General features: G+C 40.9%; 1 protein-coding gene across 1 annotated transcript; it reads left to right on the top strand.

The window, feature by feature from the left end:
- The first annotated feature begins 997 nt into the window (after positions 1 to 997).
- CD101 (CD101 molecule) lies at positions 998 to 33,363 on the top strand. Its single transcript, XM_060770572.2, has 8 exons — positions 998 to 1,077; positions 2,522 to 2,899; positions 3,961 to 4,377; positions 10,521 to 10,928; positions 13,402 to 13,821; positions 23,610 to 24,023; positions 30,242 to 30,598; positions 32,564 to 33,363. Exons 1-8 carry the CDS (start codon positions 1,032 to 1,034, stop codon positions 32,824 to 32,826), a joined length of 2,703 nt encoding a protein of 900 aa, XP_060626555.2. The 5' UTR covers positions 998 to 1,031; the 3' UTR covers positions 32,827 to 33,363.
- The last annotated feature ends 38,726 nt before the right edge of the window (positions 33,364 to 72,089 follow it).

Here is a 72,089-nt window from a genome sequence, read left to right on the forward strand (position 1 = left end):
CAACCAGGGATGGACAGGTTCATTCGGAAGAGCCTAAAAGTCAGAATTTTTTTATGAATTTTGACTTCTGAAGTAGTTTTGAACCATGCAGGAAAGGGGAGAGGGGAATCCGAATTTGAACCACTTATCTTTTATTTTTTGGAAATATTATATAATGTTTGGATGTCTCCCAAGGTTATTTTAATTTTCACAACCATTAAGCAACTTTAGTAAAGCCTAAACTTTTAAAATCTCATGCTTCCTGCTGCACTGATGCAAGGAGGGATGAGGTGTGTGTGGCTAATCACAGCCATCTTTAAGTGTGGTTTGTGAAGGCCAGGCCCCCAATGTAGAGATTGCAAAAAGCCCTGCTGTTAAACTACATTTCCCACACTGCCTTGCTGCTCATTAGCCAAAATGGCTGAAGGACCCAAAATAGCTGTCTGTAGCAGTCTTCGTCTAAATATAAAATAAACTGATTGAATCTACAAAGGTTTCTAAAGGTGTCTGTACCAAGTTTAATCAGGATTGGTCTAAAAATGAGGGAAGGAGAATCCCCCGAAGTTTCCCCAGTGCCAATGCTGACTTTTTCCTACTGCGCATGTGTGTCCGCATTAAAAAAGTGATTCAGAAGTTTAGGGAGTTGTGATTTTTTTTAAAAAAAAATTCAGAAGTGACTTTAGAATCAAATCACCAGCGCCCCCTACATCCAAAACAAGTTTTAAACCATTTTTTTTTGATCAACCAAGCCTAGAAACAACTTCAGGGACTTCTTGCTTATTATCAAGCTTGAATATATAGGATGTGATTTGGTGGTAAGGCCGACTGAAATCACTGGATTAAGAACTCAGCAGCTCTATCTGTCTATGTAAGATTTCACAGAATCTTACACCTGTGGCTTCTTGTGTGTTTCTGAGAAACAGTATTTCTCCAGTCTGTCATATGAAATTAAGAAACCACAAAACTTCCTCACTGCTATTTGAAGGCCAGTTGCAGGAGCTCAGTCGAGACACTTGCTTCTTGCAGCAAAAGGAAGTCTGTTCATCTTCATAATGAGACCCATTCAGTGGCTGGCTGTTGGATTCTTCCTGCTTCTTGGTAAATTTCATAGAATTCATTTAGCCTAGAGGAATGTGACATGCTGAATGAGACAAAATGTGGCCTGCATGAATATGAGGGTTTTCCCCGGGAACTAATGTACTTCTCTCCATGGAGGTTCCATGATACAGAAATGGAAAAACGGACGACGAACTGGATCACGACTCTAGTTATGAGATGTATTGTGTTGTTTATTGTTATATTAATATTGTATACCATGCTATTAGGGTTTTAAATTGTATATCTTTGTCTGATTTTTATCCTTGTTGTAAACCACGTTGAGTCGCCTGTTGGGCTGAGAAACTGCGGTATACAAGTAAAGTAAATAAATAAATAAATAAATAAATTTAGAAATTATGATTGACAAATAGTTTTGGAAAGTTTTGTTTTTTAATTATATATCCTTGAATCCTGCAGACAAAATGGCCAGTGACAAGAGTCACTGGGGGATTCTGGAATTTGTAATCCAAAAGAGTAACCTATAAACACTCTAATATTATCTGATTGATATTCTTCCTATTTATTTTCAGTCATGCATCTGAAAAATCAGGTCTTGTTATGTTTGTTGGCTGACCACACTGTTGGCTGACCATTTGTTGGCTGGCCATTTGGTCCTACAGTGAACATCAAGATGTAGTAATTCTTTTCATATTCTGTTCTTTGCATCTTCTCTTCTTTTCCTCCAAAATTGCTTCAAATTTTGTCTGTATTCAAATGAATGGATGACTTTTTTTTGTCCTAATAATGGCTTTCTAATATTCAGATTTCCCCCTGCCCACATTGACTTTAAAGGTAAAGATTTTCCCCTGACATTAAGTCTAGTAGTGTCCGACTCTGGGGGTTGGTGCTCATCTCAGTTTCTAAGCCGAAGAGCCAGCATTGTCCATAGACACCTCCAAGGTCATGTGGCAGGCATGACTGCATGGAGAGCTGTTACCTTCCCACTGGGGCAGTACCTATTGATCTACTCACATTTGCATGTTTTTGAAGTGCTAGGTTGGCAGGGACTAACAGCAGGAGCTCATGCCGCTCCATAGATTCGAACTTATGATGTTTCAGTCAACAAGTTCAGCAGCTCAGCAGTTTAACCCACTGTGCCACTGGGGGCTCCCCACATTAATTTTAAAATGATATAAATGCAAAATGGCACAAAAGAAATTTCATTGGGATTTACAGGTTTCAAGTTCTGCAAAATTTTGTTTTCTGTATTGCTTTGGTTATAAACTACATACGAAGTCAAGGAATAATAATATAATTTAAAGTGTACATTTTAAAACATAATCTTTAAACTGAATTGATGTGTAAATTCTGTTCTGTGATTTTTGAATGTTAAAGATTCACCTATTACCATTGTATTATTGTAATTTGTTAAAACACAGGACAAGATTTCTGCTTTATTATAGTTAGGTTGACTAACTGCTGATATTTTATGGCTTGCTCATAGATTTCTGTACAGGACAAAGGATGGTGTCCATTCAGAAGGGCCGTCTCTATCGAGCAAAGGGCTACCATGTCACCATCTGGTGTAATGTTAGAGGGTATCAAGGACAACTTCAGCAGGATTTCCAATGGTCCATTTATAAGCCATCTGCTCCAGATATGGAAATACAGATGATCGGCACTCATGACAATTTCTCTCCTTACGCTGCCTATGCCCAACGTGTCAGAAGTAGGGAAATTTACATCGAAAGGCTCCGAGGAGACTCCGTTCTGCTACATCTCACAGACCTCAAAGATCAGGATGCTGGCGAGTACCAATGCCACACACCCAGCACAGACAGTAAATACTTGGGGACTTACAGTGCTAAAATGAACCTCTCAGGTATGATAGAACATGTTGCCTTTCCCATCAATTTTCTAGTGAGTCTTTCCCAATCCAGTGCTCTCTAGATGTGTTTCTCTAAATTTGTTAGCGATCCCATTCAAGTGAAGACCAAAGGTAATTTTCCCAACCTCCGTTCAGGAAACTTGGACACTGGAGGCACCACATGCAATATTTTCATGCTCTAGTATTATTTCCCTTCATCCATTCCCATACACTGCAGTTGAGTCCAGATAACCATTTCCCCTCCAAATTGGTCAGTAGCCTACATAATGTATAGTTATGTGCATGCGGTTCCATGTCCTCCCAATAACTGTGTCAGGAGGGTTCTCTTCTGCTATTGCTTGCTAGTTTGAAGAGGAAGGGGAGGGAAGATGATTCAGACTGTGGTCTCAACTTAGTTGGGAAGGAATGTGCTCTATAATAATAATAATAATAATAATAATTATTATTATTATTATTATTATTATTTGCACACAACCACCATCTCCCCAATGGGACTCGAGGAACAAAGCACTCAAGGTGCCACACATAAAATAGAATTACATATCACCAAAACAATACACAATTTGACTAAATACAAACAATGGATAACATCAATCAATAAAATTAAAAATTGAAAAAATTCTAAAAGACAGTCAGACCCATGTGGGTCATTGGGTTTCTTCAAACACGATCTAAAGTGCTGAATAACAATAGTTGACGTCATCACATGACCATAGTACATTACTCCAGGCCAAAGGCTAATGTAAATAGCCATGTTTTTAGGCTTGGAAGGAAGGTTTGGAGATTTGGGACATGGAATTGGAATGCACTTGCCTTTTTCTTCCTCTGGGGGTTCAGTGCAAACCAGATCTTCATGGTCTGAGTTACCTCCTCCCTCTGTCCTCTCACACTGGTCATCAACAATTGCAGCTACCTGACAGCTTCCTAGTAGTGAGAGGTTTTTCGACTGAGTTCAAGGGAAAGTGACTAGACCTCTGTCCCTAATTCTAAAAAAGGATTCAGGTATGCATAAGTCACTAACAGGATGCTAGCCTTTGCCTGTTCTTTTCTTTCAGTCATTCCAGACACACTTTCTGCCACCATGAAGATGCAGTCTCTCAGCAGAGATCAAGGAGATTCATTAGAACTCATTTGTGAAGTATCAACAGCAACAACTATACATACCCACCTCTCTGTTGCCTGGTACATCCTTAAAAAAGAAGGAGATGGACAAGCCCAGAAGATCATTTCTTTGTCCAGGGATTTTGTCTTACTTCCAGGACCATCCTATCAGCAGAGGTTTTCTTCTGGAGATGTCAGGCTAGACAAAACAGGGAGCAAGGAATATAAACTATTGATTGTAAAGATACAACCCTCAGACCAGGGGGAGGTGTACTGTGAAGGGGTGGAGTGGATTCAAGATCCTGATGAAACATGGAAAGATATTGCCCGGAAACAGACAAATCGAATATCCCTGATGGTCAGAAGCCTAGGTAAGATCTGTATGTTCCAATAGTCAAAGGTGCCATCAGTTTCTTTTTAAAGCTTGTGTTGTTTGAGTATCTGGGAAAGCCACTGTACATACTTCTCACAAATACAAATTAACCAGATTCTCCAAGTCTTCTAAACAGCTCTGTAAAGCTCAAGAGGATTTAAAATGCAAGTTAAGTTAATTTAATTCACAGCTAAAGACCATTTTGTCCCTAGCTGTAGTGTTAAGAAGTAGCCTTTACATCAAGGCTGAGCAACCTAGGAAGCTAGGGAGCTTCAATGGGGCCCCCAGGAGTCCTTGATTGGGTACACCACTCTCATTTTTTTTAAAAAAAAACCCCATAATTCCCTAAATGCCACCTAGGGAATGTATGGGGATTTTGTCATGTTTGGGGGCCAGGAGAGACCTTTTAACAGCAGTCATTTTCTATCCACTTTCTTTCTTTCTTTTTTTAAGGGTATCTCCTGGGCCTACTATGGCCCTAAGGAGACTACAATTATGCAAACGTATGATCCGTGACCCACAGGAGGCATTTGAAAGTCATTTGAGGCAAAATATTTGACCTACAGTGAGCCCTGGGATTGAGTGGTGTGTGTGTGTGTGTGTGCAAACAAGCAGGCTCAAACTATTTTGGTGCCTAAAGCAGAGCAGGAAATCCCTCTCCACCCCAATTCAAGATTCATGGTACTAAGGCCAACCAAATTATTTAAGGCAATGATGCCAAAAATTACCTCATCTCCAGGAACCTAAATATACAATAGCAACAAAGATAATAAATCACACATTTGCTTTATTTTCTTGTTACTCCAGATGTGCTACCTGAAGTAGCTACCTTATTCTGCTTATGCAGCATATTCTGACTTAACCCTGAGAGTTTGCTCTTTTTAAAAGCCAAATATCCTGCACCGCTGTCTACATCAGTTCTCAACCTGTGGGTCCCCAGAGGTTTTTTCCTTAAGTCACCTTCGGGCTGAGAAAGGTGGGATAGAAATACCGAAAATAAATAAATAAATTCCTACAACTCCCAGAAATCCTAACAGTTGGTAAACTGGCTGGGATTGCTGGGAGCTATAGGCCAAAATATCTTGGGATCCACAGGTTGAGAACCACTGGTCTACATAAATTCAAGATTTTGAATGGATTTCATACATTTTTTTAAATGGCTGGTATCCTATACAATATTTATGAGATCATTGGCTGGACTTACACCCATATAACTTTGTGGATCATATTTATGGTCATTCACAGCTGAATGTGAGCCCAAAACTTATACCTTTGGAAAGGTGTCACCCTATTCAAAGGATTTCTGAAATACTGGATGAAGGAGCTGGAAAATGAATAGTGCGGGTCTATCATTGTAGGGGGGAATATTGAGAGAAGCCCTTGTATAAGGGATCTCTCCAACTGCCTTTCTCAATCTCGATGTGGCCCTTGATTGGGAGAGCGTTACAACCATGATTCTTCAGCTCACTGTTCTGTTGTACCTTGGAAAGCTGTTGGTTATCTGTCTTAAGAGGTAGGTTTTTGGTTAATAAGTGTAGTTACAACAACAGTGCTCTGTTCTTAAAAGTCAACATGCCCATGCCTTCCCAACCCCCTGCAGCAGACCTAGTTCTTGAACTTATCATCTGTTGGGCTTCGATGTGGTGACTGGCAGCTCAATAATGTGGTAGCTTTCCACAAGAGAGTTCCATCCTAAATTAAACAGTGTATTTTGTAAATGCTACGCGCACGATCTGTACAAGAGCAATGCTTTTTAACCTCACTTTTGGCTCCGAATGGCACAGTTCCATATTGTTCAGATATAAGAGATTCAGCAAATATTTGTGAATGGTAAACGTTTGTTCGGGATTTCTGCTCTGAATTATTGATGAACCAACATCCAGGGCCTTGGATAATTTATGTGCAGTAAGCAATTAGGCTGGCTCTAGTGATGATTAGCTGCATCATCTCGGGCTTGTGATGCACAAAGAGAAACCTCGGTATTTCCTGGATATTGGGGAAAGGCATCTACTCTTCCTTTCAAGATGTTGAAGAGTCACATTTTCAAGGGGAAACTGTTTCAGCAATCTACATGTTGACCGTGATTCCTCCTTCTCCCCACCCTTTTGACTGTGGAAACAGATATTATTTGATACTGTTGATACAGAAAACTGTTTAAACAAAGACAGTATCAGCTCTCAACCTCATAAGAGTCAGTGTAGAAACTGTATATAGGGTCAATTCATTCATCATTCCTGTACCTGTTTGTTTTTAGCCAACTGGACTGTGCTCTGATTTAAAAGAAGCATTGCTTGGGTGCTAGAAATAATATAATACAAAAGTTGACTGGCACAACCTGGGGATCACAACCAGACACAGTGAAGAGATCTGCCCTAGCACTTTGCTACTCTGCTGCTGAATATATATGCCCAGTGTGGAATACATCTCACCACATTAAAACAGCGTAGCTCTTAATGAGTCATGCCACATTATCACAGGATGTCTACGCCCTACACTGCTGGGGAAATTATATGGTTTAGCTGGTATTGCACCACTTGATATCCATTGGGAAGTAGCAGCCTGTAATGAAAGGACCAAGGCATTGACATCTCCAGCCCATCCTCTCTTCAGATATCAACCTGCAAGCCAACACCTCAAATCAAGAACTAGCTTCCTAAGATCTACAAAGATATTCACAGGAACACCTCAACAAGTGAAAGTCCAAAAAGTGGCAGGTTATGTGTTCAATCAATGTGCTTAACCAGTAAAACTTTCAAACTATATAATCACAGTTCTATAATTCCACTTTTACCTCTATGATGGTATCCTATAACATCCTAAGACTGGCAGTTGAGGAGGGACATCTGGAATCATCAGCCAAAAAGTTATAGTGCAGTGGTTCCCAGACTTTGGTCCTCCAGATCTTTGGAACATCAATTCCCATGAGCCTCAGGATGTCTGACTAACAGGAATTTTGGGAGCTGAATTTTGAAACACCTGGAGAATCAAAGATTGGGAACCAGTGCACCCAGTTACATTCCCCACTATTCCAAACCAGTGGGTGATAAGACTTGCTAAATAAGTGTTAAAGTAAAGCATTTCAGAGAGCATTCCAACATACATTCTGTGGCCCATATTCTTATACTGGCAAAGTTAGCTGGTGGGGTTTCTGAAACAAAGAAGACTCCCACCAAGCCATTCACAATTTCAGAACACTAACATCAATATAAATGTGAAGCCAAGAGGTCAGCCATGTTAAATGCTTCTTTAAAAAGCATAATAAGGGAAACAGGGGATTCTTAATTTGGAGATCTGTGACCTTCGCCATCTATCAGGGATACTTTTTGCTTTTCCTGCATGGAAAGGGGTTGGATGAGATGGCCCATGTGGTCTCTTCTAAATCTATTATGTTATGGTTCTATTATTCTAAATCAGTGGTTCTCAACCTGTGGGCCGCAGCCCAGCAGTGGACCACGAGAATGAAAATCTTGTTTGCGAATCTCCTTCCTCTTTTTTATTTTATTTTATTTTATTTTATTTTATTTTATTTTATTTTATTTCTGCTCATTTCTGCAGAGCTGATCACTGATCAGCCCTGCCCCTTTTGATACTAATGCTGGAGAGTGGTCCCTGGTCAAAGTGGTCCCTGATAAAAACTGTTTCCGGTCAAGTGCTCCCTGGTTAAAGTGGGCCCTGGTCAAAAAAGGTTGGGAGCCACTGTTCTGAATGGAAAACCCAAACTCAATTTGCATAGTAGCTCAAACGGGTGGACTGAAGCTTTTTTTAAAGTGTGTGTTAAACAAAAAGCAAAAGTGTTAAATCAAAACTGACAGAAATTCCAAGTTTTTCAACCTGAACATCATTATAACTACCATATCCACTCACCCCACCCCCCTCCAATGACTATGTGAGAAAGACTTTCTGCAAATTAAACACATTTTACATTAATACAATGGAAAAGAATAAAAAAGATAGTTTTAAAACATGGGGGAGAATGTGTGCTGAATCTATGCAAGAATGATTGTGGGCTTGGCAGTAGGGTGCAGAGCCTATAAAAGTTACTTTTAGAACTATGCTTTTCAGAATCTCCAGCCAGCATAGCCAGGGGCTCTGATAAGAAAGGAAGTAAGATACTTCCCTGTCCTCACTATCTATCTTGCACGAGATATGTAGTGCAATGTTGGGAAAGAACTTCAGTTAAGAAGACTTGTATTTTATGGCATATTAAAGACACCAAAGTTTCTGGAACAAAAAGAAAAAAATGTGGTCTCAAATTAGAAATATTAATTCAGGCAATACTTTTCCAGACTCCTGAAATAACGAAGCCCAAAAAAAAATCTGAGATCTGTAGAAGGTCTCTTTTGGTGTTATACGAAATGGACCATCATGTGAGTGTATGGTAGCACCCTTGTCCTAAGATTCTTCTCTTTCATTTTGAGAACTAGAAAAGATGGTCCAAATCCTGAGATGCCAGGCCCTGAGATCTGTGAGCCCATTTCCAAATGTCAAGTTCTTTGCCTCTTTTCTGATTACTTCCTGGTTACTTTTGTGCTTTCTTCTTCTGTGTTGTCTCTGGAAAAATAAGAGGAAATTGTTTGAGGGAAGCATCACTTCCGATAGTGTGTACATATTTCCTGTTGTTGGTGTCACAGTTTTTTGAAATAATCAAAGTTCCTGTTTATCAGTGGTTTCTAGAAAAATATATATACTTCCTGTTTCAGATCTGAAAAATTACCATCTGTCCCCTTCTCCACCATTAGCTGCACAGTGGGAATAGGCTGAGGTCACCACTACTCCATATACCAGGGGTCCACAAACCTTTTAAACAGAGGGCCAGGTCACAGTCCCTCAAACCTTTGGAAGGCCGGATTATAATTTGAAAAAAAATATTGAATCAATTCCTATGCACACTGCACATATCTTATTTGTAGTGCAAAAAAAAAAAAACACTTTAAAACAATACAATAATTAAAATGAGGAAAAATTTTAATACAGATAAGTTTATTAGTATTTCAATGAGAAGTGTGGGCCTGCTTTTGGCTGATGAGATAGGATTGTTGTTGTTGTGTGCTTTAGGTTGACCCGGGTAAATGACCTTGGAGGGCCGTATCCAGCCCCCAGGCCTTAGTTTGAGGACCCCTGCCATATACTCACTGGGAGAGGGTCATTGGTCATCTTCATTCTTAGTTAAGGATTCAATCCCAATGACTTCTTAAATTATTTTCACTCTATATAACTTTGTTCCATCATTTCTAGCCCAATATTTGTGTGTCTTTCTAAACTGCTTATTATCTATAAAGTTTTGTGTGTGCATGGAGGAGAGTATTCTGGAAATCGTGGTATAGTTGCTAGGGTCTTTGAGTAGGACTCTAGAAGACCAAAATCGGTTAAGACATTCCACAAGGTGACTTTTGGCACCTGATATAAACTTGTAAATGTTCATGCCATCATGATGCAACTTCAGTAGGACAGATTTTTATCCTGTGATGTTTTGAGTTTGGCAAGTAACATTTCTGTGTATCAGATGGAAGAATTTTGGATGAACTACCTATTTCAATTCAGCTTACTGTTCTTTCTGTACTTATTTTATTTGTCATCTCATTTTTCTCCAATTCTCCTTATCAAAGAAATTCTGGAAAGAACTGAAAGAGAGCAATTGACCCTAGGTAGCCAGTGAGCTTTAGCTCTGAATGAGGATTTGAACTCTGGGTTGTTGTAGGTTTTTCAGGCTATATGGCCATGTTCTAAAAGCATTCTTTCCTGATGTTTCATCTGCATCTATGGCAGGCATCCTCAGAGGTTGTGAGGTCACAACCTCTGAGGATGCCTGCCATACATGCAGGTGAAACGTCAGGAGAGAATGTTTCTAGAACATGGCCATATAGCCCGAAAAACCTACAACAACCTAGCAATTCCAGCCATAAAAGCCTTCGACAATAGATTTGAACTTTGTTATTTCTTATAGTAATTTAATACTTAAATGAATACTCCACAATGCTTGCTATCCAGCATATCAAACCATTATGGTATCGCATGTACACCATATCTTGTTAATTTTCCATTAGGAACTGCACAATCACTGCATGTCTGTGAAAACTCCAAGATCTAGATAATAGATTGTGTTTAAATGCTAATGTTCCCTCCTCTTTTCTTTGAATGTAGATCGACCTACCTACATCCCACCCTTGCTTACAGAAAGCCATATGCAACTATTTCTGTCAACCAATCATGAGCAAACCGTGGAAGGTTCAGCTTTAGTCTTCCACTGTAATGGGACCATAACTGAGAAATCACTATCTGTGACCTGGTGGCATATTAAGAAGAACGGAGATTCTCCATTGTTCATAGCCAGTTTGGATCAGGATGGCACGTTAAAGATAGGCCATTCCTACTTGGAACGCAGTGTTAATGGTGAACTCAGATTAGAGAAGCTGGGGCCTTCCATATTTACCTTGACCGTCTATAAGTCTTCGGCTACCCAGGACACAGGGCTTTATCGCTGTGAAGTGGCAGAGTTGTCTAAGGGAAAGAGCTGGACTCAAGAGATCTCAACAAAAGTTGAGCCACTAGGTAAATGAACCTACTTCTTTTCCATATTATCATGCCTAGTTATTCTGGCTAATTTATTTTACCCAACATTGCACCTTTTAATTTTTCTCCTAAGGTATAGCATTTTGGGAAAAGAATATGGCTCATTAGTAGAGCATTTGCTTTGCAGCTCAGTTTGTGTCATTTAAATGGTTAAGGTTAGTTTCCTCTTGACATTAAGGCTAGTTGAGTCTGACTTTGGGGGGTGGTGCTTATCTCCCTTTCTAGACTGAAGAGTAGACACCTCCTAGTTCATGTGGTCAGCATGGAGTGCTGTCCCGCAGATTCGAACCGCCAACCTTCTGGTCAGCAAGTTCTGCAGCTTAGCAGTTTACACGCTGTGCTACTGCAGCCCTTAAAAAAAGGTTAAATGATATGGAAAAACTTCTGCTTCACAACTTCAAAAGGACTGTTACCATTTAAGGTAGACAGTTTTAGGCTAGATGAACTAATGGTCTGTCACAGCATTGGTTAACAAATTTGGAAATTTTACTTTTTTATCCAGTAACTCTCAGAATCACAAATTTACAAAAAGAACCCTTTCCAAGTTTTGGCTGTAAGGTTGGTTACCCTCAAGGTTCTTGCATGCTCATTCCAGGCGCTATGCAGGAGCAGACAACAACAGTCCCAACACAGACAGAGTGTTGCAAATTTATATAAACTACTCTTTGTACATCATGCTTGCCTTCTTGAATGAGCTCTGCCTAAGATGAGATATTTTTGGATGGGCCAAAGGCAATGCTTTTGTGATGTCTGACTTAGCTGACTCAGAAACAATTCAGGTCAGCAAGCATCTATTCAAAAGAACGAGAATAATGTGGTGGGATAATATGAGGTCTTTATGATATGTGTCCCTGTCTCTGCTATGGGGATTGAGTTTTCAGGCAAAGAAAAATCAACAATAGCTCCAAAGGATACAAAGCATTCTTTTAATCCATATAGATTCTGATAGAAACTACACTCTGGTAAACTACTTCAGGGTTACAGCAAATTGCTGTGTGCCTTCAAGTCATTTCAGAATTATGGCAAACTTGGATAAAAGGTAAAGGTTTTCCCCTGACATTAAGTCCAGTCGTATCCGACTCTGGGTGTTGGTGGTCATTTCCATTTCTAAGCCAAAGAGCCAGTGTTGTCCATAGGTAAAGGTAGTCCCCTGACAATAAGTCCAGTCATGTCTGACTCTGGGGTGTGGTGCTAATCTCCATTTCTAAGCCGAAGAGCCAGCGTTGTCCGTAGACACCTCCAAAGTCATGTGGCTGGCATGACTGCCTAAAGCAGGGGCAGTACCTATTGATCTACTCACATTTGCATGTTTCAAATTGCTAGGTTGGCAAAGCTGTGGCTAACAGCGGGCGCTCACGGCACTCCCCGGATTTGATCTGCGACCTTTGGTAAGCAATTTCAGCAGCTCAGCAGTTTAACCCACTGTGCCATAGTGGTTTCTGGGGCTGAGAGTGTGTTACTCACCGAGTGGGTTTTCATGGCCTCATGAAAAGCTGAACCCTGTCTCCAGAGTTATAGTCCAATGCTACAATGGGTTAAATCCTTGTGTTAGCATTACTGCTGGCAGCAGTTCAAATCCGGGGAGAGCGGGTTGAACTCCGTCTGTAAGCTCCAGCTTCCCATGCAGGGACATGAGAGAAGCCTCCCACAAGGATGATAAAACATCAAAACATCCAGGCGTCCCCTTGGCAACGTCTGTGCAGACTGCCAATTCTCTCACTCCACAAGTGACTTGCAGTTTCTCAAGTCGCTCCTGACATGGAAAAAAAAACCCCGACAAATACACGGATGTAAAGCAAATTACTATACTGTTAATAGTAAGTTTTTGTTTGAGGAATAATAACTTAAATCAGCGGTTTGGAATTGAATCGATTAGTGGATAGAACATCTACCAGAATCAATCCAGACCCATGTCCAGACTTCATTTATAATTTGTCCTTTCTCTGTTCTGATACTCATGGAATGATTTCTTTATATATAGGGACACACAGTGAGTAATGGGCGAAGCATTTCTTCTACACCCCAGTTGAATTTTATGCTGAATTTGCACAACATCTGCCATCTCAATTGGGATGACAATAGGCAAGTGAAGGGCTCAAATAGTGAAAGGAGCAAAGCTGACAGGACTCCTTGAGGCTATAGCTCATGGCCATAGCATAATGGGTCTCCTAACCTCTCCTGGTCTTTGAAGGTTGTGGGCCTTCAGGGAAGAGGAATGGTCTTGCTTGAAGTGTTTGTGGTGAAATTTCTATGTCCCTGTTTTAGGTAAGTAATATTTATTTGAAATACACATTACAGTTAGTTCATTGCCTTTATCCATTTAAAATAAATATGGTTTTTGAATGTTTGAGTAAGGTAATTGAGATTTTTCATGGGTGGAAAAATGTGGTGATACCTTCAGAGATTTTCTCATGTTAATGCACAGTGCTCATCATTTTATTCACCTTAACAGGGTTGAATTTAAATGCTGAGCTGAGCAGCAGAAAACCAAATGTAAACCTGTATGAAGATATTGAACTTTTCTGCAAAGTGTCTGGAAATGGCATCACTAGCCAAGCACCGGTATCCATCACGTGGCAATTCAAAGACAGCACTGGTATGACTGGCTATCAGCAAGTGGTCAAAGTCACTGCAGGAGGCAATGTTGAGTGGGGCTCATCTGCACCTCATTTGAGCCCCCAGAAGAAAGCAAAGATTACCAAATCCCCCTCTGTATCCCAGCTCTTAATCCATAGTGCTACATGGCAGGATATGGGGATGTATAGATGTGAAGTAGAAATCTGGAAAAACTCAGGACCAGCCGGAAGTTCAGCTATGGCACCCCATGCTGTGATACCCTCTAATCCTATTGAGATCAAAGTTATTACTCCAGGTAGGTGTCCACAAACCATTTCCTTAGTCTATAGGTTCACAACCTGGGGTGGGGAGCAGGTATGGCCCAGTAAGGTCCTGCTCCCAAATCTGCTGATCACACTGTTCATAAAGGCAGCATAAAATGGGAGGTGCTGAGGCAAATGCAACCTTTAAGTCTTTCCTCTCCCAGTGATCTCAAGCAGCTTTCCCTCCACTCTAGCAAATTTGTGCAGGATTGCTTGGCGGGCATAGAATTGTTCAGATAATTATGAAATCAAAGCCTTTCCCTCCCTACTCCTATGTGCAGGCATTCATTGAGAGACATAAATTAAAGCCCAAAACACTCCCACTTACACAAACAGGTAGTCCTCAGTGCTAAAAAAGCCTTTGAATCCTTCCTCTGCTACAAGACATTTCTTTTTAAATTGTCTAATTTAATAGAATCATAGAGTTGGAAGGGACCTCATGGGCCGTCCAGCCCAATCCCCTGCCAAGAAGCAGGAAAATTGCATTCAAAGCACCCCCGATAGATGGCCATCCAGCCTCTGTTTAAAAGCCTCCAAAGAAGGAGCCTCAACCACACTCTGCTGAATAGTTCTCACAGTCAGGGTGTTCTTCCTAATGTCCAGGTGGAATCTCCTTTCCTGTAGTTTGAAGTCATTGTTCCACGTCCTAATCTCCAGGGCATCAGAAAACAAGCTTGCTCCCTCCTCCGTGTGAGTTCCCCTCACATATTTATGCATGGCTATCATGTCTCCTCTCAGCCTTCTCTTCTGCAGACAAAACAGGCCCAGCTCTTTAAGCCGCTCCTCTTAAATAAATAGGGTTCTCCAGACCCTATTTATTTCAATGTCTAAACAATCCCATACCAAACTGCACTGGATGAAATAATATGTTGGATCATGGGATATTAATGTTCCTTTCTCTCTTCCATTTTGGAGAAAATTACCATTTCTTCCTTATTTTGTGTCCTAAGCCAATCTGTTAAGAAAAAAAAACTCCCCTGAGATCAAAACCACCGACCTTGATGGAAGTATATGTACTAGGATCTCAGATGTAAAGTTGCTGAGAAGATACATTAATTCATTGGTAGAAAGCCAATTTAAACGAAAAAATATATGACCAGCCCTTACACCAAACAACAACATCTGCAGAACCTTACAAATGACCAGGCAAGTCTTCAGGAAGAGGAGTTCCACTTCTATGGTATGCATACTGCATATGATTCACTATGTGCCACAGGGAAATGGAGTATAGTGTCTAGATCCAGGGAAATCATTCTACCCCTCTATTCTGCCTTGGTCAGACCACACCTGGAATCATACTGTGTCCAATTCTGGGTACCGCAATTGAAGGAAGATTGTGGTGCCCAGAAGAGGGCAACTAAAACGATCAAGGGTCTGAAGAACAAGCCCTATGAGGAGTGGCATAAAGAACTGGGCATGTTTAGCCTGCAGAAGAGAAGGATGAAAGGAGACATGATGACCATGTATAAACATTGTGAGGGGAAGTCATAGGAAGTGTGGTGGAGGCTCCTCCTTTGGAGGCTTTTAAACAGATTTTCCTGCTTCTTGGCAGAGGGTTGGACTGGATGGCCCATGGGGTCTCTTCCAACTCTATGATTCTATGATTGCCTGAGTATGGGAAAAAAAAGTAAGCTGCTCTGAGACAACTTGAGAAGGTTACAAAAGAAAGGCGTCATCTATTTTCCCTTTCAAAAATTTCCTTTAAAAATGAATAAAGCAGAGAATTTCCACAATTAACTAACCTGGAAGCATCCAGAGAATGTAATTTATGCAGCTTTATAGTGCCTATGAGACTGCATAATTGTGATCTATATATGCATTTGTTGAGATGTAATCAGTGAAGATCTACCACAGAAGTTTAAGCAATGGATCTGTAAATCAAAATTATCACAAAAGAGGACTTTCACATATAACATCGTGTTCATTTTAAAAATCATATTTAGATGGTTCCTTCCTGTATGAATGTGCTTTCAAATTACTTGTCTATTTTAAATGACCCCATGGATTTTTCATAAGGTTTTCTTAGGCAAGGAATACTCAGAAGTGGCTTTGCCAGTTCCTGCTAACATACAACCCACAGCACCTGGTATTCATTGGCACTCTCCCATCCAAATGTTAACCAGGGCTGGCCCTGCTTAGTTTTCATGATCAGACAGTACCTGGGCCCTACTCCTTGCCATTTGAGACTTTATAAATCAAAATCCCTGCTTTGAATGCCATTCAAAGTGCTCCAAATAGAGGCTTGTAGACTATTTGTTGCTAAAATCCAAAAGACAGCATGATGAGATGCAGTCCTCGGTTGAACATTTCATGTATAATTTCATATATAATCCTGTAGACATCTGAAGAATTTTAAGAGATAGATAGGTATAAATAATGCATCTGGGAATGAGGGGATGAAAACTAAACTTACAGCAGTAACGTAGAAAATCAGCTACCAAACTTTAGATCAAAAGACCTGTTGTTAGGAAGCATAACTGAGATATGAATGTTTTTTGAAAGGCTGTCACTGTTTTCTCCTCCAGTTTAACAAGCCACATATTCTACAGGGCTCATGGAACCCCAATGATCCCCTAGTACTTTGCATAGACAGGCAGAGTAGAATAATTACATTAGAGGAGGGCCATATAGGCTATCTACAAACTCCAGCACAGTATCTAGAAAGCTCATACAAGAAAATAAACATCACACATATGTTACACATTCTCACCATGGGTCCTTTGTTGCCTATCTTCTTCTGTGGTAGATATATCCCATGCCTTGCCCTGTCTTCCCTTGTCTCTTTCCTCCCTCATGGTAGAGTATAGTATCAAGACTGAGTAAGTAATAGTACCATAGTACCACACTATTCTGCTTTGGTCAGGCCTCACCTGGAATAATGAATCCAGTTCTGGGCATCATCTATATAAATAAAAATGTAATGTTTGTTTCTGGGATTAACATAACTCAAAAACCACTGCACAAATTGACACCAAATTTGGCCACAAGACACCTAGTAACCCCACGATTTTGTAATTTGGGAGTTGTAATTGCTGGCATTTATAGTTAACCTACAATCAAGGAGCATTCTGAACACCACCAATGATGGAATTGGACCAAACGTGGCACACAGGACTCCCATGACCAACAGAAAACACTAGAAAGGTTTGATGGGCATTGACCTTGAGTTTGGGAGTTGTAGTTCACCTACATCCAGAGAGCACTGTCGATTCAAACAATGATGGATCTGGATCAAACTTGGCATGAATATTCCATATGCCCAAATATGAACACAGATGGAGTTTGGGGGGGGGGGGGGGGGAGACCTTGACATTTGGGAGTTGTAGTTACTGGGATTTATAGTTCACGTACAATCAAAGAACATTCTGAACCCCACTAATGACAGAATTGGAGCAAACTTCCCACACAGAACTCCCATGACTAAAAGAAAATACTTAAGGACATCCAGTCCAACTCCCCTCACCAGGGCAAGAAAACACAATCAAAGCCCTCCTGACAAAGAGCCATCCAGCCATAGATATAGATAGACATGAATCTATGATTCACATACACACAAATATAGTATCATAGTTTTGAAAGGGAGGACAATTATATGTTGTGCATGTTCCAGAGTAGGCAAACCAGACAATCTTCACATCAACACTGACAAAGAAACAGCAAGAAATACTGTTTACCCACAAGCATAAAAAATTACACATATTATTTTCCAGATCACCAGACAGGGCCATAGCAACGCGTGACAGGGGACGGCCAGGCCTGTAGCGAGGGGGGGGGGGATTAAGGGGTTCACCCCCCCCCCTGAAATGTTTCAGATTTTTTTAAAAAACCTGGTTTATTCATGAATTTTAACTGGTTAACCAAATTCCCATGCTAAGTCTATGAGATGCAAAAAATTAAGAGTCCCTCCAGAACTGTAAGCACTATCTCAAGCAAACATTGACAATTTATTCACACTGTCATTTACTTGCAGCAATAGCCGATGTAGTGAAGCAACCAAGTTGGGTGTGTGTGTGTTGAATGCTCTCATTAAGGAGGCCAGACTTGGTGGAGGTGGTTGACAGGGGCGGAGCTGCAGGCTATTGAATATTGAAGGCTGCTCTGCCCCCTGCTATGCTCTTTGCTTCAGCGTGAGCTAGGATGCAGGTTTCAACACACACACCCCACGGAATTTTCAAACCCCCCCCCCCCCCCCCATGAAATTTTCAAACCCTCCCAAAAAAATTTCTGGCTACAGCCCTGGGGACGGCTAGTAATTTAATGATATTGACATCCAGGAATGTGTCCAGGGAAGAGAGACTAATACAGTAGAGTCTCGCTTATTCAACATAATTGGGCCAGCAGAATGTTGGATAAGCAAAAATGTTGGATAATAAGGAGGGAATAAGGAAAAGCCTATTAAACATCAAATTACTTTATGATTTTACAAATTAAGCATCAAAATATCATGTTTTACAATGCAGCCTGCATTATATACATGAGAAATAAGTAGTATAGGAGGCTTGCAGAAGGTTGCTATTTCCCACAGTTTTTGCATAGCATAGACTCTAGATTAGAAAGCTTGGGGAAAATGTGCCTTTTTGGATAACAGCTCTCAGAATCCCCATGCTGGCTATTAGATTCTTGGGATTATAGTCCAAAAGAAGGAAAGCTAGGCAAGCTGCATCAATGGCCTAGCTTTAAAAGTCATACTACATTTGCTGTCTCAGATGTTAAGCTACAATTCACATACCTCCTGCCTCAAATACAGGAAGCACTGCAAGTGCATTAGGACCCTTAGATTAATCTGAAAAAAATAAGCTGTTATCTTTAGACAGTATTATGGTTATTTGATCCCAATGTAAACCTGCAACAATTATGGCAAAACGGATAGAAATAAAACAAATGCATTATTTCCATCTCAACTTTCTTTAGAAAACTTGCTTGCCAAGAATATGCAATAACCAATAGGAGTATAGTGTCTAGATCCAGGGAAGTCATGCTGCCCCTCTATTCTGCCTTGGTCAAACCACATTTGTAATACTGTGTCCAATTCTGGGCACCATAATTGAAGGGAGATGTCGACAAGCTGGAATGGAGAAAACTGAAAGCAGTTTGCAAAGTATCTGACCAATGCTCTGCAAAGGAGGAAGTGTTCTGGGTATTTTTGAAATGACTTATACTGGAAGGTTTTCACCCATGGTGGTTAGACAATGGTTTTTGCAGAGATGCACATTGGCAGTCTGCGGATATAATTTGAAGCAGCTGCTGGGTTCTTTTGCATACTTCAATTGCTGCCACCGAGAGAAGAGACTGCACTGTCAGCAGCCTGGTTCAAAGCAAGAGAGGCAACTTGGAGATTGTGTTCAGTTAATTAAATTGAAGTGGGGTTTGATTTCTCCTTTCATGTCATCTCTCTTTAGCAAGGCCACCGTGGGTGACAGAAAACTTAAAAGCAATAACATTGGCTTATTTAGTGAGATTAGCTTTGGGAAGACTGTTGCTGCTTTTATAATGGACATTTCCCGATGGAAATCAAGTACCACCAGCCCTTCACATTCACTGGGGATAGGGGCACAGTACCCCGATGAAAGTGAAAAACTGCAAATAAAGGAATTGCTAATTTTTTAACCCAAGAGATTATCTCTTTAGGAATTTCTATGTCTTTCAGAATGACTCTATGGTCATCTTTCACTGGAAGCTGACCATAAAATCACATTGGAAGACTAGAGATTGCTAGAAAGGTGCTCTCCCTCCATGCCTTCCAGAATGAATGGAGTAGGTTGACTAGAGTTTCACAGTGGAGATGCCTACAGAAAGCATTTTAAATCAAATCTGTGAGTAATATAATCCGTCAAAATGAAAACCGCAACTATGATGGGATGTCTGATTTGGCGGCAGCAAAAAAAGCCAATTGGGTTTTCACCTGCATCAATAGGAGTATAGTGTCTAGATCCAGGGAAGTCATGCTGCCCCTCTATTCTGCCTTGGTCAAACCACATTTGTAATACTGTGTCCAATTCTGGGCACCATAATTGAAGGGAGATGTCGACAAGCTGGAATGTGTTCAAAAGAGGGCAACTAAAATGAACAAGAGTCTGGAGAACAAGCCCTATGGAGCGGCTTAAAGAGCTGGGCATGTTTAGCCTGCAGAAGAGAAGGCTGAGAGAAGACATGATAGCTATGTATAAATATGTGAGGGGAAGTCATAGGGCAGAGGGAGCAAGCTTGCTTTCTGCTGCCCTGGAGACTAGGATGTGGAACAATGGCTTCAATCTACAGGAAAGGAGATTCCATTAGGAAGAACTTCCTGACTGTGAGAGCTGTTCAGCAGTACGACTCTCTTCCCCGGAGTGTGGTGGAGGCTTCTTCTTTGGAGGTTTCTAAACAGAGGCTGGATGGCCATCTGTTGGGGGTTCTTTGAATGTCATTTTCCTGCTTCTTGGCAGGGGATTGGACTGGATGGTCTACAAGGTCTCATCCAACTCTATAATTCTATGAGTCTAATAAGAGTCACGGCAGAGAAAATGAAAAAAGTTCTCCAAGCGGATATATCATTGCAGTTGTTTTCTGAATCTCTTCTGTAAACTTGCAGAACACCAGATAGAAACAGAAATAAACCATTCAGATTGTATCTTGGTATTTACTAAAGAAAAGTCAGCACTATCCATATGAGGCTATCTGGGCTCTAAGATCTCCTGAAGATTGTAGAGCCTAGGTATCCTCATATGGGAAAATACAATCCTTGTAACAGCCTGGAACTGAGGCATATTGGGAAAAGAACACTACATGAAAACCAGAAATTTCCCATTGTCATCTATTGAAAAGGCCAATAGCCAAATTCCACCCTCCTTTTTAATGTTTTTGGCAATGTCTCCTAAACCCTCCAACAGAACTGTAAAGGGAACCATGAGTACAATGGAGCCCATCATATGACGCAGGGAGACTTACCTCTGTTGTTCATGATGCTTCTTTAGGGAACTGTTTTAAAAGTATAAAGTAATGGGGTGGGGGAGGGGAAGGGACAGAGAGGCTTCAAAGCTTAAAAAAAAGATGAAAAACACATGAGATGGGATCTGTCAGATTTACCCACATTGAATCCATTTGGTGAAATGGGAAATGGGTGTTCATGTGGGTGATGTCCTACAAAGCAGTGATGCCCTAGTAATCTCCCATAATCCAGCCATGTATTTCAAGAGATCAATATTTTGTTTTTGCTTGATTCTGACCTTTCAAAGTTGTACTTTTCCTGCCTTTTCTCTCCCTCACCCCTGTTTTAAACTAGAGTTAGCAATCAATAAATCTGAAAAATGATAATTTCATAAGAAAAGGTAAGAAACAACAATGTGGGATGAGAACTGAGAAACGATATGATTTACTTTCTAACCCAATGGGCATAACACCATGGTAATGTGATGCTCTCCCTCCCTCATGAGATAAGGTCCTAATTTCAGATCTTGGGGCTTCTTCCTTTTCATCCTATCACAAAGCTTAGCTGATTCACTGCGGGGGCACAAAGTCTTGGGGCACCTTAAATTATAATTTTGTTTTCCATAAGGCTTTGTATATGTAGACAACTGATGGTTTTGTATCTTAACCTAGCAAATTACTAGCTTTGCTTTGAGTATGTTTGGCAGGAGTAACAGTTTATTTGCATGTAACTTTGTGATTTGAGGTTGTTATACTTTTACTGCTAAAGTGAAGCAGAGTAAGGTCTGATTAGTATTTGAAAAGGGAACTGTCAAGTTCCAGGTGCTGTAGGCTATACAAGTATAATTCAGTTAAGGAAATAGATATGTTCTTGGGATTACCTCTTTAACAGAAAATTCAGTCTAGGAAAGCAGAATGACATAGAATTAATTGGGCTAGACGAGTGCAACACAAAAAAGAAGAAGAATTCAACATATTTCAGCAGACTTTTTATTCAAAGCTAACAACACACACATATGAAATGAAATAGTTGAGGTTAGCTCTGTGTGTGCATGCACAAATCTTCAAATCGCTTGTCAACTAAAGGCAAACCCATTAATTTCATAGGATTTTCTTAGGCAAGGGGTACTCAGAGATGGTTTGCCAGTTTCTGCCTCTGCAAAATAACATATAGAATCTCTTATTTGCTAGTGGTCTTCCACCCAGTTATTAACCAGGAAAGACCCTTCATAGCTTCCAACATCAGATAAGATCCGATACCTTTAGGGAATGTAGGTTTAAGCCAACTTTGCATAATCAAAATAAACTAGACAAAAAGCCTCTGCATATTGAGTCCCCTCCGGGGTGAGAAAGGCAGGGTATAAATATTGTAAATAATAAATATTTTGAACCTTTAAGGTATCTTCCAAAATGCACTCAGAGATTATAACCTCCAGTTTTCTTACAATTTCCATTTTGGTGAACAGACTTATAGATCTACAGCTTGTCAGAGGCATGTATTCAGATCAAGCCAATGGCGAATCATCTCTGAGTATTTCTTGCTCTAGAACAGTGTTTCTCAACCGTCATAATGCTGCGACCCCTTAATACAGCTCCTCATGTTGTGGTGACCTCCAACCATAACATTATTTTCATTGTTACTTCATAACTGTTATTTTGCATAATATAAATATCTGATATGCATGATGTATTTTCATTCACTGGACCAAATTTGGCACAAATACCTGATATGCCCAAATTTGAATACTGGTAGGGTTGGAGGGGAATTGATTTTGTCATTTGGGAGTTGTAATTGCTGTCCCTTATAATTAACCTACAGTCAAGGAGCATTCTGAACTCCACCAACGATGGAATTGTACCAACCTTGGCACACAGAAATCCCATGACCAACAGAAAATATTGGTAGAGTTTGGTGGACTTCTGGAGTTGTAGTTCACCTACATCCAGAGAGTACTGTGGACTGAAATAATGGTGGATCTGGACTTGGCACAAATAATCAATATGCCAAAATGTGAACATTGGTGGAGTTTGGGGAAAATAGACCTTGACATTTGGGAGTTGTAGTTGCTGGGATTTATAGTTCATCTACAATCAAAGAACATCCTGAACCCCACCAATGATAGAAGTGGGCCAAACTTCTCACACAGAACCCCCATGACCAACAGAAAATACTGTGTTTTCTGATGGTCTTTGGCAACCCCTCTGACACTCCCTCATGACCCCCCTCCCCCCGGGGCTCCGACCCCCAGGTTGAGAAACGCTGCTCTAGAAAGCCCCATGAAATTCACAGAGTTGTCCTGAATCAGCTGGTATCTATCTATACTTAAAAGATTTCAGGATAAAAGATATTAAACAGTTTTTCCTGCTGCCTCTGAAAATACTGATAGAAGTGTGAGCATACATAGCCTACTTCAAAACTAGCTCTCTCTTCAGTGTGGTTTGCATGAAATATTTTGTCTGGTGATGTACATTAGCTTACCTACTCAAATCATAATTCAAATCACAAGATGGTAAAATAGATTCACATGCACATATGTACATAGAGAGCCCCCAGTGGTGCCCAGAATGGGCACCTTCACTTGTTACTGGACAAAATACTTTCTCTCCAGTAATAATCTCTCAACATCATGACACCCTAATATTTTCATTATCAAGTACTTATAGTGCTTTTTCAGAGTGTACAACCACTTTATCAGTATTTTGCCCAAGGAAGGAATAACAGACATTTCCAAAATGCACTCCTCTTTTTATTTCATGAATATATGCACTTCAAAAATGACGTTCTTCTTTTGGTTCCACACATTTCCCCCTGCCTGTGTTAATAATGGCACCAAGAATATTAGCTATTCATTTTTCTCTTTGCTTCTTAATCTAGAAAGCAAGTTAATCACCGACATCAGTGAAAAATCTCTGGACATCTTTAGCAATGAAGATATAACAATTGATTGCAAAATCATATCATTGACGAAGAAGAATTCTACACTAGAAATTACTTGGTATTTTCTGCCATTGTATCCCAAGAATGCAGCTCCACTGATGATTTTAAGGACCAATTACGATCACATATCGGAATATGGGGAAGCATTCAATTTTCCTCATCAGAAATCCAGATTTCATAGCAAAAAGGTTTCCAGTCATTTGTATCAACTGCTCATTCTGTCAGCAGATAATGAAGTCCAGGGTAAATATTATTGTGAAGTAAATGAATGGATCTGGGTAGTAGATGCTGGCTGGCATAGCCTCGGGAAAATGGAATCTGGTCATACCACAGTGTATTTCAAGCTTCCAGGTAAGCAAATTATTATTTTTATGTCATTAAGTCATTCCATAGTCCACTTTTAACATGCATAATGCCTAAGTCATGTCTAAATGCAAAGTATATACAGAAATGGAGAACATGGAGTTACATCAGACATAAAAATGCCCCTGACTACAATCAAATTAAAAATGCAAATCTGGGCAAAGAAATAACTTTTTTTTCATGTGCAATGGAGATGATGTTTTTAATGCATGTTTTATGTGTGTTTATTGTTTTAGATTAATGTCTTTAAAATAATATTTTAATAGGTGTTGCACCTACATCAGTGCATGAAGACAAACATGAACATGTGCTTGGACCACATAATATTTAGTGAGGCCACATGCCACAGTAATTAATTACCTTTACAATTAGGTAAAAGTAAAAGTGTCTAACTTTGGGGGGTGGGGTGCTCATCTCCATTTCTAAGCTGAAGAGCTGGCATTGTCTATAGACACCTCCAAGGTCATGTGACTAGCATGTCTGCATGGAGCACCATTACCTTCCTGCCAAAGCGGTACCTATTAATCTACTAACATTTGCATGTTTTCAATCTGCTAGGTTGGCAGAAGCTGGGCCTAACATTGGGAGCTCACCCCGCTCCCCGTATTCAAACTGCCAATCTTCCAGTCAGCAAGTTCAGCAACTCAGCAGTTTAACCCACTGTCCCACCAGGGGGCCTAATTGTACAACTACCTTTTAAAATTTAACAGTTGCATTTGGCAATTATTGTTGTTACTCTTGACTGAGTAGAACCAATCTATCAATAGTATTTACCTATGTGTTGCTTACCATTCAACAGTTCAGTTGGTTTACTCTAGCCAACAGAAAGCCTATGTTGGGAGAAACGTAGGACCTAAATAAATAAATAGGATGCAATGCCACTTCTGCTGGCACATTTGGCCAGTCTAGATGAGTCCCAAATCAAACAAAATTAGAATTATAGAGTTGGAAGTGGGCTCCTGGGCCATGAGGCCAACTCCCCATTAAATTCAGGAAATCCAGCTAGAGCATATAGCTGTGTAGCCTTTTTTTTTTTTTTTTTTGGAAGACATTCAGACAAAGAGACTCCTTCACATCTCTAGGTAATTGGTTCCATTGTCAAACCGCACTTACTGTCAAGTTCCTACTCATGTTCAATTGAAAGCTACTTTCCTGTAACTTAAAACCGCGAGAACTGATCCTTCCCTCTGGGGCAGCAGAGAACAAACCTGCGCCCTCCTCTCTGTGACAGCCCTTTTGATCTTTAAAGAGAGCAATCATGTCACCCCTTGGTTGTCTCTTCACCAGGCCTACTCTCTTTACTAAACTTTGCAAGGGTGAGAAAAGAGACAGGCTGACTGAGACTAGGGTAGAGGGAAATTAATTAGAGGAATTTGTGAAGACACATCTTTCCTCTTGCACTGTTTTCTGCCTCAAAATACCTCTTTCAAACAACAGCATCTCTCTAATTAATAGTAAAAGTAAAGGTAAAGGTTTTCCCCTGACATTAAGTCCAGTCGTATCTGACTCTGGGGGTTGGTGCTCTTCTCCATTTCTAAGTCGAAGAGCCAGCGTTGTCCGTAGACACCTCCAAGTCATGTGGCTAGCATGACTGCAAGTAGTGCTGTTACCTTCCTGCCAGAGCAGTACCTCTTGATCTACTCACATTTGCATGTTTTCGAACTGCTAGGCTGACAGAAGCTGGGGCTGATAGCGGAAGCTCACACCGCTCCCCGGATTAATAATAAGCAGCAACTAATTGGAAATAACATAGATGTTAGTGATACACCTTTTCCTGATGGTAAGAGTGTTAGAGAGAAAGGAATATGCTGTATGGTGGAGTTTTCTTCTTTGGGTTTTTAAAACAGGCTGGGTGGCCATCTGTCAGGAATAAATTGATTGTGTATTCTTGTATGGCAGGGGGTTGGATTAAATGGCTTCATCTTCTTCCAGGCTGAATTAGTGCTGGTAAAGACGGACTGCCAGGGCCTCCAGCTGGGCCATGTAGACAGGAAGAGAGAACCGCCTGCTGAGTCACATTAAGTCTAGCACTGGGTACATCTGAATCTACATGCATACATACATACATATTCGGGGGCCCTTTCCCAAAATGGGGTGGTTTCTTTTCCAAAGTTCAAACCTTGCTAGATTTATCACACCATGTAGGAGCCTTCCTGGAACATACATGCATGCAAACATACATACATAATTTCACTTATATTTATTTATTTACAGTATTTATATTTATACTCCACCCATCTCACTCCAAAGTCAATTTTCTCCACCTTATTTCCAGCATCTAGGAGCCTGTGCTCAACTCCGGCCACAGGGGGTTCTGTTGCTCTATCTTCCATGCCAAGGAGCTTTCCTCCAATTGATGTCCTTTTAGGGGTGCCTTTTATTACCTCCCCGCTAAAAGCAGTATCTATTTTATCTACTCACATTTTTGCTTTTGACCTGCTAGGTTTGCAGGTGAGCTGGGGCTGATGGTGGGTGCTCACCTCACCCAGGCTTGAACTGGTGACCTTCTGCAGCACAGCTCAAGAGTAACAACAATGGTTTAGCTTGCTTTGCTAAGACCAGCCCCATAAATAGATATTACATTATATGTATGCATGTTGCAAGATTATGTATGGGTTAGGGAAACTGCTGTCTAATGACTAAGGATGGTATTGCAGGCTTTTAAAAAGAGACATTTAAATTGTGGGCTGCTACGATCCATTTATTTGGGTGCCACGTTTCAGATGTCTAAAGCTGGATCTACACTGCCGTATAATCCAGATTATCAAAACAGATGATCCATATGCTTTGAACTGGATTATATGAGTCTGCACTGTCGTATAACCCAGTTCAAAGCAGATAATCTGGATTGTATATGCCAGTGTAAATGGGGCTGACATTTCATGCTTTGGACATGAATGATGGATAAACAGGACAAACACATTATATAACACAAGCATCACAATATCATTATTCTATTCAAATGAAACCTTCCCAGCAAGTGTGTTTGAGGTTTTGTACCACTTGGGAGTCCCAGAACATCATCCTACACTGCTCAATAGCAGATATCTTCAGCATGTTGTTACATTCATTTTTCTTAAAAATAACTTTACAGACTCTATACATAGAAGACTTGCATAATGCATAGTTGATTCCTTAGATGTCAGTTTGTTCATATGCAGCTCAAGAGATAAAAGAAGTGCCAACTCGTTTGCTGTGCAATGTTATTGGCCATCTATCTCTTGGGAAAAAAATCAATGTCCCCATGCTTGTAGGAATTTATACAAAATGAGTCCATTCAGAAGCATGAGTATGCTCATAGGCAACCCAGATTTTCAGACAACCCCCCTGTATATTTGGAGAAAATAAAAATAAAACGAAACTACTTATTCTAGTTACAGTGAGAGTTGAGCTTGGTTAGTGGCAACCAGAAGTCAAAGGATGCTGAGTATTTGCTTGAAAAAAAATAAAAAGCTGGAACGGTAGAGGAGATAGAATTGGCTGCCTCCATTACAACATTTTTTGGTATTCTGGAGAAGGATATTGTTGTTTCTGGACAGTTGCACTCCAGTTAGGGGAATGTGGCTCTTCCTCAGTCTTTTGTTGCAGTTTTAGCATTGGTCTATTAACTATTATCCGTTAAGCTGAATTTTGAGAACACCGGGACTGTGGCACAGCTGGCTGGGAGTCAGCTGCATTGAGACCACTACTGACCGAAAGGTCATGAGTTCAAAGCCAGCCCGGGTCAGAGTGAGCTTCCGGCCAATTTGTGTAGCTTGTTGTCGACCTTTGCAGCCCGAAAAACAGTTGCATCTGTCAAGTAGGAAAATTAGGTACCACTTATGTGGGGACGCTAATTTAACTTATGAGGCCATAAAAAATCTCCAGCAAGCATGCGGGGAATGACAAAGTACTTCATCAGTGTCACAGATGGATGGTGAAGCAACAGCTCCCCTGGTGGCCAGAAAAAGTTGGAATGTTAAATAGGCTCTGACTGTCTGTCTATATGTGTTGTGTGTCTATGACATTGTATGTTTGCCTGTATATGTACATTGTAATCTGCCCTGAGACCCCTGCGGGGTGAGAAGTGTGGAATATAAATACTGTAAATAAATAAATAATAAAAGGCTAATGAAGGGTGTGGTTCCAGCCATGCTAATTTTAAAATGAATTTGCAGGGCATATTTCATAGTGGAGGTCTTTTCAGCATGGTATTTACAGTCAACTTAGCTGGATAGCAATAAATAGTTCTAAATAGTTTTAAACTAGGAGGGTTTTAAAAAAAGTAATTTTAGAAAACAATGCCGGGAATATTCTAATAAATCATTGCCTTTCTTGAAGCAGTATTAGTAATTACTTTGGAGAAGAATACATTTAATCAAAACGGTGTTCCCTGTTCTTTTGTGTGTATAGCATATATGATTAACTAAACAAATGTGGTATGTTTTCACAACTGCCCTGGAGTTTTTGCCCAAAACGAAAGGTGTCTGTGTGAGTGTGTGTAATCTATCAATCTATTGTTGGTTGTTGCTTTATGGCAAACTTATCACAAGACTTTCTGGAGCTGAGAATATGGGATACCTAGTGGGTTTGCTACAGCTGAGTGATATAGTGGTTTAAGTGTTGGTCTCTAGAGTCATTGTCCAACACTTAAATGACTACACCATTCTGCCTCTCATATCAATTTCCTATCAATAATGTAGATGCCTTATATTCAGATAAGAGGCAACCAGTAACTTGGGATCCCATTTGCAAGTAGATCTACTTTCAAACTGCAGTATAAACTGGGTCAAAGACAAACTGGTCTCTCCTTTTAAACCAGTTTCCTGAGGACCCATCCAAATGGGCCCAAAACACAGGACCTTGTCTGGGTTTTTATCAGGGGAGTCCAAACAATGCTCCCAGTAAAAACGAATTAATTTGGAATAACTGACATTAAGTAAAAGTAAAGGTTTCCCCTGATATTAAGTCTAGTTGTGTCCAACTCTGGGGGATGGTGGTCATCTCTATTTCTAAGCCAAAGAGCTGGTGTTGTCCTTGAACACCTCCAAAGTTATGTGGCCAGCTGGACTGCATGGAGCACCATTACCTTCCCGCAGAAGTGGTACCTATTCTACTCACACTTGCATGCTTTCTAACTGCTAGGTTGGCAGAAGCTGGGCCTTATAGCATGAGCTCACCCCACTCCCTGGATTCAAACTGCCAGCTTTTTGGTCAGCAAGTTCAGCAGCTCAGTGGGTTAAACCTGATGTTATTCCAACTTAATTAAATATCCCATTAGATCCGGGCCTTCCTGAAAGGCCCAGGTCTAATGGGGAATTGGGACTGTGGGGACTCACTTCTGGGTAGTCCTGGACTACTTGGGATGATTCCTCATTTGCCATCCCAAACCTTTTGGGCTAATGGAGCCCAAAGGTCCGGGATGGCACCCACCACCTTCCCCCAGCCCCCCATGTACCCCTAATTTTTTTTAAAATGTATTCAGCCGCCATTATGGTCTTCCTCTCACCCTCCTGGCATCAAGAAATGAAGAGGCAGGAGACCGGGGGGACGACGACTTTTTAGGGGTTCTTTTTGGAGGCTTCGTGGTGGCTGCATGCCATCCCAAGAGTAATCAGGATGTCATGTAGCCACCTTCCCCAGGAAAGCCTGGCTTGTGGGAACCACTTTGGCATGGGTTCCACTCCTTCTGGAAGCACCCTGAAACGATCTATGGTTTAAAAGGCACATTTTCTACTCCTGCCTTATTTTTCAATTTTTTAAAGAGTTGCATTGTTGCAATGCAGAAGAGCCATTTCACAGATGTAGCAGCCTTCTAAAAATAATAAAAAAGAAAGAAGAGGGAAATATATACTATTAAATTAAGAAAGCAGAAATATTGTTCAAGATATATAATACTGGAACCTCCCATACAAACGGACTAATGGCCTAACTTCTTTTTCAAAGTAGCAGTTTGTCATGAATAAGCCCCAGGCTATTTCAAACAGGAACTTAAAGTTTTCTCACTGTGTTTGTCTAGACCACTGGAAGGAAGTTAGTTTTTTAGGCAATGACTTCCTTAAAATAACATGCAAACAGGAATAATTGCCATATCAGTGATCCTGTCAATAGTATGGGGTGCCATAGATCATATCTCGAAGACACCTGACAAATAACTTTACTGGAGTGAGCAGTCTTTCAGTTGTGACATATTATTCCCTATAACCTCTTTTCTTGTCTACCACCAGAAACTAAACCACACATTGAAAGAACAAACCACAGCATTACCACCAATGAAAATGAGGAAGAGACCCTGAAATGTATTCTGCAGAGCCCAATACAACCCACCTCCCACTTCCTGGTCAGCTGGTTTAAAATGTCAGAATACTTTACTGTTGCAACTCTGGGGGGAAATAAGAGCAATGGTAGTGTTTGGAATGGTAACATGAATATGGCAAGGAGATTGCAACCTTACAGCCATTCAGTTGGCAACTTTTGCCTGAAACTGCAGGATGTGGAGATGGCGGATGCTGGGTTGCTCTTTTGCCAAGTGGAAGAATGGCGGGCACCCAACAGCAGCACTGTTCCCATCCAGCATGAATCAGGTCAGTCAGGATACAGCAACCTTGTTATGCTTCTTTCGGGTAGTATTCACCCTATTCTTCTAGGTTTATTGCCTTTGGTGGGGAACCATCCAAATTTATACTTGATTTAAAAGTGACCCTGACAATGTCAAGTCAAAATGCACATCTAAAAACCTTTGCCCACAATGAGTTCTGTACAGTAGGTCTAGTTTAAATTGAGGTTACTTGATATGCAGCTATATATTCTTGGCTTCTCCATGAAATAATCCTCCTTCTCTGCATGCTACTTATTGGGGGTGAAAGTGGACCTGGTGGAATATAAGATGGAGCAAGGAACTACTGGTGAATATTCAAGCTAGGCATTGAGAGGCACCAATCACCTGGTAATCATTTTAGATGAATATTTTGGTGAAATATCTGTTAGAGCCAAGCTTACATTGTAACAAGTCCACCTATGGATCAAACCCAATCATATACTCAGTATAGCGGCTTCGATATCAACGCTGCCTCCGGAAAATCCTGCTCCATCAGCGCTGCCTCCGGAAAATCCTGCAAATCTCTTGGGAAGACAAGCGGACAAACGTCAGCGTGCTGGAAGAAGCAAAGACCACCATCATTGAAGCGATGGTCCTCTGCCATCAACTCCGCTGGGCCGGCCACGTTGTCCAGATGCCTGACCACCATCTCCCAAAGCAGTTGCTCTACTCTGAACTTAAGAATGGAAAACGGAACGTTGGTGGACAGGAAAAGAGATTTAAAGATGGCCTCAAAGTCAACCTTAAAATCTCTGGCATAGACACTGAGAACTGGGAAGCCCTGGCCCTTGAGCGCTCCAGCTGGAGGTCAGCTGTGACCAGCAGTGCTGCTGAATTCGAGGAGGCATGAGTGGAGGGTGAAAGAGAGAAACGTGCCAGGTGGAAGGCGTGTCAAGCCAACACCGACCGCCTTCCACCTGGAAACCAATGCCCTCACTGTGGGAGAAGATGCGGGTCAAGAATAGGGCTCCACAGCCACCTACGAACCCACAAGGAAATGCATAATGGAAGACCATCTTACTCGTCCAACGAGGGATCGCCTAAGTAATAGCGGCTTGGAGTCCGCTTTGGGAAAGATAAAGTGGGATAGAAATAAAGATGATGATGAAGATAATAATAATAATAATAATAATAATAATAATAATAATAATAATAATATACATTTGTATTTTGATTCTTTGGCCCTCTTGTCGATGGATGTCCAGAATCAGCAGCATTCACCGTGGTCCTTTTTATCCTGGGAGTCAACCAAGCCTGTATAGACTTCATTTTGGTTTGTTTCTTCATAGTGCCAATGGGTTAGGTACTCTTAGTTCCACTCCTCAGCTGAGACCTCTCTGGCTTGGTTGGACCTGCTGGTAGTTATACTACTGCCAGCACAGCTCTCAGCATCCTTGGAGCAGTTAAGCCCCCCACCATGACAAGGTGACACCCATCGGGGGTCTGACAAAGGCTCTGGCATGAACCAGTCCAGGTGGTTCCAGTGGTAGCCGGCACACTGGGTGCCATGCCAAAAGATCTCAGCCAACAATTGGAAACAATAAACATGGACAAAATCACGATCTGAGCACATAATTTGAAAATACATCACACAGTCCTAGACACTTGGAAAGTGTTCGACTTATGATTTTGTGATACAAAATCCAGCATATATATCTCGTTTGCTGTGACATACTGTGTTTTTGTGTCAGTAAAATAATAATATACAATTATCATCATCATCATCATCATCATCATGTGCTTTTCAAAGTGGTGAAATTCATGCCTTTTCTCAACTGCACATTTTGCATTTAGTGTGCATTGCATTGAGAGGGGTCATCAGAATGCAATCATGAGTTTCTGGTGTTAATTAACTCTTACTGTATTTACATGCTAACTCTATGAGAAGATTTGGTTGCCATAAATGTCTTTTCTTTGTTTTCTTTTCTTTTTTTGTTTTGTTTTTTTGCAGCACCAACCAATTCTTCCCAGATTTGTTCTCCTCGATCTCTGTACCGCTTCCTTTTATTCTACCCTCCAGTCCTGTTCCTTATCTTGGTGGGTGTCTTCCTCATGTTGTACTTCAGAAGAAAACGTGTTCCAAAGGAAAAAGTGGCTTTGGAACAAAACATCATTTCTGGAGAAGAGCTTACTGTGCTGGCACCAAGCCACTTTGAACCCAGTGGTAAGAGTTGTGATAACAACATAGCAGAGAGAATGAATCTTGTCAACTGAAGAACAATGAACTGGATGGACTCTTGAGGAGATAATGTCTGCTGTATGGCAGTAGTTTTGCAGTCCTCCTGGTTGGACTCCAGCCTCCATTGACTCTATTAAGTAGGACTGCTGAGACTTATAATCTAAACATTTGAGGGTCACACATTTCCCACTTGTGCTTTTTTATTCTTGTGGTATGCCTTCAACAAGAGTGAAAAGTAGCTCCCGTTAATGAGTTTTTTTTTTGTCTCTAACCCAGTGGCAGCCATTTCAGGTCTTTCAGGTTGCCACCTCTGTCCTGTTTCACCCCTTTGAATTCAACTAATTACCACCAATTTAAATGTTACTATTTCCTTTTAAAGACAGGTGCTTCACATGCCAATCCTACGCACATTTACTCAGAGGTCAATGTCAATGAGTATTCACAAATGAATACATGCTATCTATAACTTTACAGCCTAAATCTTAAGTCAGAAGCATGTTTTAAAAAGAATTAAAATTGATTTTTCCTATTTTTATATCAGTTGGTAACTTATATAACAATCTGGTATTACATTCAAATGTGTGTGTGTGTGTGGGGGGGGGGGGGTTAATTACAAGTAACGTGTTACCTCAAAGTGCTTAATGTATTCCAGGATATTTCTTTCATGTGTTCACAAGAATTTGAAGTCATGAGAATGAATGTCCCTGAAGACATCCACCTTGAAGGCAAATACCAGGAAGTGGTAATAGTTGGTGCACTGAGAAGTGGGGGAATGAAAGAACTTTGAACAAAGAGGATTAGGTTTTCACATTCTAATTGTCTATTATGTAACCTTCATAGTCCGTTATGCTAGCTTTCTTAGCTTATTTCTTTAGAAGTCTCTGCAGCTGATGGTTTTGTCTTTCACTGACATTAAACTTCTAAAACTTTGGCACTTGATTATGTATACCATCGCCACATATGTGACACAGTCTTACGTTATAGGGAGGAACTTATTACAAGCACTCCTTAAAACCCATCCACAAACATAAGAAAAAATGATCTGTTATCAGAATAAGCATTATTGGTTTGTTTAGGTGTCATTATTAAAGAAGCACATGTCCATCAGACAGTAGGTATTATCAATATGATGTGCAAGAGGTTGATCAGCACTGATGTGCTTAACTTGGCTATGCCTTTCGGCAGTTGCAATGAAAAAGTATTGTGACTCTCACCCCTGAAAAGGCTGTTGTCACTTGCAAAATTCACCCCCACCCTTGATTCAGTCATTGCTTGGGACCAGGCATTGAAAACAAGATGAAAGACTGTGCAATTCAGTCACCAGGCATAATTCATCAAGTACCCAAATCTGCCGGGAATGTCATGAAGCCAAATATAACTATAACATCAAACTACTTGTTGAGCTTTCAGACTTTTCCAAAAGCCCCCATATGTGGGTTTTTTTCTTGTTGAAGTGTTAAAGCTGATGTCAAAAGGAATCAGAAATAACACTGCCAACATCACATTACCCTTGTAGAAGTCTATGGTGCAACCAGAACTGGATTATTATGTAGAGTTCTGGTCACTGCAGTTAAAATAATTTTGTGGACATTGAAAATGTGCAGAAAAGGGCAATCAAAATGACCAAGATCTCGAACAACAATGAGGACAGATAACAATGCTTAATGCTGTTTAGTTTAGGGAAAAGCCATGCAGGGGGACTCATAAGAGATATTTAAAATTATGCATTTGTCGTAAACCAAAAATTCAAGGCTACGGGAACTAAATGGTGGAGAATTCAGGACAGATACATGTATAGAGCAGAATTAAACAGAGCAGATTTAAAGCGTGGGATTTACTGCTGCAAGATGATGGGTACCAATTTGGAGGATTTCAAAAAGGGACTAGATAAATTAATAGATGATAGATCTATCAGTGGCCCCTATTAGAGAGCTTGACTATACAGGTTGAGTATCCCTTCTCTGAAAGTGCTTGGGACCAGAAATCTTTTGGATATACTTAATGATACATCTTAGAGATGGGACCCAAGTCACTTCTGATATCAGAGAGCATCTGAATCTGTTGCTGGAGAATCTAAGATGGAGGATGCAGTTGCATTCATGTTTTGTTAGACAGCCTTCCCTCTATCACCATTGGTTCTACTGGAAATGGCATGTCTCCGTTTTCTCTGACCCAGATATCCAACATTAGATAAAATGTTGAAGAACTGAGAAAAATAGTTATGTGAGGTGTTAAAGGAGCTTTTAACCCTAAATTGAAAAATCAGAAATATAGAAAGAAATAGTTTGTGTGGCATCAAAGCTTTGGGAGAGGTGCTGGTGAAATCATTGAGTAGCAAAAGACGGATTTTCCTCTTCTTTCTGGTTGAAGTCTCAGCCATCCTAATTAAAAACAAAAAACAAAACACATGAAGAGGTTAAAAAAAGATGGAGAGAAAGTACTATATTTGTGTTCTCTCTTACTATAAAGCCTCTATGCAATTTGACCTTTTTCTGCAGCCCTTTTTGGTTCTGTTTTTCCATGGTTGATAAGAAATTGCCTCACTTCCCATTGTGTATCAGTCCCTTTGAGCAACTATTACTTTGCATTGTCAAAGACTTTCATGGCTGGAATCACTGGGTTGTTGTGAGTTTTTTGGGCTGTATGGCCATGTTTCAGAAGCATTCTCTCCTGATGTTTCACCTGCATCTATGGCAGGCATCTTAGTTTCCAACAGACCTCTTAACCTCTGAGGATGCTTGCCATAGATGCAGGTGAAATGTCAGGAAAGAATGCTTCTGGAACATGTCTATACAGCCCGGAAAACGCACAACAACCCAACTATTACTCTGGAAGCTCTGCTATATAATAATGTACTGCCAGTCCTCTATAAGATATAGATGTTATGAAACAATCCAATTCTAACTCCTGCTTACATAAGTGCACTTACAAAAAGCATAACTAGCACACCCTTTCAGAGGGCTGTCTTTTGTAGCTTCAAATGGAGAAACCAAACTCTATTGCCTTTGTTTAATTGTCTTTGTTCCCACTTTTAAAACAATGGGGGAGGCAGAACCTCCCATTCCATCCACTGACACTTCCCATAACATTCAAACCAGAATGTTGATGCTGGCATTACAATATTCTCACTTCATTTCCCCTGTAAGCTGTCTTACCATGTTGGCCTGATGAAAATGCCTGCAAAGCTTCGAAAGCCAGTGTGATGTATTTTACATCTTTTGGTAAGCATGACAGAGGTATTCCCATAAGATAGGTTTTAGATCTCCCTGGGTTTGTTCTTGTTTTATGGCCAATACAGCTGCCTTTGCAAGATATTCAATGGCTCACAATTGCTTCCTTTTAACAACATGCACTATCAGAGGTTGGAAATGTTATTTCTTCTTCTTCTTTTAACTACATGGCTGGCAGAGAGATTCTTGGAGTTGTGGTCCAAAAAGGTAAGCTGCATTATCAAGACATCTCACTCTGCCTATCAATGGCCTCTGTAAAAATTGGGACAATTTTGCCTGACAGCTCTGGGTTATGTGGAAGACAAGAGCTGAAAGGATCACTGGAACAGAAATTCAAAATGCCTCCAGTCAAAGGGGATTCCAGCAGGTCAGCAGCAAAAGCTGCCAGCCAGGCTGACAAGACTGGCACTGTATTGGAGCAGATAAAGAAGAAGAAAGGGGAAAACAAGGCGAGCCGCAGTCTCTGGGGCTGTCAATCCAGCATGAAAATTCACAGTCGGGGGGGGGGGGGGGGAGCGTTTCCGTTATTTTGTTTAAAAGCACAAGGGAATGCATGGATCATAACAAGAGCAGGATGGAAAGAGCCCCAAAGGGGTTTTGAGGGGGGAGGTGGTGTTGCTGCTTTTGTGTCCCTCTGACGGAGGGAGGTTTTTAAACCAGTGTATGGAGCACTGTCCAATTTGGAGGAGAAGGGCCATGACCAATCGGTGTTAAATGTGGCAATAATGTGTCAGGCGGAGGCCACAGGATAAAAGAGAGCGCCCGCCTGAACTGTAGCAGATTTCATTCTCTTGGTAATGAGTGAGACGCAGAGTGGCAACGAAATTGAAGGGAAATGCCATGAGATTCTAATTTCTCTTTGCGCTGTTGCTGCCACAGCTTTGATCTAGAGCAAGGGCCTATTTTAAATTGCAAACGGATACAAGTAAGATAGCATCTAGCCACTGGCTTATGGGCTTAATGAAGTGGGGCATACACTTGAGTCAGATAATGTGTCAAGAGGCTGGAATTCAGAGACAGAATTACTGAAGGTCTAAAGGGGTAAGTAAGGGAGGTGTTCTGGACACAGGGGAAGCCTTGCAGGTTATTTCTCATCAAAGTTAGCAAAGAAATAGTGGTCCTAATAGAACATTTACTGGCCTCTTCTTGGCATATCGTAAGTTAAAATCAAACCAAAAGATTTGCATAAAGATAATGGATTATTTTATTAAAATTCACTAGATTAGATAGTGAGTGACATATACACATGCTACTCATGAAACACAAAGTATTGCTAACATGAGAAAAAAATATGTATCACACAATGTGATCAATAGGAAGAGACAACAACTTCAAGATTTATGTTAGGAATAGTTCTCAGAATTTCAGGCCTCTCTAACAATTTGCCAAATGGATTCTCCACACTCTTTCTTGTATTTGACAGCCTTCATGGTAAACAAGGAAACCCGCCAAGTCACATCATGGTTTGTGGCTTGCAGCAAAAAACGAACATAAAAGACCAGTTTCTGCTTTGTATCTGCATTTCTTTAGAAAGGTGTCCAAAAAAATATCATCTGTTGTCAGTTTTAAGCAAGGTAAGTGCCTAGATTTCAGGGGCTCAACAACAAGACATTCAGTTGTTTTCCTGGAAGAATGTCCTTTGGGAAAACTCTCCTGAAATGACTGGGGTGATGCAAAAAAATATCTGATATAGCTAAGATGTTGGGTTTGTGTGGAAGGTACTTAGTATTAGTCTGATGATCTTAACTGGGAAGAGGGAAATAATTAAGGAAATAATTTCCTAAGGGAGGAAATAAACTATAGTGATTTATAAATGCTTTTCTGCTAAAAAGAAAGAAGAGGGATTTCAGGTGTCGTTGCATCTTTGTAGACCAGTGGTTCCCAACCTTCATTCTCATGACTGCAACCAGGGACCACTTGACCAGAGACCACCACTCTCCAGCATTAGTACTAAAAGGGTTACAAATCATTTTTTGGTCAACTTTAAATTTGGTTTGGGATGCTGATTCTGAAATTTTCATTTGATAGACCACATCAGCTCTGGTTTCTCATACAGAACATATGCCATGGTCAGCAACAGGAAAGAAGTAGCAGGCAGTATGAAAGGAATAAAATAAATAAAGGGGAAGACGGCTCGCGGACCAGATTTTCATCCTCACAGCCCACTGGTGGTCCACGACCCTCAGGTTAAGACCCACTGTTCTCGACTGTTCAACATAAATTTTAGGCTCCTGTCCAGCAATGTGTTATATGGGACTACAAGTTTGTAAATAAGATTGAGGGTAATAGGGCATCCTAATTTCAGGAAGGAAATTGATGGCCAATTCTCTTTCCAGAGTTGCCAACTCTTTCTTATACACACATGCTTTGGATTGATGATTTGGATAGACAACTAGGAGGCCAGGTAGAGCATCCCAGATTTGGTCAGAAGTTCTCCAGTAATCTTTTATTTAGAACTTCTTATTCTATGGCAGGCCCCTCTGGTGGCACAGCGGGCTAAATCACTGAGCTGCTAAACTTGCTAACTGAAAGGTTGGCTGTTCGAAACCAGGGAGCAGAGTAAGCTCCTGCTGGAAGGTACTTAGTTGGGCCCAGCTTCTGACATTCTAGCAGTTTGAAAACATGCAAATGTGAGTAGATCAATAGATAATGCTTCTGCAGAAAGGTAATGGTGCCCCATGCAGTCATGCTGGCCACATGACATTGGAGGTGTCTATGGCCAACGCCAGCTCTTCAGCTTAGAAATGGAGGTGGACACCACCTCCCAGAGTCAGACACGACTAGACTTAATGTTAGGGGAAAGGTTTACCTTCATTTTTTAATTCTATGGTAGCTATCTAAAAAAGGAACAGAAAAGAAAAATCCTATCTACCTTCTTGCTTAACAGAGAGAATTATATCAAAGTATTTAAGAGTAGCCTTTATCTGTTGTGAAATAAATGCAGTTTTAGCTTCAGGTTTAAATTTTCCAAGTGCTCCGTGCTTGCCATACACTTTGTTAAAAGAAAGACCTACATTTGCTTGAGTTCTCTGATTGCTGACCAATTTGCTCCTTGGATCATTGTGGTGATAATTTCTCCTTTGCTGCTCTACAAATGCATTAGCCTTAGATATTTCAATCTGAGAACATTGGATGCTAATAGCCTCTTCTCATTAATAGTGAGCATAGTCTGGTAAGTATAGTCACTAGATGGCTGGGTACTTTATTGTTGTGTTAATTAACTCTTATTCTATTTACATGCAGATTTAAATTTACATGGGGTATTTTATTTCGCAGATGAATGCAGTAGTGATTATCAGATAATTAACTAGAAAACTGATAGAGTAAGAGGATGTAAGGTTGGTTCCTAAAGGCCTCCTTGTGACTTCAGCTTTTTACAGCCCACCAACATTTAAGGATCGAATCGGTTTTAAAAAATATCATGCTTCTTAATTGCTTTTATTATATCTCTGTGCTTCTAAATAATTGCTTTTGTTGGAGCAGCTTATGGCTGTTTTATGTTGGCCTTTTTTATTAGTCTCTTTTGGATTGTTTATACTCAGCCGAAATATTTGGACAGATTATTAAGTTTGATGCAGAGGTTTATTTCAACCTTCTTCAGCTGCTGAATTTTGCATCAGAGCTAAATAGGGTAGCCGATTACACATTGCTGAAAAGAAAAAAATGCTGCATAAAAAGAGGAGAGAGAGCATACATTTGCATAGATTAATTGATATGTAGAGATGGACATTTTGGAAAATATGGTTATAATTTTAAAGCCAGGATGATGGCATGGTGTGAATATTAGATTAAGACTCTAGGATACCAGGGTCTGAATCCCCACTTGGCTCTGGGAGACCTTGAGCAGATCATTTTCTCCCATCCTAAAGGTAGGACAATGGCAAACCTTCTCCAATTCAGAAAGCATCTACACTGTAAAATTAATGGAGCCTGACACCATTTTAACTGCAATAATGCAATGCTTTGGAATTATGGGAGTTGTTGTTTTACAATATCTTTAGCCTTCTGCGCCAAAATGGGCTGATGCCTCACCAAACTACAACTTCCAGGACTCCATAGCCCTGAGCCATGGCTGTTAAAGTGGTGTAAAACTCCATTAATTCTACAATGTAGATGCATCCTAACACCCCATCTACACTGACCATTTAATGCAGTTTCAAATTGGTATTGAAGAAAGAAGTTTCACTAAGCAGATGATTACATAGGAAATCCTGGAACCAGTCTGGGGCCCAGATTGTTAGGATGTAGTGATTAAGCTAGGGCCATAATTAGAAAGTCCATGCCTGGCAAGCGTATGCTAAACCAGATAGGCCAGGACAGAAAAGCAACTCACCATATGAAGACAAGCCATAGAGGTTAATTACGATTTGGCCAAAAAGGATGTAAGTACAACAGTTTGCTTAAAAAATGTACAATATAGACATACAGAGAAAACATGACATCTTACACAGTTTGACAGTTACTTAAAACTCCCACTCTCTCCCCTGATTGGTCTGGAGGGGGCTGGTCTGGATTCGCTACTATAAAAATCTCCATTAGGAGGGATGATTGTACCTGTCCTCACCTTCCAAAACACAGTGATCAGGAGCAGCCATCCTACACAACAAAGCTATTGCCACTCAGTTCTGGTTTTGCCACTGGATGATGGGTGAAGTTGTGATGGGCAGAGAAAGCTGTGACTGAAATCTGGGTTTGGGAGGTGAGGGAGTTCAGAAACCTTTGTCCCTCTTAATGGAACTTTACGGTACCTCATTCTCTTCCAAGATCTCTTAATAATTAAAGTTATAGGAGACCCTATCTTTAATCTAAGATGAGATGATCAATCTGCTGCCTAGCTTCTGACTTATGGTAGAGATTATCAAAAACTTTTCTTTCACTTCTTAGATTTTTTTAAAATGTGTAAACTGGATTTGGAACTTCAAACATAGAACTTCCTTCACAGAACCCTTCAAATAGAACCCTGTTCTTTGTACACTATGATGCATGGCTACCAAAGGAATAGGGCAAGCCATTTTGCTACTTGAAAACAACTGCATTTATATAAATAAATGAATGAATGAATGAATGAATAAATAAATAAATAAATAAATAAAAGAGAAAGATAGAAAAAGTTTAATTGCACCTCCACAAAGTGTTAGGGAAGTGAGGGAGATGCACCTCTAGAAACTGGGTATTTGTGGTTTGGTGTAATACCAAGAATTCTCTGCTAGAGAGCTGCAGTGCTGTAGCTTAAGGCTGAATCTAGAGAATTCTTAATATGTTGTTGAAGGCTTTCATGGCCAGAATCACTGGGTTGCTGTGAGTTTTTTAAGGCTGTATGGCCATGATCCAATGGCATTCTCTCCTGACATTTCCACACAACTACAAACTCATATTGGGCTCACTACACACTGCATTAAGGATGCAGCCCACTTCATAGAAAAAAGCAGCAATCTCAAACTCAATGCCAATGACAAACTGATCAGCTTTGATGTGGCGTCTCTATTCATTAAGGTCCCTATAGCAGACATTGCACTCATCAACCAGAATTTCCCATATTACATCACAGCCCTGTTTCAACATTGCCTCACTACAAGCTACTTCTAGTGGGATGATGAATTCTATGAACAGAAAGATGGAGTAGCCATGGGGAGCTCTCTTGCCCTGGTCATAGCAAATTTATATATGGAACACTTTGAGAAACAAGTCCTGGAAAAAGCAACAAAAAAGCCCACTATATGGTTCCAATATGTGGATGAGACCATCACCATTTGGAGCCATGGAGAAAAAGAACTAAACAAGTTTCTGGACCCATATCAACAACATCCACCCAAACATCCAATTAACCATAGAAAAAGAAAATGAAGGAAACTGCCATTTCTAGATGTCCTAGCCATCATCAAACCCAATCAACAGTTGGGTCACACAGTTTACGGAAAATCAACACACATGGATAGATACCTACATAAAAACCCCAACCATCACCCAGATCAAAAAAGAAGTGCAATTAAAGCAGTGACACATTGTGCAGCTAGAACCTGCAAACCCCACCTCCTCCAAGACAAACGGAACCTCCAAAACTGGGCTCAACAGGCCAATGGATACTCCACTACAGTCATTAGAAGAGCTGCAAAACCAAGAATAAGCCACAAGAGTAAAGACAAAGATCCACCTAGAGGAAAAAAAATATTCTTACCATACATCAAGGGAATCACTGACTGCATAGGGAAACTGATGAAGAAACACAACCTCCAAACAATCTACATACTCACCAAGAAAATTCAACAAATGCTACATTCAGCAAAGGATAAGATGAGTTTACCATATACCATGCAAGTGTGGACAAGTCTACATAGAGACCACCAAATACTGCACCCAAACATGAATCAAAGGCACTGCAGACTAATTCAACCAGAGAAGTCAGCAATAGTAGAATGCTTGATAAACCAACCTGGACATACATACATACAGAATATTATTTGAGAACACATGAATGCTGGACCACTCTGACAACCATCATATCAGACTACAGAGAAGCCATTGAAATCCACGAGCATGTAGACAATTTCAATAGATAGGAGGAAACCATGATCAAAATGATCAAAAACACCAGAACCAAGACAATAAATAAAGAACATCACCCAGAAATGTGAATTCCAGGCAGCAAATAAGTGCGAGTTAACACCTCACAAAGGATGCCACCCAGGCAACAACAATCAGGCTTTACAGCTGCAAGGCTACTCAATGCTAATTAAGCTGGCTAATTGCAACATTCACAATTGCTTCAAACAAACAAGAGTTCTTTCTCCCACCCTTGACATTATTTATACACACACACACACCGCACTTGCCTCATTCCCACAGACTTCTGAACAAACCTCTGACGATGCCTACCATAGATGCAGGTGAAACATCAGGAGAGAACGCTACTGGAACATCGTCATATAGCACAAAAAGCTCACAGCAACCCGGAATTCTTAGTACTTTACCAAACCACAAATCCCAGGCTTCCATAGGATGGGGCCATGATATTTAAAATGGGATCAAATTGTGTAGTATAGACACATTCTAGAGCAGCAATGAGCAATTGCAGTTGGTTTAGTAGCAATTTTATTACTCCTGGGGCAGCATGGAAACTAAATTCCTGGTTATGAAAAAGGAATGTTGTCTTAAACAGTTGAGGAGGGTCCTTCAATCTATTTGAAAGATGAACCTTCCCTTCTGCCCACGCCTACTCTAAATTGTGACCTTATGTGTAAAACAGGATTATCTTTCTCTGAAAGCACTATCATTAAGGGCAACGGTTCCATAAATAATTTTCTGTTTTTTTCTGTTCTGAGAGACTTCTTATACTTAAAAAGGTAGGGGCATGTTTTGGTGCTCAGTTCAGATTTAATTGAAACATATATGTGTTCCTTAGCTTTAAACCTGTTATTCCTCCTTCCCAGTAGTTATTGCTACCATCTGTTTCCTTTTGTGGTTTTGACATTTTTGATATTTGTCCACATATTCCTTCCTTCCATCATCCCCTCCTTAAAGCTAAATCTTCCTGTTCTTTTCCTGATGTTTTGTCATTAAGACCCTTTATCATCTTCAGAGCATACCAGTCCCCACTCTCTTTTTGCTTGTCAACATCCTACTTTGTATCCAGGACCAAATACATAACACTAGACAAGGTGTTATCAATGTACCGAGCACAAACGTGGCTTCATAAATATTGGATATAGAGCTTGTTTTTAATGCAGTCAAAGCTGGCATTGACCTAATTCTTTTGTGGTGCTCATTCATTTCATATGCTCTCAATCCTCCATGTGGCCCGGTGGAGGAAAGAATGTCTGTGCTGGTGTTATGGTTAGGACAAAGGATGCTTTGGAAGACCTGGAGAAAAAGTACTTTTTAGGCCACAGCTCCCAGAACCCCCTAAACACCACGAGGCGTATGGATTCCGGAAACTGTAGCCTAGAAAGCCATTTTCCAAGCTCTGCATATTTACCTAGGCATGACAACACATTTCCTAAGGCTTCCTACTTATGAACCTTGGATATGAATGAGCTAATTTAACAGTGACATGCCTGTCATTTCCTGTCCCAACCCACTGAATAGTGGGTTGGGACTCTGGTCTCTAGAGTTGCAGCTTGACTTTATAATACCTGGATTCCAGAAGGATGCTAACCTAATTGAAATATTTTAATTTAAAGAATTCTAAACAAATTAAACCATTTGAAGACAGATGGCTGGCATCTTGTTTCATAGTTGTGTGAATGTGCCTTCTATTCACTAAACATACTTTAGGAGGGTCTCCCCGGTAAGAGAGATCCCTAGGACCGCACCAAAGAGGGCCCGCTACTTTGGCGAGGACAGAGAAGACGAATTCCAGCGATATTAAAATAATAAAAATAATAAAAATAATGATTTTCTCACCAAAGCGAAAGAAGCGGCGATCGAGGCTTTTTTTGGAGCGATTCAGCTGAAGTGGATGCAATTGTAGTGATAGCTCACATACAAGCATGCCGTTACAAAGTTTGGAAGCATTTTTATAGTAAAAACATGTACAGAGATTTCAAAATTCCCACCCTCCCTTCCCCGCCTGGCTTGATGGTGATTGGCTGGTGGCAGAACAGCTGGGAGGAGGCTTGGTGGCCCGCCCCCAGCCTGGGCCAATCACGAGGCTTCCCCGCTTCAGGGGAGCCTATCAGGAAGCTTTCCCTGCTTCAGGGAATTGACGAATCAGGGAAGGAGACGGGACGATCAGAGGCAATGGGGGATGAAAGGATTATGACATTACTGAAACCTATGTGTCCCTGCGTCCGGAAATTCGGCCAGCTGGGGGATTGGCTTATTGTCTTGATAATGAGAAGGTGATTGATTTAAGATGAGTTTTCTTGTCCCTGATCTGATAAGATGTGTTTGTGATGTGTCTTGGGTGAGGCAAAACGGAGCTGGGCAAAGGACGCCCCTGTGGGCAGTCTTGCCCTCATTGTTTCTATCAATCAAAACTGACCGGAGGAGATACCTATCTATCAGCCTAACTCTGAAAATAAACAGGAATTTCCTTTGCTATTGTCCATGCAAGAGTTTGTGTAAATGTTTGTCTTTGTGAGGGCAAACAACCCTCTTCGGGCAGCTGGTACCTTCCTGGTTGCCGCTCCAAGGTTGGGCAAGGGGCCAAGAATGGGGCAAAGCAAAAGGGGCAAAGGATAATTCATAGAAAGATATACATTCATACAATTCATAGGCATTACATTGCAATAAACCCTGTCCCTACCCTACATTCCAAATATTTAATAAAAAATTGATTTCATAAGGAAACTTTTGAGTCCAGAGTCTTTGAAGAAAGTTCATGGGGGAAATGGTGCTTTCTGAAGTCCAAGACATGTAGCAGAGAGTCCATGATCTTTGGGAAGGCTGGCAGATGGAGCCCCAGCAGTGCTGCAATCGATCCACGCGTTGGTCCTTGAAAAACTAGAACTCCCCTTCAAGGTCTGAGGCCCTATGGCCAGGCTCTCTCCCAAAGTCCCATGGGGGATCCACATCGAGTCCCCGGGTCCGGAGCTTGGCAGAGGCGAGGGGCAGCGAGGCGCAATGGAGCGGCAGCAATGGAACCGGCACATTTGACAATCAGCTGTTTCTAATAAAATATATTCTTAATACTTGAGAGGTTATTTCCTGAGCGTAGGGATCCATAATGAGAAAAGTGAGATGGCAGATAGGGTTAGAATTTAGCACAGAAAAATAAATCATTAAAATGGAGCCGATCTGCCATTTTGTGGATATGGAGATCTGAAAGGAGAGATTCCGTATCCGCGGTTTGAAGCCGCGTGGATCCGGCGTTCCCGGAATGCCAGAGAGGCATTCCGGGCAGGCTCGCAGTCTCCCGCGGCCTGGAAAAGGTTGAATTCATGCATTTAGCTAGTTCAGGCAAGAAGTGACACAAAGTATCCAGCTAGAGAGATAAAAAGTTGCAATTTCAAGTACCTTTATTAGGGGAATGGTTACAAAGTTAGGGCTTGGGGAAAAGTGATAGAAAGGCATAGAGGCAGTGTGCAGTCCCTGTTTGAGCTGTCTGTTGGGGCACATTTCATCAGTTTGTCCCAATTGTGGCTTCCAGGAACTGCAGAACTCTCCGCTGCGGGTCAGACCACCTTGAAGGCGGGGGCCTCCGCTGCCCTCGATGGCACTTGGAGGGCCGTATACGGCCCTCGGGCCTTAGTTTGAGGACTCCTGGTTTAGCCAATAGTTTGCTGATGTCTTTGCATGAATATAATTGGGGACCTTGTCAAAGGTCTTACTGAAACCTATAACAGCATTTTCTGGTTATCGTCCAGGGTTTGAATCTTGTCCAATGCCCATAGGCTCAATAGAGTATGTATCACATAATGAATATTAAAATTTACATTCACTTTAATTTTGTTGCATTATAAATATTAATGCCAATCAAACCTCAGGTCATGATCTTTTTCTAAAAGTCTTTTATTCCTCAGCAATATTCATTCCATTGACAACACTAAATGCTCTCAGAAATGTCTGTAAACCATCTTCTCTTGCTCAGAAGTCTCTTGACCAAAGTATTTATGAGAATCTGGAGACTGAAGGACTGGGAAGTGATATCTGCTTTGCGTTTCTGATTAAAATGTGCTTTGAGAGAATCAGTTGTGATAGAACTTGATTCCAAGTCACCCAACAAGTGAGAGAGAACAGAAGATGTCATTTTTGGCATCCTGACCCCCTGCAACCCACTATAACCTGGTCAAGACTCTGCCAGGCCATAAAGATGGGTTTGTGGAGGGGTCAGTGTCACACTTTACCATGAAGACAAAGCTTCATTATCACCTGCATCATGATAATACAAGATTTTAGTCAGATTTTCTTTGAAAAAAATCAGATATTTTGGCTACCATCTTCCTCAAATAAAACAAGCTTTGCATTCCTACTGTGTTTTCCCGATAATAAGACACTGTCTTATATTTATTTTTCCTCAAGAAGACACACTATGGCTTATTTTCAGGGGATGTCTTGTTTTTATTGAGTATGGTATGACGATCTGCATTTATTCAAACATAGTGCTGAGTAAAATGGCAGCCACAGCGTTACTTCTTCCCCCTGAGGACACACAATACCTCAAGCAGAGCGTCTTGCTCCTCACTTCACTGAGGAGAGTTCCTGGGGTGGGGGTGGGGAGTCCAAAGGGAAGCAATGCCACCAATGAGGCAGGTGACTCACTCCCTTTCTCACTCACTCACTTAGGGAGGAAGCCTTGCTTTGCCTGACCTGGCCCGAAGGAAAGAAAGAACAGAAGGAGAAGGAAAAGGAGGAAAAGGAGGAGGAGGAGGAGGCAGGAAGTGAGAGTGAGAAAGAGGGCCTGGACTCGCCTCTGCCACCACTGCAAAAAGTTCTTGCATTTCATTTTCAACATCTCCCTCTATGCCTCATCTTCTATCACTGCATCTTATTTTTGGGGTATGGATTATATTACACAAATGCTTTTTGATTCAACCAACTCTTTTTGATTCAAAACTAATCTCAGTGATTCAGCATGTTTACTTCAGTTGTGACTAACCATTAGTTTTAGGCTTGGGTCCTCTAGTTTAGGTAAGCACCTCTAAATTAGGATAATGGACATGATCTCTTCTACAGCTTATCTGATTGCTTTTTTTCTTCCAAATTCCAAGAGGTTTCCAAGAATCTAAAAATGGCAAAAATGTCATGCTTTAAAATAAATATTTCTGTTCATGCTGCAAGACACGCCTGAAAGAACAAATTTACTCACTGCTGCAATAAAATTAATTGCTTGGTGTAACATGTATATCTGATGTTTTATTTGTCAAATACTGGATGCTTTGTTATGTGATTGTTCTACTTGTGTTCCAGGCTGCAGAGATAAATAAGGTCACACTTTTCATCTTGACTGACTTTCTTGCCTTTCTGATCAGATTTCCAGATCTATTAATCTGTTGGATTTTGTATGGAGTAATGTGGTGAAATAAATGACTGTATTTTACACTTTGCATTATACTAGATAGTCTATTGTTCTTTATTGTTTCATACATTGATATAAACAAGCAGTGGTACATTTCACAAAATAAGTATTTCTCCAGTTTTACTTAACCATCAAGCATAGAGCCTCAGTTTGAAAACATTGGGGATCTTGCAGTTTCAGGGATTCATGAGAAGTCTTGGAAAGTGTCCCACACAGATATGGGGAATCATACTGTGTTTCAAAAAAGAGCATAGACCTAGAACAGATACATCTTAAAATATAAATTAACTGCTGCCATTTTTTCCAACAAACCCTTGAATGAGATACTGCTCCTAAGAGTGGATAATGGATAATATCTTTGTTCTTCTGTCCTATCCTTTTTCTTTCTCTCAGTTCTCTTCCATCCTTTTAAATAAACCTACATCTCTCCACCATTTGAAGAGAAGGAAAAAAGAGGTTTGTCAAACTACTTGTATTTTCTAATCCCCAAAAGGATAGAGTTCAACAAATGATTGCCAACTTTTGAAAGCCGAACAAATCCATAAGGAGAGAAGCATTTGGCATGGTTTCTTTAGTCAGTTTATCCATCCTATCCCAAAGGATTGTTTTCTTTGGTTCCTTATCTTAAAATTTCTTATTTATTTTCCATACTCTGTTAGTGTTGGGGAATCGGAGCTGCTAGGCTCAAAAATAACCTTCAGTTGGGGTGATTCCACCATAAATATAGCATAATACTAGAAGTAAACTTCATAACCAGCAGAAACTTATCTGTGGTGAGCCAGGATAAGCTTCCATTCAACAGGATGGCACAGGATTGCAGAGTCAGAACTTTAGGTTCAAAATATTTATTCAAGAAAAGAAACACGTTGTAGATAGAAAAGGTCTCAGAGCTAACTCGCTTACTAAATCTTATCTTCTAAGAAAGGTAATAAGGATAAAAAGTCAAAATATCCATGCAACTACATTTTGCCTCAAGAGAGAGAGAGAGCAAAATAGGTCTTCACTGGAAGTAAAAGCAGAGAAACAATGAAGGCTGACCACATGGTCAAGTTCAGGGCAATCAAAAAGAAAGTGACCTCACGGAGATTACATTGCTTCATCTTCAAAGGGGGAGGAGATAAGGACAAGGAGGAAGATTAAAAACAAAGCACCTCTGGGATAAACATGCATAGGAATTTGGGGGGGGGGGTAGGAATCCCTTTCTCTAATCCTATTTCTAGTCTAGCTAGAAATTGAGAACTGGAAACTTGATGACACAAGACATTTGTGCAGTCTAGGGATGAAACTCAACAGTTAGGAAGGCTATGGAAAAATTTCTCGGCTGACCACAAGTGTAAGATCAGGATTAGGCAATATAACAGGATCAAATCTTGCCTCTTCCAAAAGGTTCTTGAATGAAAAGAAGTTTGAGGAAAAACTAGCTATGAGTAGGCAGGAATTAAACTGAAAAATGAAGGAGGGTGGGGAAAAGATATTTTTCCTTCACATCTCTGCTCTCCATTGTTCGAAGAAACTGTTTTTAATGAGATTAATTCTTCATGTATTTAAGACACAAAGGCTAGTGTTTCAAGCAACTGCATGTAACTGTGGAAGCAGTGTGTATGAAAAAGTAATGGATAAGAGAACATCTAAATGAGAAAGCTGGCTATCATTAGCCAGTATGAGGCCGCTGAATCCAAGTGCCATAAGCAAACATTAAATTGCTATTTTTTATTATTCTTGTTGAATATTTACAACAAAGAAGATTATCTGCTGGGAGTGGGGGTGGGAATCAAAATATCTTGGTTCTTGCCTTGTAAGGCACACAATGGTATTCCCCGTAGTAACCTATAGATGTGAGAGCTGGACCATAGGGAAGGCTGAGTGAAGGAAGATAGATGCTTTTGAACTCTGGTGCTGGAGGAAAGTTCTGAGAGTGCCTTAGACAGTGAGAAGATCCAACCAGTCCATACTTCAAGAAATAAAGCCCGACTGCTCATTGGAGGGAAGAATAGTAGAGGCCAAGATGAAGTACTTTGGCCACATCATGAGAAGAAAGGAAAGCTTAGAGAAGACTATGATGCTGGGGAAAATGGAAGGAAAAAGGAAGAGGGGCCAACCAAGGGCAAGATGGATGGATGGTATCCTTGAAGTGACTGGATTGACCTTGGAGGAGCTGGGGGTGGTGACGACCGACAGGGAGCTCTGGCGTGGACTGGTCCATGAAGTCACGAAGAGTCAGAAACAACTGAATGAATGAACAACAACAAGACACACACACCTTCTACTAAAGCAGTAGTTCCCAACCTTTTTTTGACCAGGGATCACTTGACCATGGACCACTCTCCAGCAATAGTACCAAAAGGGTTATGAACCAGTTTTTGGTCAACTTTAGATTCAGGTTGGTTATTTGGGGTACTGATTCAGAAATCTGTGTTGGATAGATTACATCAGGTTTAGTTTCAGCTTGCCTACCATGTTAATCCATATTTAATAAGCCTCGGGACTATAAGAGGGTTTCACAAGACCAGCCACTCTCTTTGCAATTGTGTAGTAATGGTGAGGCTGCAGACCCTATTTTAGTTCATGCAGACCACTGGTGGTCCACGGCCCACAGGTTGGGAACCGCTATACTAATGTGAGGGTGTTATTGCTGCTCTGCTTCAGGCAACAGAATGATTTGGGCAACCCCTGGTTATCGAAATCCTTATTCATTCAGACCATCATTATGAAGACTTAACATGTTAGTACCTCTGTTGTTAGAACTTCTCATTGTCAGTGCCATTAAATAAAAGATAGAATTAAGGTGGAGGCATTGAGATTCAGGATGCCAATTTTGATTCTCTTATTGCTCTCCTGCTTGTGAAACTCTAACAGCTCTTTGATTTGTAGACATTATAAAGTGATATAAAACTTCTGGATGTACTGTGAGGAAAAAGTAATTTAGGATTTCCTAATTTAGGATTTCCACTCTGAAAACTGGAAAGGGAATTGGGAACATAGAAGTGGGAATTTAAGTAGATGTCATTTTTATCTGGTTGTTTAAGAAGGAACACATCCTGAAATTTCTTCTACTATACAACCATTAAAGGTACAGAAGTCCTCTACAGTGTTCAGTCTATAGATCATATTACTATTTAATGGAATTTCACTGAGATTGAGTTTCTGTGAGTTTTTAGAGCTGTATGGCCATTTTCAGAGGTTCTCACAGCAACCCAATCTCACAGGTATATACACTCCACTTGCCTCACTGCGAACAGAACCTCTAAAGATGGCAGCTACAGATGCAAGTAAAAGGTCAGGAGAAAATGCTACTGGAACATGGCCATGCAGCCCAAAAACTCACAGAAACCCAGTGACTCCAGCCATTAAAGTCTATGACAGTAATTGAGGGGTTTTTTTTTCTCCCCAGTCAGTTCTGGAAAAAAAGGACATCCTTGAATGCAAAAGATCTGACATTATCCTTTTTAAAGAAAATAGTCAAGGATACCATATTTTTAGACCTTTTCTTCATCTAATTGGATCTCACACCTTAAACTATTGACATCTATTTCTGTACACATGCGTTTCTCCAAATATAAATGCTGTCAAATAAAGCTAAAATGAGTTGTTAACTGTAGAAGACTACAGGAAAAATGAGGGGGAAATGCAGGCCTATAACTTGGGAGCTATAAGAGTGAGTGTAAAATGACGATATTGCCTCCTGCAATAAGCATTCGGCTCCTGCACATGAACATGTCCTTGAGTCCTAAAATTTCTTACATTAAACCGAGGAGAAAGAAATTGAAAATTGTCCACACCTACAGTGTTGATATATGTTGTGTTCCCATTTCCTTGATAATGTTGCCTGCCTCCTCTCTGCCTAATCTGCTTTTCTAATCACTTGACTGAACTTTACTGCATTCTAGAAATTTGGGGACTCAAGGAACATTTCATTGAGGAGGTCAAAATTCTTATTTGGGGGAGGGGGCAATGGCACCATTCCCCTCCCTGCATAGCTATACCTCTGTCAGAAAGCTGATTCAGGGCTTGAGTCTGCAAAAACCCTTTTTTTGTGTATACCAGGAATAGGGAACCATTGCTCCTCCAGATACTTTTGACTACAACACCCATAATCCCTTACCTTGGGGTTTGAGACTTTTTTTCTCTCCCTTTGACCAATGATTACTTGGAAGGTAAGGGATAAATACACTATTTCTGGTGTTTGGACTACAGTCCAGACACCATTCCCACAGTTTATCAGGCTAAATAAGCCTGGCAAACTGTGGGAATACCCATCCCCCTCCCCCCAAGTCCCCAGACCCCTTAGAAAAGTAATAAAAACTTATGTGGTGTCCATTAGAAGCCTCGGCTGGTTCTCTCAGCACATAGAAAGGATGTGCCAGGAGAGGGGGGGGGGGGAGTAGGGAGGTAAATCGCTCCCTCTCCCACTCTCCTGCAGCATCATTTCTACATGCTGAGAGAGCCAGCTGAGGCTTCTAATGGATGCCATGTACATTTTTATTACTTTTCTAAGGGGTCTGGGGGGCAGAGGAGTAGGGCCTTCTTGGCAGGGCATTGGTGTGCTGACATGCGCTGGACCTATAGCAATTGTCTTTTGAAACAGGATGTGCTCCTTGTGCCCAGAGGGACGTCGAGGTGCCTCGGCTGAGAGGCTCTATGGATTTTCCTAAACAAAGTCTTTAGAAACTTGGAAAGTTTAACAAAGTTCTTTATTATTGCTTAGATCTTCAACAAAACACACAAATTCTTCTTAACTTGCCCACAAAGGACAGGCAGCTTGCTTCGTGAACTATTTCTTTTACAAGGAAAACCCTCCGACCCCTCCCTGGGCAATCTGTCTTTAGGCTGGCTGGCGTGGGGCCTTACTCCCGGTTCCAATTGGCTTTTTGGGTACCCGAGTAAACCTTACCAGCAAAAACTTTAGAGATTTTCCAGCTGGAGACCTTTGGATCTGTAAAACTGTTTTATTCAGAAGCTTTAGGGCTGTCTTCTACAGAGGCTCATAGAGCTGTGAGGCTGTAAGTTCCCCAGCCAGAGTATTAAGAACTGTCTTCCCCAAAAGCTTTGAGACTATTTTCCCCCGGAGCTTTGTAAGAAACGGAGCTTCTCTACAGGTGGGGAAAGCTCTCACGTCCTGTAACTGAGCTTCTAAACTGTAAGACTGCACTAAAAACTTTCTTTTCCCTCCCAGAACCCTGGGGAAAGGGTTAACAATGATAGGCAGGTGGCTGGCCTTATGTCTGCAGCCTGGAAGGAACCACCCAACTGCAAAATGCATGGTCAAAACAAACACATGCATAGAAATGAAATGTAGGCTTCTGGTACAGAAGAACTTCGAGTCCCAGAAGAACCATGGACAGAAGTCCGCGACATTGCTCAGGAGGCGGCAACAAAGTACGTTCCAAAGAAAAAGAAAACCAAGAACGCAAAATGGTTGTCTGCTTAGACACTGGAAGTAGCCCAAGAAAAGAGGAAAGCAAAAGGAAACAGTGATCAGGGGAGATATGCCCAGTTAAATGCGCAATGGTCCATGAGGCCACGAAGAGTCGGAGACGACTGAATGAATGAACAACAACACAGCTGTACTAGCACAGTTGGACTGGATGGCCCACGAGGTCTCTTCCAACTCAAGAAGTCTATGATTCTCTGTCTAAGCCCTCTTTTGGAGTCTGCCCAGATAATGGAGCAGTACCAAAGGTTGTATTTAAAAGTGTGCGCACTCTTTCCATGAATTTCTATTGAATAAAACAGACCTGTCCAGTTGAGAAAGTCCAGAAGCTATTTTTTATGCCAGAGGCATCACTTACTGTCAAAAATACCCAAAAGACGAAGAATTCAAAAATCTAAATCTAATTGGCATTTTTCTTACGTGGAGGAACTGTAACTCATTTAAAAAATGAAGTGAGAATGCCTGGAGGCTTCCAGGATGTGGCACCTGACCCTCTGTAATGACAGCCTTGGCCTACCTTCCAAATGGATAAATGAATGTCATTCACAGATTATATTGGAGAAATTACACTGTTTAGCCAGTATTGCACCATCTGATATCTATTGGGAAGTAGCAGCCAGTAATGAAAGAATGAAGGCATTAACATTTCCGGCCCATTAGATATCAGATATCAGAATACCAAAACCTTAATTCATGAAATAGCTTCCTATGATCTACAGAGATACTCACAAGAACATCTCAGCAAGTGAGAGTCCAAAAGTGGCAGATTAAAACCTGGAACCTTAATCAGTGGCTGATACCGGATGAGTAACTCCCTCCTGGGCATACAGAAGTCTGCGTTACTTAAAAACGCTTCATCGTACCGACATGTCCCCATTCTCAGTCAGTTGTTGTTCTGAGGATACGTGCCGAGGCATTTGCTTCTGGCTTGTGTTTGAGTGCGTGTCTTACTAGCCAAATATATTGACCTATTTTGAGGGAAGGTCTATCCGAAACCATTCCTCTCATTCTGTAGACTGCTTCACAATTCCAGTCCCAAATCAAAACTGTGCAATTCCCTATTTGTTGTAACTCTCCAAGCAGAGCTCATCTTCAAACAGATAGCTTCATCGTACTGTATAATCTGATGTGAACATTTGCACCATGCTGCTTGGCTCTTCAATAGTTTTGGATAAGTTGCGTAATCATGGACATCTCATTTCTTCATATAGGGTGCCTTCCTGGGGGAGATAGGGCATTAATCTCTGTACCCTCTTAAAGCCAGCCTGTTCAATGCCTCTCTTGCCCAATCCTTTGCTCCGTTCCAGGAGGCGTCTTCAGAGGAAAGGTGCTTTGAACCCGCCAAAGTCCATCTGTTCCATGCCTTGTTAAGCACACTACCTTATGAGAACCCCTATGGCAGGCATGGGCAAACTCGGGCCCTCCAGGTTCTGGAACCACGAGATGCAGAGTCAAACTTAAGAAATGGGGCTACAAAGTGCAGTCCATGACATGCAAGTGTGGAGAAGAGCAAACCACAGGCCACTTGCTACAATGCTGTCTGAACCCTGCCACATGCACAATGGAGGACCTTCTTACAGCGACACCAGGGACACTCACTGGTCAAAGAACATTTGGTATAATGCCCAGTTTTTAACTTTGTTTGTGGTTTTTTTGTACATTATAACTGTATTGTCAATTCGCTTCTAATACAATAAATAAAATAAAATAATGTATTGCCTCTTGATGCACTAGGGCCCGCAAAACAATGCACAATGTGTAAAAACCCATTTGGTGTCATTGTTATGCAACTTTAAGTTGTTTGTGGCTTATGGTTACCATAAATCAAATCTGTCACAGGGTTTTCTGAGGCCATTGAGCTTGTGACTTTCCCAGATTTATCCGCTGAGTTTTCAAATCCAAGACTCCAGAATTTCAAACCACTATGCCATCTTGGTTCTCAGAAGAAATGATATACCCATTTAAAATATTTATTTTATTTGAAACATTTATATTCCACCCTTCTCCCCCCGAAGGGGACTCAGAGTGGAGCGCAACATATATACGGCAAGCATTCCATGCCAGGACATAAATAACTATAAATGTACACAAACATTAAAATCAGTTATATCAACTTTAAAATCAGCTATTTAAAACCATCTCAAGATACCATGCTAGCTCTTTTACCTAAGAATTTGGATTTTGCAAACATATTTATATTTCCATCTGTAAAATAGGGTATGCTAGGGATCAATTTCTTCTTGTACTGAAATTCTGGCAACTTCAGATTATCTGGGAGAATTGTATTCCCTTAGTTTGAATATGCAGTCAAGATTGGCATTCCTGTCTCTTCTGAATGCATTGCGACCTCTCTTTCTACGAGCTATGGAGGGCATTTCTCATTTTATCTGGGGGACATTTTCATCAAGTTTTAGTGCAGCCACTGAGCTGTACATGATCATTTATAAAGCTGCAGAGCAGCGTGACAAGTTTCTGAGCCCTTCTGGCCACCTAAACAGCTGAGCTTGAGCCTACTACTGAGCTGAGTGGAAGTGGTTTCCAAATGTCACTTGCAGATTGTATTAACACCCTTCCCTTATGAAACTCATGTAGAAGATAAAATCACACTGTGGTAGAAAGCAATGGCTGTTGCTTTGATCTGTAGAAATAATGCCTATTTTTTTTACTTTCAGTATTTATTTTTAAAAAGTAATTTCTGATAGAAGATTTTTTAAAAACTTTATTTAAGGAATGAATGTTGCACTTTCCCCCTCACAAACAAACATTTTTACAGTGCACTTACACTGTATTTATGTATATGTGTATGCATATGGATTATGTTGAAATCAGTTCATGTTTTAATATTCTGCAATCTGTCTTGAATTCTAATATTGGAGGAAAGGAAGGATGTAAATGATAGGCATGTGCACTAAATTCATTCCTACTGTTTCTACAATTTGTTTCATGTCTTCCGTTTCTTTGGAAGCATGAAATGAGAAGCCCCTTTCCCACATGAATATCTGCTCGACACTAAAACCTATTCTTTGTGTTTATCTGAACTTGCCTCCTTGCCATGGAAAAAGTGTGTGTGGGGGGGGGCGCGAGTCGTGCAGGTGCACATCAGGCCTGCCTGCACGCCCCGCCATACACCCCGCCACACATGCACCCTCGGAGAGTGTGGTGGGGTGTGCAGGCAGGCAGGTTTTGAGTACACCTGAAGCTGAGCACCTCTTACTCTACTCTGAGCTCGCCTGCACATTCCACCACACACACACACTCTTTCCAAGGAGAGTGGGGGTGGGGTGTGCAGGCAGGTCCAGAAAGCGCACGTGCCTGCCAGTGCCTACAGCCAAGTGCCTCTTACTCTAAGAGTAGAAACAGCAGGTGCCAGGTAATAAAAATGCACACTGGTAAGGGGAGTCAGTGGGTGGACACCCCCCCCCCCATCGCATAATGGTCCAATTTTCGGGCCTGGAAATGAAAGTACCAAAAACAACTCTCCCAATTTTGGGAGGCTTACAAAATACACGAAATGGGACAAGGTTTTCCCCGAATGCACATGCCTAGTAAATGAATCTCTTCCTGTTCCTCTTTCCTCATCTCAGGGTAAAAATATTGTCTAAAAATTCAAAGATGTTGAATTAAGTTATTATCGAAAGATTCTCTGGTATGTTTCTGAAACAAACTGAAGGTTTATAAGAAGACAAAGGAAGAATTAAGGGGGTAGCTAGGAATAACATCAGACTTGGGGCCAGGAGTAGATTAAATGATCCTAGGAAGAGTGAGAAAGTGGTCAAGGCTTAAGATGTGAAAGAGTAGGGATTTGTTTGGGACTAAAAGCTATCTTATTCAAACAGTGTGCAGATACTGGTTTTGATCCCACCACCTTTGCAAGTGTGATAAGTGGGGATGAGAGACTGGGCCTTCTCAGTGAGTGGCCCCTCATCTATGAAACTCCCTCCAAAATGAAATCAGGTCAGCTCCCTCCCCGTGTCTTTCAGGAAGAAGCTTAAGGCATGGCTGTGGGACCAAGCATTCAACCAGCAAACAGAGCAATAAGGATAACGGACTAATGGAATTGACAATTGAACGGGCCTTGGACTACGATCTGGATCACGTGATCTTAACTGATGTTTTAAAAATTAATGTTTAATTGTATAGTTTTAATTGTATTTGTTTATTTTTATATTTATATGTACTGGCATCAAATAGTTGCCTGATGTTAGGCCTTTAGGGGGAGAAGGACGGGATACAAATATATGAGATATATATATATATATTAGGGCTGGGCGGTTTCGTTTCGTTAATTCGTAATTCGTTAATAATTCGTTAATTTTTTCAATTACAAAACGATAACGAACCATTCTGGAGCAATTATTAAAAAAAACGAATTTTCAAAAACGTTTTGTAAATGCTTCGTATTTCGATATTGTATTTGTTTCGTTATTGTTTTGAGGTCGTTTCGTTATTATTTCCGCATGTCTGGGCCAGTTTTATGGTTTAATTAGTGAAAAAAAAATTATAATATCACACCAACAGTCAACAACAGAGGGAGAGGGAAGCTTCAGAAGTTTTTGGAGGTTTTTTAGCGTATTTCGCGGTCGCGTCCGCCATTAACGAATCAATTCGTTATTGTTTCGGAAATCGATTCGTTAATTTTTTACCATTTACGAAATTTCGTAAATATCGAACTTTTTAAAAGGAAAATTTTGTAATTATTTTAAATATCGAAACAAAAAAAACCCCCAAATACAAATCAATTTTAGAAACAAATTTTTCCGTTGTTACCCAGGCCTAATATATATCATATATATTTGTATCCCGCCCTTCTCCCCCTAAAGGCCTAACATCAGGCAACTATTTGAAAATATAAAATATAGCTTTTATGGCAAACACATTCACAAATGCTCGTTCACAGCAATAAATCCAAGACTCAGTTTTTGATACATTGACACAAATATTGTTTGCAGTCAGGTGCCCCAAATTTACAGAAAACCCAACACAGAAGCAGGCAAACAGGCAAGCTTTAAGGGGGAATATCTTCAGGTATGATCTATTAGACAAGGTAACATGTTTTGAATATTGAGAAGTAAGTGTCAGTTTCATTGGGCCTGTTGCTAGCTAATTTTGAATTTGAAAAGATTTATGAAACAGAAGAACAAAGAACTGCTGTGCTTTTGAATTGCTCAAGGTCTAGTTGCCTGCAGCAGAAGTTAATATGAGAAGGGAGAGAACAGTCAAAACTGGTTAGAAAGGGCCCATATGAGGGAATTATTATGTTTATAAATTTGAAAAACAGGCTGTAGAGTAATTTTCAGTGAGCAGCCAAAGCACACAAGATCAATAACGCAGAGTCCCGAATCTCACATTAACACACTTAATAATCCGCTCTGCTCTCTCTGCTTCTTTATTATTTCTGAATGTAGCAGCTGCCTTACTGGTGTTATGGCCCCCAACACACAGGGGGACTTGGTGAAATGCAGATTATTGACCTGTAAGAAGACAAGAATGTACCTCTGAAGACACCATTTTCTCTAGCAAATCCATTCCAAGGACATTTCTTCAATCCCAGGGGAAGAGTCTGCATAGGTCCTGGAAGCTTTGAAACTCCCCTCCATTGCTCTTTCTTTTTTGACACAGCCACTGCTCCCATCTGTTCATTTTGTCTTCCACCCCCATACCCTGTGTTTATGCAAGACTCCACCATTATTCGTAAATTCTGCATAAAATTTCACAATGGTACAGTAACCACTTGTTAATGGCTTCTGGTGGTGTTTTATGGTTGGTCATGCCCAGCCTCCCTACTGTTTTAAAAGCCTAAAAAAGATGGTTTTGTCCCCTCATTTTGTATGCCATAAACCTCATGGCTTTCTTGCCTGGCTGTTTCCAGCATGGCCCCAGCCCATGTGATTGGTTATAGAAAGAAACTCTGTACTACTAGGTAACTACTAGGTATTTGGTAGATTTCTGGTTGGTGGAAACACAAACTTGAATCTTACTGTGAATCCCAGCTAGAGATGGCCTATTGAATCAATGGGATTTACTAGGATAATGGTTTAATAATTTACTGCCTCATCACACTAGAGCTTGGATCCACTTTAAATCCGGTTGCTACTTCCCGCAGAATTCTGGGGTGTGTAGTTTAGTGAGGCATAGGACCTCTCTGGATGAGCAGTTTAAAGGCCCCTCCCTAAACTAAAAGTCCCAGAATTCTGCAGAAGGCAGCGACTGGATTTAAAGTGGATCCATGTTCTCATGCAGTAGATCATCAATGGTCAGTGAGAACTAAAATATGGTCAGTGGCCTCACCATTACTACTGTTGCAACTAGAGCGACTGATCTTATAGTGCCAAGGCTTATTAAATATGGTTTTCTGTGGGTGAGCAGATGGTGACTACTGGATGGCATATGTTCTGTATCAGAAACTAGAGCTGATGTGGTCTATCCAACACAGTTTTCTGTGTCAGCACCCCAAATAACCAACTCAAATCTAAAGTTGACCAAATACTTCGTAACCCTTTTGGTACTATTGTTGGAGAGTGGTCCCTGGTCAAGTGGTCCCTGGTCAAAAAAAGGTTGGGAATCACTGCTTTAGTAGAAGGCACATGTGTCTTACAAGGTCAAAGTGGTCCCTAGTAAAAAAAAAAAAAGGTTGGGAACCATTGTTCTAGTGTGATGTTTGCTCTTGTTGGAACTAGTCATTCTTATTCAGTTCACAAAGTTTGAATGGATTTTTAAAAGCAATTCATTGTTACTTATTACAATAAAGTTTACCTCTTTTCTACTGGTGGGTTCCTTTTTTGTATTCCTCATCCTTTCACATAGTTGGCTCTCAGCTGATGTGGTCCTCATCTATGCCTAGATGTACACTGTGATATAATTCAGTTTGAACTGCCTTGTACTGCATTATGTGGGACTACACTGACCATCTAATGCAATTCAAACTGCATTATTTAGCAGTGTTTATTCAGCCTAAAAAAATCCTCAAGGCTGATCCAGCTAATTATAGACCTATCCGCCTTCTTCATGTTTCCAGGAAACTCTATGTCAAGAAGCTAGAGTCTTCTTAATTGTGGAGAGCATTGCCTATTCTGTTTTAGAGTGGAGTGATTATTCCAGTATTAAGGAAAGAAAAATCTGTCTATTGTTGACTAGAGTGACAGTGTAGTCATACATGGAGAAAATGTGCTTTTTATTAGTGATCATAACAAATATGTAACCTTTAGAACCGCTAAATTCTGTCTTTGGTTTTATGTTCGCACACAAAGACCAAAGGTTATGTTTGTAATATATTTGTATAATGGCTGTTTTTTAGTTACAATTAAATTATGACTGACTGACTGTTACAGTATTTTCACAGTAATTTGGTGCCATTAGTCAGCACAGTGTTTGTAAAGTATTAGTCATCACAGTGTTTGTAAAGTACTCATTGTTCTACTTGTTCTACTTTCTGTCATCAAACATTTCAATTGATAAAAGAATGCTGTAAGATGCAAAAAAAATCATGCAAATAGGCCTGTAATAATGCCTTTTAAAGTAAGTTTCCACAATAATCAAAATTATTATTCTTCACACTGTAAAGTAATCGCTCTTTCACATGTTATGTGACTTTTGAAATGTGATTTTGTCACATCCTCTTACCAAGAAAATTAGTGTTTTACAAGTAACAATGTGGCTTGTCACTTCTTTTTTCCAAGCTCTGATTCCCCCACCTGATATGCAGTTCCAAATTGGAAGATAACGTGAGATTTCCGAAAGTGGAGAGGGAGGATCTTAGAAAGGGACCTCTACCAGGCTCTTCATAGGTCAAAATCTTGCTGTCAGTAGTTAACAGGCACCAGTATCTTGATCTGTCCAAATTCACCCATGCTTAGCCCTTGAAAGATATGGAATTTATGACTGGGTTGCTGTCAGTTTTCCATGCTGTATGATCATGTTCCAGTAGCATTCTCTCCTAATGTTTTGCCTGCATCTGTGGCTGGCATTGAAGTCGAGCACAGATTTAGGAGGGTCTCGCCCTGGAGGGAGAGACCCTACAGACCCAAAAAGAAGGATCCGCTACTTTGGTGAGAAAAAGAAAGACGAAGCTGCAAGTAAAAATTTCCCTAAGTTCCCAAATTAATCTCACCAAAGTTGAAGGACGTGCCACAGAGTTGATTTTATTGCGAACCAGCTGGAAAGGATACAAAGCTGTGATAATTCATCAAGCAAGCATACAGTGTACACAAAATAAAGCCTTTTTATACATAAAAGAGATGCCAGATTTGAATTTCCCACTCCCCACCCCTCTGTCAGCTCGGCGATGATTGGCTGGTGGAGGAGGCTTGGCCGCCTCCAGAGCGTCCTAGCCAATAGATGAGCTTCTGCTGCCTCAGCTTCCTGGCCAATCAGGAGAGAGGGAAGTGGGATGAGATGGAAACAATGAATTATTGAGTGGATTATGGAATGATGTGGTGTCCAAATGGCCGGCGAGTGCTCGTCCTTTCAGCTGGCCAGCTTATTGTCTTGAGGGGTGGCAATCAATGTTGATGTCTGGCGAGCTGGCCAGAATCCGGATTTTCTTTGAGCCGGGATATAGAAACAATGGGGCAATCCTAGCTGTAGTTTTGGTCGAGAGGAGGTTGAATGAGTAAATAGAGCAGGACAAATTGTGGCTTTCTGAAGGCCTTTTGTCCCATCGAGATATGATCAATCATGCCAAATGGGCACCTTACCCCGAGGGGCCAGACTCCGAGACTCAGGATGGGTGCCCTTTGTATTGTCCATGCAAGTATGTCCTTATCTGGGTTTCCTTTCAATCAGGGGATTACCTTCTTTCCAAGGTCACTGAGAGTGGCTTCCTATATATTTTTATACATTTTATATAAATAGGGTGCAAGGGTCAGGTAAGGGTCACATACATAAGGAAGAATATAGAAAATCATATTATAGAAAACATGCCCACTTATCCACAGAGAAATTGATGAGAGCCTTAATCATGGCTCAGCATATATCCATAGTTCATCATGAAGGTCAAATATGTAATATGAGAGTCCATAAGGGGAAGAAGTCAATAATGATATAAGAAAATGAGTCCTTGATGAGGGGCAAAAAGGTCCATAAATAATAAAAGGTGGTTTGGTAAGTCCACTGAGCCAGAACATGGGGTCCTGCATCACTGGGGCCAAAGCTTGCCCTTTGTCCATGGAGAACTATAATTCCCTCCAGGGTCTGGAGCAAAGATGGCAAGCCCACTTCCCAAGGGTCCCATGGGGTGACCACATCAAGTTCCCCGGGTCCTGGGCCTCCTGGAGGGTGAAGATGCAATGGTGGAAGCAGTGCAGCAGCAGGAAGTCCAGTTTGATAATCAGCTGTTTCTTATTAAAATATATTCTTAAAAACAAAAGGGTTATTCCCGGAGCGTAGAAGTCCAAAATGCAAAAAGCAAGATAGCAGTTAGTGTTAGAATTAAGCTAGGAAAAATATGGCATCAAAATGTAGTCGTTTGGTTAACTTGTGGATACAGGGACCTGAGGGGTTTCAGTGTCCATGGTTTAAAGAAATGCAGTTTCGGTTTCCCCGGGACGCCTGGAAGGCATCCCGGTCGAGCTGGTGGTGGCCCGTGGCTCAGAAAAGGATAGGTTCATGCATTATAAGCTTGGAGTCAGTGAATAGACACAAAGTATCACTATGGAGAGGTGAAGGTTACAATTCAATTAGTCTTTATTAGGGGTTTGTTACAATGTTGGGCCAGGGAAGAAAGCAAAAGGGAGATTGCTCGTGAGTTGAAGAATCACTGGTTGAGGCTGCTGCTGGGGCACATTCCATTGAAGTTGGCCCAACAGGGCATCCAGGAACTGTGGAACTCCCTGCAGCTGGTCAGATCAGCTGGAAAGCAGGGGCCTGGGGCAGGCTTGCCCTCAGCATCTTCAGAGATATGTGGAAAACCTATCAGTATAACCATGACCCAAAGTTATGTTCCAACTACATTGGCAAAAGAGGAGTCTGAAATACTATATGCTACTGTCCATGTCCATTGCAGGGGGTTGAACTGGATGGCCCACGAGGTCTCTTCCAACTCCATGATTCTATGATTCTATGAATAAATTGCTCATAAGGAAAACGTATTGATAATCACAAATGAATACAATGCAAGAGTTGCAAACTAAGTAGAACTGAAAATGCTTGGAGAACATAGCCTAGAATGAAGAAATGAAGCAGGAGAGTGAATGGCTGAAATGTTAGGAAGTTAACAGTCTGTTCATTGCAAGCACAATTTGAAGGCAACAAAACAGACTGAAGAACCTCTGAAGATGCCAGCCACAGTTGCAGGAAAAAACATCAGGAGAAATTGCTGCTGGAACATGGCCATACAGCCTGAAAAACTCACAGCAAGCCAGTGATTCCAGCCATGAAAGTCTTCAGCAATAATTTATGATTGCTATAGTTTTTGAAAACTATGATAGGGTATGATTTGCCCAGAATTAGGAGAATTAAATAATGGTTCTGTGGATTGCATTAATGATTGCCCCCATTTCCTCAATAGTTTTGGCTCTGAGATACCACATGACAATTTGTCATGAGGCCCTTTCACATTTAACAATTATATTATGATGGTTCTGCTTTAACTGCCATGGTTCCATCCTATAGAACCCTGATATTTGCAGCTTATTTATATGGGAAATTGAGTCTATGATCCAGGTTTTATATCTATCTATCTATCTATCTATCTATCTATCTATCTATCTATCTATAATTCTTCGTCCCTATTCTTGTGGATCAGAATGTATATTGAGTGATTCCAATCTGTAGAACATTATTTTGTTTTTTATACATGTTAACAATTTTGTTAATGTGTATGACTTGTGCCCTTATAGCTTGAAATTACCCTGTTCAAATTCTATCTTTCCCTGGTGATTTATTGTTGTGTGCCTTGATGTTGTTTCTGACTCATGGCGATCTTGTCACAGGGTTTTCTTGGCAAGATCTGTTCAGAGGGTTTTGCCTTCCTCTGAAGCCAAGATAGAGTGACTTGTCCAAAGTTACCAAGTTGGCAGCCGTGACAGTGCAGATTCAAACCCTGTTCTTAAGAGTTATAGTCCAATGCTCAAACCTGGTGGTTTTAATGCATATTTAGCATATTTCCCACTTCACTTTTTAAAATACTAAGTTTTTCATAAAAGATTTGATGCAAATTGACATCCTTTCACCTCCTCTGTGCAGCACTTCCATTTCATCTACCATTTTTCCATACCATATGTTTCCCTTGTTAATCATTTGGTATCCCTACTCTTGGTTTAAATTTCTCTTAGATTTGTTAAACATTGTGGATGAGATCTCGCATTCCTTCTTTGTGTGTGTGTGTAGTTTTCTTCTGTTTCTTTCCAGTGATTATTACAATAGTTGTAATAATAGCTGTTTTTCTTCCTACGTATTTATTGCATGCAGGATTCTTGCATCTTCAGGTTCAAACCCTGTTTCCTGGAGTCTTCATTCAGAATTGAAACCACCATACTACACTGATGTCTATAAATCATTGTTTTTGTTCAGCTTTAATGCCATTTTCAATATTAATAGTTAATAGACAATCCACTCTAGTCTTATTTATTTATTTATTTATTTATTTATTTATTTATTTATTTATTTTGCTGAGAGAACAGAATACTTCCATTTGCTCCCAGCCTCCAATTTCTTTATTTCCTCACCAGTGATGTCCACATGTATAGTGGTGTAACTGTTGACCTCCAAACATTTCAGCAATTCATTCTATTTCATTTCTTCATTCTAGGCTATATTCTCCAACCATTTTCAATGCTACTTAGTATGCAACTTTTGCATTCTATTCAATTGTGATTATCAATATGTTGTTTTATGACCAATTTATTCATGGACAGTAGCATATAGTATTTCAGACTCCTCTTTTGCCAATGTAGCTAGAACATGACTTTGAGTCATGATTATACTGATAGGTTTCCCACATAGTGATATTATTGGTCAGATGTATGACCTTATCACATTAGGGTGAGGATTCACTATGCATTGTGGTGAATCCATGGGGGTCCCGGCAGGGGAATGGAGAACCTGTCACTCCATGTCCCACATTGCATAACTTACCATGACCCTCATCCTATGGGGGGAAGTGTTACCACCCAGCTTCTCCCCATTGCTTCTAAGGCAAAACAGCAAGCCTCCCATGTTGGTGTGGCATTGGCATGCACTACTTCCTCTCCGCTTTCACCATGGAGCCTGGCTGGAAGTTGTTACACATCATGGGAAGGGCTCCATGGTGAAAGAGAAGAAGTAGTGGTGTAGGACAGGTAAATCAGCCTGTCTGATGAGGTCATTGGTGTTATAGCCTGTAACTACTTCTGCTACATCATGTCTTGTGATTAATTGCACTCAGTTTCTTAGGTTATCATTACCAGATCAAATACTTTGTAAATAGCTGATTTATTTTGCTCATTTCCAGTATTGCAATGCTTGTCATTCCAGTTCTTATTTTAAATTTTCTAACATCACTGATTTATGTTTCTTACCTTCAATGTTCCTATTATATCTGTAATAGGTGGTTCAATGGGTGGCTTGAAGGTTGGGCTGCTGACCTGAAGGTTTCCAGTTCGAATGCGGGGAGAGTGCTGATGAACTCCCTCCATCAGCTCCAGCTCCCCCATGTAGGGACATGAGAGAATCCTCCCACAATGATGGTAAAACATCAAAAACATCTGGGCATCCCCTGGGTAACGTCCTTTCAGATGGCCAATTCTCTCACACCAGAAGCAACTTGCAGTTTCTCAAGTTGCTCCTGACATGAACAAAAAAATGTGTTGCACAACTTCGTGTAGTATCATAACATTTAGGCCTATGTTTGGCCTCGATTGCACAATTTTTATTGTATATGGCGGAGCCCCCGGTGGCACAGTGGTTAAAGCCCTGTGCTGACTGGACTGAAGACCGACAGGTCACAGATTCGAATCCGGGGAGGGGCGGATGAGCTCCCTCTATCAGCTCCAGCTCCTCATGCGGGGACATGAGAGAAGCCTCCCACAAGGATGATAAAACATCAAAATCATCTGGGTGTCCCCTGGGCAACGTCCTTGCAGACGGCCAATTCTCTCACAACAGGATACTCCTGACACGACAAAAAAAAATTGTATATGGCTTCCTCTAAGATCCTGCTGATTGTTTTGTGAGCTGCTTTTCCAATTCACTGGAGGCTGTTTTCTGCCTGTTGGTTTCCCATTCACTTTGTCTCCCCCACACACACACACACACAAAGCTGGGCTGCAGGAATCTTGCTTTGAGAGAGAGAGATTTGTTGAAATGTTGTCCTGCTGATCTGAAACACCAAGATTCAAAGCTTACCTGGGGAGGAGTAGCTAAGGACAAGGTTCTTGACCTCTTTAACCTGGAGCATTATTACGATCCATCATGAATGGAGATGATCAGAGAATGCTCGGATTGATGGAATACTTGGTGAATCGTCTGACTCGTCTTAAGAAAGCAGGCTCTGAGTCAATATAATTACTTCAAATGTGATTTCCAATTTCTGTGCTCATTGAAAATCGATTCTATAATAGCAGAAAAAGATATCTATCATTATTTCCTGTTTAGTAAAGTTCAATAAATGCATTACATGGTCATAGTTGCTGGAATGTCTTTGATGAAGGAGTTGCCCAGTTACATTTCATCTCATCACAGGCATCTGAATTTTGAGCAAATGTGTCTATAAACCGAAAGACAGGGAAAGAGCAGCTGGCTTTCTTGCCTTGAACTTTACATTCTGATAAGTAGGCAAGTAAACTTCTACTGGAACTGTCTGCCCTGGAGTATTGTGGAGGCTCCTTCTTTTGGAGGCTTTTAAGAAGAGGCTGGCTGGCCATCTGTCAGGGGTGCTTTGAATGCAATTTTCCTGCTTCTTGGCAGGGGGTTGAATTGGATGACCCATGAGGTCTCTTCCAAATCTATGATTCTATGAATTGATGCTTCAAAATATCCAATCTAGTCTGTTTCAAAATCAGCCTCAAAGGCAGACTCAACTGTGACAGAATTCTGAGAGCTGGGGAAAAGTGATATTTTGGACTACAACTCCCAGAATCCTTCAGCCATAATAGTCTTACTATCAGAGGATTCTGAGAGCTGTAGCACCAACTGGTAATTGTTTGGGAATTAATTCCAGCTTTGATATTCATCCCTCTGCCCAGTAGTTATTTATAGTAGTAGTTCTGTCCATTACTGTATCACTTTTAGTCAACTCCAACTTATAGCAACTCAATCTGAGACTTCTCTTGGCAACACTTATTTCTATGGAAAGGTGCCACTACCTTCCCCTAGGACTGAGAAAATGTGATATGCCCAAGGTCACCCACTAGTTTTCTGTGGCTGGATTTGAACCCCGGTTCATCACCTTCCATCATTGGACAATGATGGCGACAAGTCCAGCCTGCCGCCATCATCACCCAATTTTCCTGCTTCTTGGCAGGGGGTTGGACTGGATGACCCATGAGGTCTCTTCCAACTCTATGATTCTATGAAGTGATGCTTCAAAATATCCAATCTAGTCTGTTTCAAAATTAATTTCAAAGGTAGAATCCACTCTGATAGATGTCTGAGAGCAAGAGAAAAGTGCATTTTGGACTACAGCTCTCAGAATCCCCCAGCCATCAGTCGTGTTGTCAGAGGATTCTGAGAATTGTAGCCCCAACTGGTAGTTGTTTGGAAATTAATTAAAGCTTTGATCATTAATCCCTCTGCCCAGTAGTTATTTACACAGACATGTCCACTACTGTATCACTTTTAGTCAACTCCAACTTATGGCAACTCAATCTGAGATTTCTCTTGGCAAAACCTATTCTGTGGAGAGTTGCCACTGCCTTCCTCTAGGGCTGAGACAGTGTGATATGCCCAAGGTGTCACCCACTAGTTTTCTGTGGCTGGATTTGAACCCTGGTTTCCTAGACTCCCAGTCCAACACCCAAATCACTACAGCATGCTGCCTTTCACTATGCACACAGAGATGTGGCCATTTCTGTGGAAGGAAAAAAATCATTGCAGTTGGCCCTAGGATTTGTTTGTGATGCTCCCTCTGCTCTTCCCAGTTGTTAGCATATGTCTCAGGTCTGATCCATGTGGGAGGTGATAGTTATCACCTCTTGGGTGTTGCCAGTTGCTCCCCCCTCCCCTTTTCTCTTCCGGGCAATGCTGCCTGCTTGCTGCCAGATTAATGCCAGCCAGTCGATTGACTGCGCTAATGTGCACGCATGGAAAGCGCCTGAAAGCACCCCGGCTGAGAGGCTGCCTCTTGCAGACAGGCGAGTACTTGATTAGATTTGTCAGCTGAAAGTTGCTAAAGGGGAACAAGACATACATACACCCCGCCATCCCATCAGGGATCCAAGGGACAGGCAGAGATGGATCGCTCTCAATCGATCATCAAGAGGAAAAGGCCGTCTGTTGCCAAACAAGGCTCGGAAGCTTGACATGCTGAACAAACTGGAAAGGGGTGTGGATGGAGTAGAGATGTGTGAGAAAGTTTTTCCTTTGAGGGCATTAAAAATTATGGTACATGATCCACAGTTCCAAGTCCAAAGAAACAAACATAACTTGCAGTCAGAAGTGTTCATTTCCATGATGCAGCCTGTGAAAGAAGCACGGGGGGAGGGGGGGATATGTGGGACAATGTGTACAGGTTTGACACATACACAAAAATCACACTGGATGTAGTTCTGAAATGCATACAGTCACACATTTTGTGCAATAGTGAAATACATTCATTTTAATATATGTAAGGATTGTAACAAATCGCTTTGACTGAACCTAGGAAGCTTAAAACCTGGGAAATTTCTTTCCACACCTAATATGACGATGTTAGGAAAAGATGCATGTTCAGCCTGGAGAAGTGAAGGGTAATAAGTGACACTACAGCCATGTTTAAATATTAGGAATTATGTCATATTGAAAGGAGCCCCAGTGGTGTAGTAGGTTTAAGCACTGAGCTGCTGAACTTACTGATTGAAAGGTTAATGGTTCAAATTGGGGAAGTGAGGGGAGCTCCTGCTGTTAGCCCTACCTTCTGCCAACCTAGCAGTTCGAAAACATGCAAATGTGAGATCAATAGATAGTGCTTCAGCGGGAAGTTAACGGCACTCCATGCAGTCATGCTGTCCACATGATCTAGGAGGTGTCCACGGACAACACCGGCTCTTCAGTTTAGAGATGGAGATGAGCACCTCTGCCCCTTTCAGTGTCAGACACGACTAGACTTAATGTTAAGGGGAAATCTTTACCTTTACTATGTCATATTGAAGATGGAGCCAGCTTTTTGAAGATAATACTTCCTTGGTGTATGGTGGAGTCTCCTTTTCCTAAATGTTTCTAAACCAAAGCTGGATGGCCAGATGTCAGTAAACTTTGATTGGGTATTTCTTCATGGCAAGGGTTGGATTGGATGTCCCTTGTGCTCTCTTCCAGCTTTTTGACTCTATGATGTCCCCAAAATTATGTGCTAATCTGGGAGATTGAAACAAACCTCCAGTTTTATTGTGGAAGCAGGGAGAGCAGATTGCTTTTTCTTGGTAGCTTTCAGGTTACAAAGTCAGCTCCTTCCTCACAAACCCAGAGCATGTAAAAGTTTCTTTTTAAGATTCTTTTTTTTTCCTGAGCAGGATCCTTCAGCCAGTGACCCTGCTGGTTGGAGCTTTTCAGAGTCATAGTAAAAAAAGTAAAACATTTTTTCCATCCTCTGAATAAATGAGAGAACAGTGAAATCACTGAAGGCCCTCTAGTCACTCCGCAAATCCACTTTAAATTAAACAAGCTCATCTCAGGGGAATCAATGAAAACAGGCTGATTCACAAATGTGTGGGTTTTTTTCAGGTGCATACTAAAGTCTATATTTGTTTTTACAGTTATTAATACAAAAATAAATTAAACACATACACTAGCCTGCGAGCTTGGAAGCTCACATCATACAGGCTATTCGAGAGTTTGGTTTCACATTCTGTCAAAATGTACAGTGGGTTGTGAGCATAGGGTTTATTTCAGTGTGGTATCTGAAAATCTAATGTTTTATTAGAAGTTAATTTTGAGATTTTAAAAATATCATGATGCCAATACTGAACGCAAAATACACCTGATTTGATTTAGCTAACAAGGCAAAAAATAATGCTCAGCTGTGTATTTTCCTAAATGCACAAAGCTCAAACCTGGGATGTGCAAATTTTCTAGAAGGAAACAAGTTGGGGAGACAACTTTTGAGCAAAGGAGCCTATTTCAGTTTACCCTACAACTTGAACATTAGGAAGAACTTGTGAGAGCTGTTCAGCAGTGGAATTCTCTACCCCAAAGTGTGGTGGAGGCTCCTTCTATACAGCTCCTTCTATACTGCCTTTCTCAGCCGATAAGGCTGAGAAAGACGGTATACAAATATAGTATATATATATATATATAAATAAATTCTATAGAGACTTTTTATGCAGAGGCTGGGTGGCCATCTGTTGGGGGTGCTTTGAACACAATTGATTCTACCTTTGAGACTGATTTTGTAACAGACGAGATTGGAGATTTTGAAGCATCAATTCATAGAATCATAGAGTTGGAAGAGACCTCGTGGGTCACCCAGTTAAATCCCCTGCAAAGAAGTAGGAAAATTGCATTCAAAGTACCCCTGATAGATGGCCATCCAGCCTCTGTTTAAAATCCTCCAAAGAAGGATCCTTCATCACACTCCAGGACAGAGAGTTCCACTGCTGAACAGCTCTCACAATTAGGAAGTTCTTCCTAATGTTCAGGTGGAATTTCCTTTCCTGTAGTTTGAAGTCATAGTCCTTATCAACAGTCTGTTATTCAACTTAGTCAGCTGCTTTTAAAATGTCCCTGTTTTGCTCTTGTCTTCCCCCCTCCCCCTTCATTATTGTCTTGCAATTTTAATTGCTTGCAAGCTGAGTGCAAAGTGCAAAAAGCAGTTTGCACTGATTTAGTGCAACAGTGGGGAGAGGAGAGGACAGACGCCTGTCCTTTACAGTGTACATCTATACTGTAAAATTGCCACCTCATCACACAGAGAGAATTAAACATCCTAGCACTTTGCCAGGATGCTTCCTCCATGGAGCCCGCTGGTGCAATCACATGATGTAATCACGCAGAGCTATCACATGGTGTGAGGCAACTTCCAGTGGGGCTCCATAGAGGAAGCATCCTGGTAGCATGCTAGAATGCTTCCCTGGGAACACGGGAGGCTTCCCATGTTCCATGGTGAAGAACAGGAGGAAGCCAGGCAGTGATGCTTCCCCTTGTGGGATGAGATAAGAGGTGTAGTGGGTGATGTGGGGCATGGAGAAATGGTTTCCCCTCGCTGTCCTGGATTAGTGTGATGAGGTCCTCAATGCAGATTGACATCACTTTAACTACCATAGTTCAGTGCCATGGAATTCTGTGATGTTATTTTGGTGAGACACCAGCATTCTTAGGTAGAGGAGCTTAAAGACCTTGCAAAACTACACCTCCTATAGTTCCCTAGCATTGAGCCTGGTAGTTAAAATGGTTTCAAACTGCATTAATACTAGGGTGTAGATGCACCTGTACTTAGTTCAGGCAAAAACAAATTGTTTTAGCATTTCCTAGTTTATGTGTTTTTCCTCATGAATATTTTTTGTCATCTTGGCCACATTCTGATGTTGCTCAATCACGTGTGCCAGTTTCCCTCTGAAATGTTGGAGGGAATGACAT

The sequence above is a fragment of the Anolis sagrei genome, chromosome 3 (genome assembly GCF_037176765.1).
Source record: "Anolis sagrei isolate rAnoSag1 chromosome 3, rAnoSag1.mat, whole genome shotgun sequence".
Classification (NCBI taxonomy): Eukaryota; Metazoa; Chordata; class Lepidosauria; order Squamata; family Dactyloidae; genus Anolis; species Anolis sagrei.

Excerpts from the sequence above, each read along its gene's own strand:
- CD101 (XM_060770572.2), top strand. The coding sequence starts at position 1,032 with ATGAGACCCATTCAGTGGCTGGCTGTTGGATTCTTCCTGCTTCTTG. Across the intron at positions 10,929-13,401 it reads AACAAAAGTTGAGCCACTAG|GGTTGAATTTAAATGCTGAG; the intron begins GTAAATGAACCT and ends TCACCTTAACAG. Across the intron at positions 24,024-30,241 it reads AGTGTATTTCAAGCTTCCAG|AAACTAAACCACACATTGAA; the intron begins GTAAGCAAATTA and ends GTCTACCACCAG.